The 71145-nt window shown below is 34.4% G+C and overlaps 8 protein-coding genes and 1 long non-coding RNA gene across 12 annotated transcripts in view; 5 read left to right on the top strand and 4 right to left on the bottom strand.

The window, feature by feature from the left end:
* LOC18608741 (putative E3 ubiquitin-protein ligase RING1a) overlaps nucleotides 1–2388 on the bottom strand; it is a 7881-nt gene extending 5493 nt beyond the window's left edge. Inside the window, exons 1-3 of the mRNA XM_007043575.2 lie at nucleotides 1927–2388; nucleotides 1782–1824; nucleotides 254–312 (exon numbers count right to left, since the gene is read on the bottom strand). Coding sequence (XP_007043637.2) covers nucleotides 254–312; nucleotides 1782–1824; nucleotides 1927–2191 — 367 coding nt within the window. The 5' untranslated portion in view covers nucleotides 2192–2388. The remainder of the gene's footprint in view (nucleotides 1–253; nucleotides 313–1781; nucleotides 1825–1926) is intronic.
* LOC18608740 lies at nucleotides 4324–6626 on the top strand. Its single transcript, XM_018116290.1, has 2 exons — nucleotides 4324–5056; nucleotides 6474–6626. Exons 1-2 carry the CDS (start codon nucleotides 4690–4692, stop codon nucleotides 6512–6514), a joined length of 408 nt encoding a protein of 135 aa, XP_017971779.1. The 5' UTR covers nucleotides 4324–4689; the 3' UTR covers nucleotides 6515–6626.
* LOC18608739 (squamosa promoter-binding-like protein 3) lies at nucleotides 6016–8463 on the bottom strand. The gene is made up of 3 exons (XM_007043573.2): nucleotides 8279–8463; nucleotides 7850–8196; nucleotides 6016–6623 (listed from the first exon to the last, which is right to left on the bottom strand). The coding sequence occupies exons 1-3, from the start codon at nucleotides 8405–8407 to the stop codon at nucleotides 6392–6394; spliced, it is 708 nt and encodes a 235-aa protein (XP_007043635.2). The 5' UTR covers nucleotides 8408–8463; the 3' UTR covers nucleotides 6016–6391.
* LOC18608738 (glutamate receptor 2.7) lies at nucleotides 14066–16966 on the bottom strand. The gene is made up of 7 exons (XM_018114892.1): nucleotides 16840–16966; nucleotides 16025–16584; nucleotides 15267–15530; nucleotides 14985–15097; nucleotides 14736–14927; nucleotides 14413–14546; nucleotides 14066–14328 (listed from the first exon to the last, which is right to left on the bottom strand). Exons 1-7 carry the CDS (start codon nucleotides 16964–16966, stop codon nucleotides 14066–14068), a joined length of 1653 nt encoding a protein of 550 aa, XP_017970381.1.
* Nucleotides 43894–49412, top strand: LOC18608736 (mitotic checkpoint serine/threonine-protein kinase BUB1). Its single transcript, XM_007043568.2, has 14 exons — nucleotides 43894–44017; nucleotides 44104–44251; nucleotides 44797–44954; nucleotides 45041–45131; nucleotides 45688–45798; nucleotides 45907–45994; nucleotides 46930–47033; nucleotides 47117–47188; nucleotides 47283–47372; nucleotides 47466–47623; nucleotides 48216–48270; nucleotides 48353–48487; nucleotides 48578–48696; nucleotides 48893–49412. The coding sequence occupies exons 1-14, from the start codon at nucleotides 43950–43952 to the stop codon at nucleotides 49080–49082; spliced, it is 1587 nt and encodes a 528-aa protein (XP_007043630.2). The 5' UTR covers nucleotides 43894–43949; the 3' UTR covers nucleotides 49083–49412.
* Nucleotides 49710–52650, top strand: LOC18608735 (ADP,ATP carrier protein 3, mitochondrial). Its single transcript, XM_007043565.2, has 4 exons — nucleotides 49710–49813; nucleotides 50643–51135; nucleotides 51434–51805; nucleotides 51933–52650. Exons 2-4 carry the CDS (start codon nucleotides 50665–50667, stop codon nucleotides 52230–52232), a joined length of 1143 nt encoding a protein of 380 aa, XP_007043627.2. The 5' UTR covers nucleotides 49710–49813; nucleotides 50643–50664; the 3' UTR covers nucleotides 52233–52650.
* LOC18608734 (leucine-rich repeat extensin-like protein 4) lies at nucleotides 53634–55232 on the top strand. Its single transcript, XM_007043564.2, has one exon. It carries the CDS (start codon nucleotides 53794–53796, stop codon nucleotides 55024–55026), a length of 1233 nt encoding a protein of 410 aa, XP_007043626.2. The 5' UTR covers nucleotides 53634–53793; the 3' UTR covers nucleotides 55027–55232.
* LOC18608733 (transmembrane E3 ubiquitin-protein ligase 1) lies at nucleotides 60358–69401 on the bottom strand. 3 transcript variants are annotated; one of them, XR_001926760.1, is made up of 15 exons: nucleotides 68717–69396; nucleotides 67834–67906; nucleotides 67057–67184; nucleotides 66516–66631; nucleotides 66072–66132; nucleotides 65125–65191; nucleotides 64970–65047; nucleotides 64284–64441; nucleotides 64144–64203; nucleotides 63920–64013; nucleotides 63302–63469; nucleotides 61831–62159; nucleotides 61210–61326; nucleotides 60953–61116; nucleotides 60358–60658 (listed from the first exon to the last, which is right to left on the bottom strand). XR_001926760.1 is itself a non-coding variant. In XM_018116081.1 (14 exons), exons 1-14 carry the CDS (start codon nucleotides 68897–68899, stop codon nucleotides 61015–61017), a joined length of 1734 nt encoding a protein of 577 aa, XP_017971570.1. In that variant the 5' UTR covers nucleotides 68900–69398; the 3' UTR covers nucleotides 60705–61014. The 3 variants fall into 3 exon arrangements, 1 of the variants encoding a protein (XP_017971570.1); XR_001926761.1 differs by lacking the exon at nucleotides 63302–63469 and having other exon boundaries at nucleotides 68717–69401; XM_018116081.1 differs by lacking the exon at nucleotides 60358–60658 and having other exon boundaries at nucleotides 60705–61116; nucleotides 68717–69398.
* LOC18608732 overlaps nucleotides 70106–71145 on the top strand; it is a 2706-nt gene continuing 1666 nt past the window's right edge. For both annotated transcript variants that reach the window (XR_001926807.1, XR_001926806.1), the window contains exon 1: nucleotides 70106–70922. This is a non-coding gene — a long non-coding RNA (uncharacterized LOC18608732). The remainder of the gene's footprint in view (nucleotides 70923–71145) is intronic.

Here is a 71145-nt window from a genome sequence, read left to right as displayed (position 1 = left end):
TGATGGTTTATATGATTTTGAAAAGCAAAATTGAATAACAATGTATGCTCACAATAAAGATTTATGCTAATAGGATTCAAACTTTTAAAAAGGTCATGGGTTTGACCTCCACAGTATGTAAACAAATACAATATTTTTCATAAAGATACATTACACTCACATTATACATGTATCCCAACTCCTAACCAGACACATTCAATGGAAATACCAGAAGAAAAAATATCGAATGATAGGAAATTGAAGTAAATATTACCTAAACAAATTGGACATTGAACATCTTTGCGAATTTCTGGAAGTTCCACAAAGACAAATCTGGAAGAAAAACATATAATGTTATTAGAACTTTCTATCAAGTCATTTAATAGATATAAGTTGCAATATAAAATTCAGTGCATGTGCTTGAAGCTGGCAGCAAGCATGCCAGCAGAGAAATACATCTATTGCTATCATCAAGATAAGAAAATATTCCAATCAATGTGAAGCAAGTAAATATATGACTACAAGAATATTTGCACTGGATGGGTTTGAAGAGCTGGGTTTACCTACTTTAAAAGGGTAAAATGAATGTTTCCAAGCAATCATATAAGTAAAATGCCATAATGAGCAAGGAAATCCCAAAGTGTCAACTGACACTTTACAATTATTCTGAAAACACTATGAGAAAACAAAAAGAAAAAAGGTGTTATTTTTGTGTGCATCTAGACAGATTAAGGGTGTAAGAAATACAAGCAAGCCCTAAATCTACTCAGTAAAAGAATCCTCACATGTTCTATATATATTAATATATAGTACTTAAACTAACAAAGAAAAGAATGGTCAAATATTATGGTTTGTACATAAGACAACACTCCCTTTCATTGTAAGTTAGTACCCAACCTCTGATTCCTATTGGTGGCTAGAATTGAAAATGGAACACTACTTTTTAAAACCCTACTAGATTGTCTCCACTCTTACTTTCTTTCTTGCTCACAGAGCCATCAGCACCAAATCAATAAAATTGGTAGTAGTATTTTACTGAGATGATATTATTTGAAGAAAATTTAAAAGACCAGGCATGTAGGCACCACCCCAGTACCGCTATATGACTCTGTGACTCACTGCTTAGCAAAGTTAGGCTAGTGACTTATTAAGGTTTTATCAGATTCCATGGAGTTGAACACATATCACATAATGGAACACCAAAAATCAAGGGTGAAATAAGAGGGAAAAAGAACAAAAAATAAATCCAGAATCAAAGATAAAAGTGATTTGGTTTAAAATAAATCAAGCACATTATGGACGGTAGAAGGCAACCAACTACAAGTACACAAGCACATGTTAAGCTAGTATTTCTACAAGTTGGTAACGAGCATGCGAAGTTTTTTACTTGATAAACATAGGACCCTGCACCAATAAAGACAATAACAAGAACAAATTTCAGTATTTTCCAGCTTTATGTGGTTACGAGCATGGACAGCACAGGACACGGATCGTTGACATGCAAAATGCAATCGACTAAACGATGAAGAAATAAATCACAAAACACAATGCCATACAGCGACTAACATAAAAACCCAACAAATAAAACGCATATCCCTTTCTTTTTAACAGCTAAAACCACCCAAAACATAATACAGGCTCCTTAAAAAATAAAGAAAACAAAATCGCAGCACACCCAACTACAAAAGCAGAGCCAAAGCTAATTATGCAGCTAAAACTGGATTCAAAATTTATTAACGACAACAAAGCAAAAGAAAAAATGAAAAAAAAATTATTGGCAGAAAAAGAGAGAGAAAGAGTACTCGGGTTTCTCTTGAGAAGTAGAAGATTGGCTTCCATCAGAATCTGAGAAAACAGAATCCAACAATCGCAATCAACTTCAAAACACGTGTTTCCAACTATGCATCGACCTACATATGAAAATAGTAAAAAGGAAAAGGACGTTACCATCTTCATCTTCTTCATCTTCATCTTCGTTGTCGCCTTGGAGTTGTACTTGGTGGTTTTCGTCATCTGGGTCGTGTTTATGATATTGTTGTTGTTCTTGCTCTTGCTCTGGCTCGGGCTCTTGTTCTTCTTCCAGTTGCGTTGTCTCATCTTCAGGTTTGTGTTGGTCTTCTTCGTTTCGAGATTGCTTGGAGAGGCTTTGGTGATGAAGGCTGGACTCTTCATCGTCGAGATTCTCTGGCAATGACCGCTTCTGGGCTGGCATTGATGCCTTTGCTGTCTCGATTCTCCGCCCTTTTCCTTTTCTACCAGAGACACCCAGCCGAAGAAGAGGAAGACGACCCAGAGATTGTTCAGTTGGTTTTTTTTTTTTTTCTCTTTTTGTATGGGTCGATAAAAAGAAAAAGAAACAGTTGGGGAGAGATTTAGCTACTACTGCCCTTTTCTTTTCTTCTATTTTTTTTTCCTCTCTGTGCCAAGGCTCTAATAATGTTTATATTTAATTAATTAAGAAGAGATCAGAATCAGCTGTTAGAAGAGCACATGTTGGCTCGGTGGGCGGCCTTCTATCTCTATCTCTACTCTTCTCAAATGGCCTGCTTCGGTCATTTTATTCTTTTTCCTTTTCTTTAAAACGATTATAGAGGTTTCTAAAATTAGGGTTAAACCTTTCTATGTTAAAATAAGTTGGCATAATATTTTTAAAAAATTTTAATCATTAAAAAAATTAATTAATTAATTAATTTTTGATTATGTTGAATCTAGTATATATATTTTTATTTTAATCAAATAAATTCTTATAATTAATGATTAATTAACTATTATTATTCAAAATATCAATCGTGATCAAAAATAAAAAAAAGAAAGAAAAAAGAAAAAAAAAAGCATGTTGCATTGGTTTTTTTAACAATTAAGTTTAAATCTATTTTTTTAAATAAAAAATTTTACTATTTAATTCATATTATACATAATTGAGTTGTTTATTTCAAATGACATAATATTTAAAAAAAATCTTTAAACGATTTAGAAAATTTTAAATAAATCTTTAATCTTTTATTACATTTAATTAAGTTTATATATTTTCATTTTTAATTTTTATAACTAATAATTAATTGATTGTCATTAATCAAAATGTACGTTGTCATTCTGTGCTTATTTAACACTGATATGACATTGATGTAAAAAAATAAAAAATATCAAATGACCATATCATCATGTCATGTAATCATCTACTATGACATGTCGATATATATCATGTCAACACCACATTATATAAAATAGCAAATGACATATTAACTAATAATAGTTAATCAATCATTTCAAATTCATTTTATAGAAAAGTAACTAATTTAATATTAGCTCCTTCCTCATATGACTTAACGTTGTGAAGTTTTTTTAATTTTGCCTATTTTCATGATTTTCCATTAGGATATCACTGTTGCCAATTAGAAAAATCTTTTTTTAGTAAATAGTTCTGTATTTTGTTTTTTATTTCATTAAAATGGCAACAACAATAATTACAGAAAAAAAAAAAAAAGGGCAACTATCAATGTGAGGAAGCAATAAGCATGCAATATTCATGAAAACAATATTATCACAAAAGAGAACTAAAAATAAGTGAAACTCATCCTTAAATTTTTAGTTCTTTTTATTAATACCAAAAATACAAATCATGAAAAATGTGGAAAAACGCACTTTTATTTTTCTTTCGGTGTGGAAAATGGGAAAGCACTTTTGAGTTTTGGCAAGCAGCTAGGCACGCATGCAGGCAAAATTATGAAGAAAACAAAATTAAAAGCTATGAATGACGTGGGATCTCATGGCTCATCTGTACATACAGTCCACACTCCGCACCCTATTTTATACTAATCGTTTCAGTCGAACAATTGCTACTACTACGTTGGATGATAGAACCAAAACCCAAAAAGCAGTCCAGGTTTCCTCAACATTAACATGTTGTAACTTTGTTTATGCTACACTAAATTGAAGCGGCAAAAATTGGCCATAGCAGATGCGGCGTGGCCATACTCCAAGCCTGCCCACCTGCCCCTCTGTTGGACTCATAAAAATAGTGATTTTACACAGAAATAATCAGCTTTTTCTTTTCTGTCTTATTAAAGAGACATGGATTAGCTTCTATGATTTGATAACCCAAGACATGCTATTAAGGAATGTTAGAAAGGATTGGAAAGAAAAGTGCATGATGCACTATCTGTCTAGCTATAGCAAACATATACCCAGCAAGTTCTGCAAGCAAAACTGATGGGTGATGGCCGATGGCCGAGTAAAACTAGTCAGACAGTAATCAATTATAGAAAGTCATTCCCAATCATTTCTTTGTTGTGACAAACAGAGACCAAAGCAGATGTAGCAGAGCTGTAGGCATGTTAAATATGATCGTGATTATAACAGGTGGAACTTGGAAGTCATTTCTTGCGATGATAACAATGTAAGCAGTGCCATACGCTCTTACAAGTTACGGCTTACAAGAAACGTGAATAACCGAAATCAGAAACTTAAAAAAACAAAACATGTCAAAAACACACACATGACAGGTAATAACTCCTCCACCTCAAGACAAGCCAAGTGGTTGCTTATACTGGGAAGTTTCCTCCCGTGACATTAAGTTTGCCATGTGTGTTGTTTGACAGCAATATTTACCTTCGTCCTCCTAAAAAAGTAGATATCAGAGGCACATTGAATCATGAGTAACCCTGTCATCTTCTAAATTTCACTTGAAAGTCTTTGCTACTAACTATTAAAATGATTGTGATTATAACAGATGAAACTTGGAAGTCATTTCTTGGGATGATATTCAGGGACCATATGCGCTTCGTTCTTGGCATCTATTCTGAAAACACTGGCACAGAGGACTCTAACTTGGCTGAATTCTATGCTATCCACGAGAGCGACTCTTTGAATGCCATTAGCTGGGTCAACAACCATAATAAAGCTCCGTGGAGGATGAAGAACATCTTGAATGCCCTTGAGGTTTACCTACTCAACAGTGTAGGGATCTCCTTCAACAACATCATACGAGAAGCCCATACCTTGGCAGGCGGATTGGCCAAGGCAGGCGGTGATAAGAGCTTCAAACTTCAGATCCTACTTTCAGAACCATCAGAGAAAGGTGATTAAAATGCTCATTTTCAGTTGGTTATTTCTGGAGTTTATTTGCTCAGTTGATGTCACTGTTTCATTGATGTCTTAAAATGCTTCCATGCTCTGTTTCACTTCACTTTAACTTCAGAACGTAGCAGGCCTCTATCCTTTTGTAGCCTGCTACTATTATTCATGGCATGCTTGATCCCTCTTTTGTAAGTCTCCTCTTGCCAGACCTTTAAGTAATAAAACTATGCCTTTCAAAGAAAAAAAAAATGTACCCGTGAAGGCATCTTTGTCTAAATGAAATAGCAGCATTTCCCTCATTGTTTTCTCCAACACGGGCACCTAACCATATATAGGTAGAACCAGAATCAAGGAATGAGTTTTAGAGTAGAATTACATCTTGTTACATGCCGAATCTAGCTTGCAAAAGAGGAGATAAAGGGAAAAGGAAATCCATACAAAAGAAATTTTACAATCTTAATCATCCCTGACATCTCATACTGCAATGCAGAGTATGGATGCCCATGTCATTTGCTGAATTTGGGGAGGAATACCACAATTCCATCACCATCAGCTGTAAGATTACAGAAATGCATTTGCACTTATATGAGCTTTATATTTACATTGAGTAAGACGAAAGCTAAAAACAAATTTCAACAGCATCTGAAGTTCCTCAAACAATAGAAAATCTCTGGTTGGTAAACCACTAACCCTTCCCTTCATCCTCTTACCAAGAAGAGTTAAGACTGTAGATAATAGAAACAGAATAATTTGCATATAATTACCTTATACTTCTCCCTTAGGCAGGTGTAACCAAATGTTATTAGAAGCACAATCAATCATTCTACTGTAAACCTTGGAATCGGCTACCAGTTCTAGACCATGGAATCAGTTAATAGCAAAATAGTATGAGTGAACAAATATCTGAATTAGTAACAAAGAAGAATAAATGTTCAAGCACTCTTAACAAACTACTAAACATAGATGCAAAATGTATCCATGACTCCATTCTCTTCAAGACAAGTTCATTTTCACATGATTAAAAAAAAAAATCAACTATAATGACAATATATAACATTAAAGGGCATGATGATGGTCAAGGCAGTACATGCAACAATATTCTAACCCAGCAGCATAAATGAGTTATGTAGTTAAGCCATATATTGCATATAGCTAGAGCCATGACTAGCAACTCTTGCACCAATAAATGGATGCCAAACTGCTGTTGCCTCTTCTATTTGACCTATATACAGATCTGCAGTACATATATAATACAGAATGATAATATGACTAGCATTACATCCCTACAATGACAGAAGAGAGAGAGCATATATGCTGCAGAGCAAACAATTAGATCTCATCTGATCTGAAACTGTTCGTACGTGGAAGTTTCTTGAATAGTCAACTTAATCCTTCCCCTATCATCAACCTGCCCACAGATCATATCCTTCAACTGGGTGCCTGTTCCTTTGCGGCCTGAGCCTTCCCCATGAGATTCAGTGGAGTTCTTCCTCCGTCGCTCATTATGCCCAGCCAAACGCCTGCGACAACTTCTTTTGGCTTCATCAAATTCAGAAAGCACGTGGAATCTGCATCAAGTCAGAATAATCAGATAAACTTTTGTAAGAAATGGAAATTCCAATATATTCTCCTCCAATAAATTAGACATCGGAAAATAAAGATAGCATAATCAAATAGCAACAAAGCAAGTATATAGCATGTGACAGAAGAAGTCATCAGGCGGAGGTGCAAGGGTGTGTATGTGTTAGAGAAGAAAGAGTAAAATATCCAAGATATTAGTCAATAAACATGTTTTAATTTTTGGGAAGATGAAAACAAAAATCACTGTAATTGTAGTAAGGAAAAAAAAATCTTAGACATTGCAAGGTGAAAATAGCATCCAAATGCAACAAGCATGTACAAAGTGTGTGGCAGTTACTAAATTTTGAGTGCTTGTGAACTGTGGAGGGGAAGGAAAGAGTGAAAACGAAAGTTGGTATAATGTCCCAGCAATTAATAACCAAGCAAAGGAGGGAAAAAAGAACTTCATAAAATGAATAAAATCAACCTGAAAAGAGAGCAGTAGCAGTAAAATCCAAGATCATAAGCAAAGTAGATCAGACAAGTTAGTGAAATCATCTGAGTACATAGATAGAAAGGCAAAGTCAATGCATATTAAACAATAGACATGGAATATAATCTTCAAACCAGTCATGGATAAAAGAGAATAGCAAATCTACGAATACCAGTTAAATCAAGTTTTATTGCTTTAACGACATGTGTCCTGGTTTTTGCATACTCCTATAAAACAACATTATCCCAAAAATTGACCAAATATTCTGCGACTATTTAAATGAATTAATAAAAAAAAGTAATAGAATCAGAGTACAAGAAAACCAACAGCCTAAAATTGTAACTTGCAAAAGAATTATTCAAGATTTGTTCAACTGTTGTATCCTACCACTCTTTACTCAAAAGAGAATCTTCCTTTACCACTGAGAGTTGAAAAGGGGTGTGACTCTTGCTCAAGAAAAGCTACTGTAAAGCTTTAGCTATTGAGATTAACCTTGTAAATTCTTTTGAAGCAAGCATAAGAAAATTTGCAATTTTCTCGATACAAGTCAAACCAATTCAACTTTATTCAACAAAGCTTTCAAAATTTCCAACTTTTTGGGATCAATTACATGAATCATTAAAATCAGGCAAAATAAAGTTGCAAATTTGCCATAACAAATAAATAATCAATCATTTGACATTAATACTAACCAAAAAAACATGATAAAAAATCCAAAGGAGCAAATAAAAGAGCCGAAACCTGCTACATTGTTGACAAAAGCGCTGCCTAAATCCAGCCACGAGCACAACCTGAGCCTTGGAATGATGTTCACACACTTTATGCCTCCTATGATACTGCTTTGCATCACTCAGATCAGCCGTACAGTTCTCTGCCTGACAACACCTCATAGCACCAGCACCAGTTAACCCCTTCCTCCCAGACCCAGCAGCAGCAGCACTGCCACCAAGGACGACCACATTCTTCCTTTTCTTATCATCATCTTCCATAGACCCACCAAATTGCAGCTCACTCCCATCATCATCAGACTCCATATCTGCCTCCCTTTTCACCCCCTTCCCCATCTTTTGCTTCCCTCTTGCTTCCATCTTTCAACAAAATTAGTAAAACTTTTAACAATAATAAAGAAAGAAAAAATAGTACAAGAAAATATATACGTACGCTACTTACACAAGTACTATCTGTGTGAAGAGAGTGAAAAGAGCAAAAAAGCAAGAAAGAAGGAGAGGAAGCCACAAGTAAGAGAGGCGAGTAAAAGGATGAGAGAAAGAGTGGATGAGTTAGGACCACAAGCTCCATTTTGTTTCCTCTTTGCTGGGTCTTTTATGCGTGTGCTTGGTTGTGCACAGGGGAGGCTGATGAAAATAAGAAATTACTGAGAAAAGTCCTTATTATTTTTTCCATGTGTGCTTATTCTCGTGAATGGTGGGGCCCCGCAGTAGTTATATTATGTTGCAGTAATGAGTGGAAGCGTGATTGGCTGTTAGGTTTGTGTGGTTTGTTCTGCGGCGTCTCAAATTATTCAGGATGACAATCTTCTACGTGTTGCTTTGTCTATTACTACTTTGCATCCGTTATGGAATAATTATTATTTAAAATAATTTTAACTATTAGTCCGTTTGATAATTGAAAAAATTTTTATTTTATATTAAATATTTAAAAAATTTTATTATTTAAATTAACTCTCAAAAATATTTTTTATTATTTGAATTATTTTGTAAAAAATATTTTCTATCTTAATTGGTGAAGTTATTTGAGTGTGATAATTAGGAGTTGATTATAAAACAATAATATTAGTTGGCTTTCACTCATTTGAAATTAAAATTAGGAATAAAAGGGAAAATAGACTAAATAAATAATGATATTTACCATAACACTATAAAGATATAAATATTCATCAATTGTGAAAGACATTTAAAATCTATACTTATAAATGTGTATTCATCAAATGATAATCATTTAAATATTTTTTTATTATAATTATTAGTAAAATTTATTCAATTTATAAATAAAAATTTTAACTATATTGAATAATTTCTTTAAAAAATATTTTTTTAATTTTAATAGTATTGAATAATTTAAATATTAATATTTATCAAACATATACTCCTAGACTTAGTATTAAGAGTATTTTTTTTTGTTTTCCAGAAAATGTCTTACACCCCTCAAAAGTGCAAAACATTTTACGTGATTAATACATGTTTTTTCAATTAATCTGTAAAATGTTTTATATGTGAAATAAATTTTTCGTTTTCTAAACAAGTATAAGTCTTGAAAATATTTTTTGAAAAATAGTTTACATTAAAACAAATGGTATTTCATTCTTTTATCTAATGATCCTCAACTGTAGTTAATGTAAGTATATTTATTTATTCTTTTACCTCTCTTTTATTGTTTACCAATATCATCCATCACTTAACTCATCGATGTATCTATTATTTTTTAGATATCTTAACTCAAACTTTATTATTTAATAAGGCATTCAAATCTTATAAATGCTCAAATAAAATTTTGAAATTGTTATCGAATCCGTATCCGAAATAGTCTAGACACTGCCCATTAAATAATGTATTAGTTAAAACCTTGATTAAAATAATTTTAAAATTAATTTTTATGTATATTATTAGTAAAAATTAAATTAATAGATTAAAATTAATTCATAAAAATAAATTAAAACTTAAAATCACATTTAAAACAATTAATACCTTTTAAAAAATATTACATTAATTACAAAAAAATTTATAAACAAAAAATACATATAGATATATATATATATATATATAACACAAAAATTGAATATTAAAAATTATTATTTATAATCGGATTCACCCACTACTCGAAGTTATGATGAGTAATAATTTTACTACTCAAATCCGATTATAAAATATCTCAATTTTAACTAAGCAAATCAAATACTACAAAATACTCAATTATAAAATATCTATTGACTCCCTACTTAAACATCAATAGAATACTTATACTTATGAAAATATACACTACTACACTAGTATCAACTTTTGATAAAGAAAAATGTCACCAGCTTTTTTATACAATTAGTAGGAGCATCATAATTACAAAATCTACTCCTACATGCCACTCTGACTTCGATGACTATCAAATAGGGAAATCACAAGTAAATGCCCAATTCAATCCCCATTCTGAGCATTTATCAAACATGGTTTCCTTAACATATTTATCCAACATAATTATTAGAGTAGTATTAATTTATCTTACTTTTATTATTTGATATTGTCTTACAATAAATAAAACTTGTAAATAGATCAAATCTCAATAGCTTAATTGTGTGAGTTGGTAACCAACAATGAACATAACCAATCCATCTCTTCTTTCCTTCTCAAATGCACCACTTATTGTACTTCATCAGCGGCGGGCCTACCTTCAATAAAGCGGCGTTACATGACATAACTCAATTGCAAAAAATATTTACTTATTATACTACTTATTTAGGATTTTATGTAGTTAATATACTAGTGAATTTATTAATTTTTTTTACAATTTTGTAGGGAGTGGAGTTAAAGACTCTAAATCAAATAAATTTATCAAAAAGTATTTTATATTAAATACTATATGAAAAAATAAAAAAATTTCATTTTATAATTTAAAATTTTATTAAAAAAATTAAAACCTAAATTACTCTCCCTTTTCAAAAAAACTCAAGTCTTACATCTGCAATGACGTTTTTCTTCTTAGTCCTTGAATGTATTTTTCACTCTTTTAAAACAACTTATCTAGACTTTAATTGTAAGTAGTTTTCAATTCAAATTAAGTTTTTAAACGTTTCATGTCTAAATTTTTTTGATTAATTTGATAGTTTGGATCCATAATTATAATCTAGTTAATAGAAAATAGTACTGCATGTCAAAAAATATCTTTAAATTATGAGTTTTTTTTATTTTATAAATATATTATTTGATTATTTAATTTTTGTATTTAATTTTATATTGTTTGTGGATGCTTATATTTAATTTTGATCAATGAATAAAAAATTATCATGTTTTAGTGCTTGAACTTGATAATTTACAATGTTACATCGTATTTTATTTAATTCTAATATTTAAGTTTATGTTAATGAGTAGTAATTTTTAACAAATTTTTATAATTTTAAATAAATAAACTGTGTAAAAATATTTTAAAAAAATTGACTTAGAAAACTCAAATGTAGATAATAATAACAAAATTCTACTAATAGTGCATGATATTTTTTTTTAAAATATTAAATAAATGTAATAAATTTACATTTTTTAATTTAATATTAAAATTTATAATTTATAAATTTTAATATATTTATATCATTGTTATTTTAATTATAACATCATTTAAAAAATATTCTTCGTCCTTTCGTATAATTCATAATAACTAATATGGGCAACACCCCGTGAGGCGATGAGTCTGGTGACGTGGGGCTACTTGATTGAGCAATCCTAGAGCGTCGTCTTTCGATTATGGATTCCAGACATAAAGAATTGACAGGTGAAAGGATCCAGGAAAATGATGGTGTTGACCTGTTGGGACGGGAATATACGGGTCTCCTTATCTTTTCTTTTCTTTTTTATCATAATTAATCTTATAATTATGCAATTTTAATAAAAAATTATGTGAGGATCTCCTCTTATGAATTTAGGTCATCCAATATTTTTATAAACTCTGTATAAATTCATTGACTTTGATTACACAATTGTAATCCATCACATTTTATAAATATAAGTTTCATATAATATTTTGATATATTCTGTACAATTTTTTATTGTTATTAAATGATCATAATGAAATAACTATAATATTGATATATTTTTGCAATGTTATGATAATATTTATCAGTGTTTTTTTTAGTATATTCAATGGTCCAAACCAAAAATAAAAAAAACTAATGATATTATGTATGAATAATACAAGTTTTATTAATTAAACTTAATTTCTCTCGTGTGCGTTAACATTTTCATGCCATTCATCTTACAACTCATATTTCTTAATTAATTTTTGAGCTTTCTAAGACTCTTTACGTTTGCTTTTACAGTTTGTTGACCCATACGGATACCATGACTGGCTTCGTGTGGCTTATCATACACATGTGTGGAAAGAAGAAAAAATGAAAGTTTTAAAAACTACACTAAAATTTAAGTCCATGATTTTAGATTTTTATCTTTACATGAAATGCGTTAATTCGGTCTGAAACTGTATATCGTTTGCTCTTTTATTATTAAACATGATTGTTTTTTTAATTATTTATTTTTTACTTTTTCATACACATTACGTGTACTTAATTGTTTTTATTTGTAAAAAAATACGAGGAAATGGAGAGAGAGATTAATAAAAAATTAACAATCTAACTTAAACTTTTGTAAAAAAAAACAAATAATAACTTGTAAAAGAACTTATTNGCTTATGAATTATTTTAAAAAAAATTCAAATAAGCACTTAATCTTTTTTTGCGTTCAATTAAATATCTCTATTTTATTTTAAGTCAAATAGAAATTTTTAACTAATGATTGACTGATTGTCATTAATCAAAATATTACTTGTCATTTTATACTCACGTGGTATTGACATAACACTGATGTAGATTAAAAATGCATATGGTTATGTTATCATTTATTATAACATATCAACATACTTTGTCAGCGTCACATGATAAAATGATAATGGGACATTTTGATTAACTGTTATTAGTCAACTATGAGTTATAAAGATTTATTTAGATTAAAATAAAAATATTAAAAATAAAAATTTATTTAATTTTTTAAAATAATTTAAATTTTTTTAAACATTATATTAAAAATGAAGAAGAGGTAGGCAACAACCTTATCTAAACTTGAGGTATCAGGATTTTGAAATTCGTTTGCCATGGTTTGTTAGGTAAATTGATTAGAAAATCAATACTTTTTCTGATAGCAAACACATGTATGGTTATACATGTAGGAAAATTGAGCAAAAGATGTGGACAGATTTAGTATCCTTATGGTATGACCAGGGGTGACCTTAGTCAACTTTTGTTGGAAGGTCAAAGACGAAAAAGAATAAAGGTTAAAAATTTTTAAAATTAATATATTAAACTTAACCAATAAGCAAAAGATTCATGATATATAATAAATTTATATAATAATAAATCAAAAGGAATAAGAAAAAAAGATTTATAATAATTTTTTAAAAAAGTTGTACTCGACGTTTGAAAAATGAAGTGTTTCAGCGATGAGTTATAAAGAAGAAAGTAAAATAAAAATAAAGAAACAATGCTTGCTGGCTTTAGCTTCAAAACATGTGCAACCCATCAAGAATTGTATTTATGCACTATGTTGCTAGTTTGAAAATTAATAGAGATTCTCTATGCTGGTCGGTAAATTAACATCAGAGAAATGAAATGATTTTCTTTTCAGTATTGATGTGAAGTTAGAGTGAAGTCTGTCCAGTAAGGATGACAACTAATGCTTGCTTAGATTTTTTGTAAACTAGAGAGCTCTATATGGAAATTGTACAAGTGCCATGCGTTCAAAAGGAAATGGCTTTAAACTTTGGTTGTTCTTATTGGTAGACTACTAGATTTTAAATGTGTTCTATTTCATTATATGCAGCTTATCTCATATTAGGAACATATCTTATATGTTTTTGTTGCAATACTACCAAAATGAGGTGGCTTTTGCACGCATCTATTAAGTAATAAAATTTCATTAAATGTTTTAAAAAAAATAAGAAAGAAGAGAAAGAGAAAAAGAAGAGAGAGAAAGTAGTGTAGAGAAACTTAAAAATTAGGACAAAATTGAATAGGATTTATGATATCATTTTATCAAAAAATCATTTTGAAAAGAATTAAAAAATATATAATACTTATTTGGGGGGTGTGACCCTAATAAATATATTATCTTTCACTCTTAATTAAAAAATATATATAATGAATAAAATATTTTAAAATTTTTGGGAGGGCCACGTCCCCCCATTACTTAACTACCCTCCGCCCCTGGGTATGACTGTAATAAAATTCTGTGTCCTTGACCTAATACGAGTATTGTCAACGACAGCATCATCTGCAACTTGATTGGAAGTACTTGAGCTACTCGGAGTACTTACAAAATAAGACGAAGCATCAACACTTTGAGAACTGGTTGCATTATCATCTGATCTCACGGGATATGGAGATTGGTGATCAAAACGCTTTACCAATTCACTAATTTTTGACCAAATTGAACCGTCTGGATGCATAGTGTCCACTGTTGTCCAATGAGACTATAGAAATTTTGACACACAAATGATGAGTGAAGACACTGAAGCCATTCTTGTAATGATGAACAGACCCTCGAAGCTGTACACGCTGAGACTATCGGAAGAAATCGCTGTATCTTGATTTTCACAAGCATGATTTCGTGAGAAACATTTTTGCTCCATGGCATCCATTTTTGCCTTATCTTCAGTCACATTCAAGATTGCCCTGGATGTATAGGCCACTAGAGGTGACCCTTGTGGGAAGGCCTAAGCAAGAAACCAAGTTTTAGTTTCTTGGTTAAATGAGATACATATGATTAGCAATTGTAAACAATGTACATTTCAAAAGTAGGGTGGAAAGAGACCTACGAAACCTGGTCAATCAGTTTTGTATTTTGGTCCTGCTGTCATATACTTGTCGCAATACTTGGAAAGAAATAGCTCAACGCAATGTTGTGCACCAAAAATTATAGCAACACTACCATTTTGGCTTCCCTTTGATAATGCTTCGTCAACCTCCTCGGCAGTGCCATAGTTCTTCAACTTAGACTCATCAAATACAATTGCTTTACCAAAAGGTCTTTCACGAAGGAACCGGTTTCGTATCCTACAAAATCACCATTCCTTTTGAGCTCATTGATATCTACTGCTGTCGGTTGCAAACGTTGCACTGTTAACATTGAAGTTAAGCTTGCGGTGTAACTTTGGGTGAGGATGAGTTCCACAAAGATCCAGATAATAAGTATACATTTTGACACATTGTTCATTATCTTCTTCCTTGAAGCCAGGCAAAGCCATTAGTCAAGTATGCAGTGACTAATGAGCTTGCTTGATTAAATAATATTGTTCTTCAAAAAAGAATTATTTATGATTAGATTAGATAGAAATTTTACTTACTATAAGCAAAGACTAGAATTGAAAAGGAAAACTAAAAAACGGTGCCTACTTGTTGCTGCGGGGGACCTCTGAACTCGTTGTTTATATGGTGTTCCAGAACCCAAATTACTAAATCAGTGCAGATGAAAGCTGCCCTTGTTGTTAACCAAAGATCCCAACTAAGCGGCTTTAAGAATATCCGCTTATTCTTTTTCTCGTCATCTTCGATTTTCACAACCATTGACACATGTGACTGCAAGTATGGCAATATAAAATCTACATATTGAGACCGAATCGCCAGAATTGTTATATCTCCCACTACTGCATCAAATTTCTACAAGGACAAAGTATATATACATATATAGGTATTAGTATTAAAATGGAAGGAAGTAATCTGAAGAAAAATTGCTGTCTTTTCTAAAATTCTTTTAACACTACTTCAAAGGGAGGGGAATTCATCAAATTTGTGGTTTCCTTTTTTAGAGAAGATACGGTTACCGATTAGGCTAAACGCACCTGAAGGTTGACTTGGCTAAGAAGCTCATTAATTATACATTCCTGCACTTTGCCCGGAACCGATTGTGAAAGGAATCACCTTATGCGGAACTGCAAATGTTAATACCGCTAATGCCTCAAGGAAGACGTCATAGGAGAACCTTGATACGATGGACTCGTTGGTGTAAGGATCGCGTTCCACTTTGATATATGCATCAAAGCCAGGTTCCACTTCTTACCATTAATAGGTATTGACAAAACTTTGGGTCTAACTTTTGTGTTTCCTCGCCAGATAGGCGGTTTAAGTTCATACATGGAAGTTGAATGTGCTACCTTTCCAGGTTTGCGTAGTTGCCCAATCAATCCATTCTCAGGGGTCCAATAGCCAATAGCTCTTTCGTCGCTATCTACCACATTGATGATTTCAAAAGCTGAAAACTGCAACTGCCCTTTAACCAAATTGAAATCTCCATTGAGGCCTTTAAATGTGGTATGTAATAACCTATTTCTAATCTTTCGCTCTATTTTAGAGACTCTTATATCAGGAAACTGACTTGCATTTCTGTTGTAATTTTGTTCGATAACACTGGAACTCTGATCATGTCTAACCATTTCAACGGCCATAGCTAGTGCCCAAACAGTATCATATGCCCAAAAACCAAAAATGTTTAATTTGGTAGAACTAAAGTGAATCCCACTTTTCCATTTCCGTTTAAATTTTTCAAGGCTCTTCGAATGCAGTACGTATGGCCTTATACCTAACACACCTTTCATTGAACCGAGGACCCTTGCTCCCATGGGATCTAACAAACTCGATAGTCCATCAGTGATGATCCATGCGTATCCTTCACTATTCATGCCTGCTTCTTTTACAAGTAAAAAGAGATCAGACCCTAAGGAAGAAGTCATATGTACCAAAATCACTTTCGTCTGCTTAGCCATTAGCTTGTTTAGCATTTTTCAAATCCTCAATCTCGTTGAGTTTGGGGAGATGGAAAACCTGAAAGATACCCAAATGTCAAATTGTCGAAATTCATCCGCTAGGTAGGGAATCAAATCACTTCCATATTCTGTGTCCTCATATAAAAGGATTATTTCGTGCCATCCATATGCTTGAACAAGGGTCGCGATGGCTTTCGCCTAAGTGCTCTTATCTAGGGCTGTCCGAATAAAGAAAAGGCTTTGGGTTGTAGAGAGCGAGTGACTTGTGGCTGAAAAAGAAATAATGGGAACTTGAGCTTTCTCACCCACATCTATCACAAATCTAGCTTGCATTGACCTTTGGGGGCCCGGAATAGCATTAACTTCTTCCTTATAAATCAAATCTAGAGCTGCAATTTGTATGGATATATATGATCAAAAGAAGCAATTAACTATATTAACCATTTGGAACAAATGTATTCCATATATAAATTTATAGAATTCATTTTTTCAAACTGCAAAAACACTCGGGAATTAATGAAACAAAGTTTAAGACTTCTTCCAATATGCAGCTCTAATACATTCAAGGACTGCATGATGCCTAACTATATATAGATAAAAGACAGGTTAATAGATCAGTTGGCATATTCGGCTTACACCTAATTAGACGATTGAGTTTATCAAGTAAATTATCTTTGTAACACCAAATGCTGTTATGGGGATAAAATACTTGTAAAAGCAGCACCAAGAACATCATTCGAGTCCCTAAAGTGTAGATATAATCTTGTTCTGAAGTTGGGATAAGTAGTATAGAAATGGGGAATTTTTTTTAACCTTTAAAAATAACGTTTTTTGTAAATAAGCCTTCAGATAATTTTAACTGTTTTTAACCAAAAAAATAGATTTTGGGATAAAAATGCCCTTAATGAGCCATCTTCAGAATTATCGTCCAACTGCAAACACAAATAATTATTTTCCTCAAAAACATCCATTTTTTTCGCGAAGCTTGTGCAAAACAAAATAATGTTGTATGATATGGTTTTTTAGAGATTTTGGACATGACATTCAGATAATAGGAGAAGATTGATATTAAATCGAACAAGGAACCGGTCGTTATGAATCGAAAGCTTGGAGAATAATGTGAAACCAGAAATCCGTGATACGGTGGTGAATCGAAAGGAGAAAGATGTGAATCTAAAGCACGAAATGGTCGTGCTACAGCAGGCCATATGTGAGACGGCTATGGTAGGGCAGGGTTTAGAGTTTGTGAAACAGTATGTTCAAAATGTGTGACACTACATGGTGGGAATGTGTGGCAGAGCTGTGACACGAAAGGGTTTAGAGTTTGTGACACGACATGATTGGAATGTGTGACACAGTTGTGACACGACAGGGTTTAGAGTTTGTGACACACCATGGTGGGAATGTGTGACACGGTTGTGACACCAGCGTTCAGAGTTGGTGACACACCATGGAGGGAATCTGTGACATGTCAGCGTTCAAAGTTGGTGACACGCTATGGAGGGAATCTGTGACACGCCAACGTTCAAAGTTGGTGACACGCCATAGAAGAAATCTGTGACACGCCAACATTCAGAGTCGTGACACGCCATGGAGGGAATCTATGACACGTCAGCGTTCATAGTTTGTCAGACTCCATGGAGATCCGTGACACGATAGGGTTTAGAGTGTGTGACACGACATGGTTTGAAAAAGGAAAAAAAGGGGCAAATAACGGGAAACCGATTGAACTTCAACTGAATGAATTCAATAAATGAATATTTATAGAGGAAATTATGAGGCCATTTCATTTTAATTAAATATTTTTCAGAAATCGTAAATGTTTGTGTGAAGAGGTTCGTTCGTCATTCTTTACTGCCAAAGATACCACAGTGTTCGACTTTCTTCTTTGCAAGCTTGACAACACCACAACAACAATGTCGGTTATCAGTGAAGAGGTCAGTCAGTCTGAAAATAAAACTTCTTTTAAAACTTTATTCTGTTCGTTGATTTTTTACTGGGTTTGTGTGATATGTTCGTGTTTTTTCAATCTTTTTCAATTGTTATGTTTAAACTGTTTTCTTCCCAATTTTATGGTCGTACCAAAGTTTTAAACTACAATAGATATGGCGTACAATGGGTAAACTACTTTTTGAGATTTTTAGCGTGTCACGAAATTGGTAATTTTAGGGCAGTTCGTGTAACGGGTTAGTAATTACACTGATTGGCATGTCACACGCCACAGGTATTTTAGGCTAGTTCGTGTAAAAACACAATAATTGTAGTGATTGGCGTGTTAGCGTTGGCGTGTTACAACATTTTACGTTATATGCATGGCGTGTTACTACATTTTACGTTATATGCATGGCGTGTTACCACATTTTACGTTATATGCATGGCGTGTTACCACATTTTATGTTATATGCATGGCGTGTTACTGCAATTTACATTATATGCATGGTGTGTTACCACATTCTACGTTATATGCATGGCGTGTTATCACATTATACGTTATATGTATGGCGTGTTATCTCAATTTACGTTATATGCATGGCGTATTATCACATTATGGGTTAACTCACTCGTGCATGTGTACCATATTTTGCAGATACAATCCAGACAATATGAGGATCTTGACAATTTGCTTATTGTGCCGTGGGAGAAGTAGGCGTTCAATGTCGCTATTAACACCCACTGTAAGTGGTCGCAACTCCATTACATCAACAAGACCCTCTAAGAGAAAAAGGAGTATGATGCAGTGAAATGTACGTGCTTCGGGTTACTATTGGATGTATATCTGCAAGGCTACTTCTCCTCTAGTCTCTTGCATAACATCATGATCCGTCGAATCACTGTGACAGATTCAATGGAGCATGAGCTATGGTTTGCCATTGGGAAAAACAAGGTGCGTATATCAAAGTAGGAGTTCTGCCTTATCACTAGACTGAAGTTTGGTCGAATATCGGATGTGTTCACACGACCGTACGAGGTTGTTGCGGACGAAATTCATGCGTGATACTAGAACAGGCAGCAGAGCGTTAAGCTGCAGGCCTTGCTTGATACGTTTCACGGAGGTAACTTTAAGCGACCAAGATGGCATTCATCTTGATCGTGAATAACATTTTGTTTGGTTAAGACTACCGTAAACAGGTAACGCCATGGCTCTTCTCATTGGTGGAGGACATCGACGCTTGGAATGTCTTCCCATGGGGTCTTTACGTTTGGAGGCTGACCTTAGACTACCTTTTGAAGGGGTTCGAAGTGCCTTCCTCGAACGTGCAGAAGGCTCATTTAAGGTACAACATTTACGGATTCGAGTGGGTGATACAGGTATTGTCACGTAACATTTTTCATTTTCCTTGTGACATAATAATTTATGGTTGCAATCGTTTATCATTTACGGTCTGATAATGGTTACATTTGACTTGCAATTCTAGACAATGGAGGCAATTTTGACCTTACGAAAGATAGTTGCCCCCTCTGCTCTGAAGGATGTCTACCCACACATGTGCAGATGACAATGAAACCATAAGCCAAAAGACTTTTATAAGGCAGTTGAGATGTTGGAGTCATCTCAGCAGGTGAGTGAACAGCTACTAATTTCTATTGTGAATTTGTATAATAATTTTTCCTAAAATTTAATCACAATCCCTATTTTGTAGTTGTGGGCAGTGGAGACCTTGGAGCCCACCCCAAATGAAGCCAACCGGGATTATTTTGTGGACATTGATGTCCCGTTATCTGAGGGCCACCAATACGTGCCAATAGGGCACATGGAGGATCGGGTGGATTAGGGCTTAGGTGAGAGGAAAAAAGGAGAAACTTGAATCACAAAAGAGCCACCGGTTCCATGAAGCAGATATGCATCGCCTCTGCTATCGTCAATGAGCTTTCAATCCTTGAGTTGATGGAGTAAGGTGGCGACCATGGCAATGGCAGTGAAGAGCCAGTAAAGATGGTTCTAAAGGTTTGTGTTCAACAATTCCATATGTGATTATCGAATAACATATTTGTATTTGCAGTTGGACCATGCGATGACAGATCCACAATCACCGATAGATCCTCTTTAGACTCACAGTGCTAATGAGGAGTCGGTAAGGATGGTTACAGCGGTTTGTGTTCAACAATTCCATATGTGATTATCAAATAACATATCTGTATTTACAATTGGATGATGCAGAGACAACTCCTCAAACAACAATCAGTCCTGCTTAACTGCAAAGTGGTAATGAGTCGCTGATAAGGATATTAAAGTTCTAACTGGTAATGTTCAACAATTCTATATATAATTATTGAATAACAAAGTAATATATGTTATTGCAGTTAACCTAGTCTACAAGAGTCAATGACGGAGTAGTCATGTAGCGTCAGCTGCGACGGATCATGCACCGATATGAAAAATACATGTCAAAGCTGAAGGCTTCAATTCAGTCATTGACTCTAGCGATGCAAACTTTTGAGGACAGTGCCATTCGTCAGATTCTAGATGACCTGAAATCGCAGGTACTTTATTCTATCTTCGCTCATATATTGGTCATTTACATTTAGTAGATATAGTTCTATTTTTTGTTCTCGGTTTATGGTTTGTGGTATTATATAAGCTAATGGATTTTTCCATTTGTCTCGTTATGTAGGGTGGTCTTTTATCTGACGGTGCTGGTGAGGACCACGATGATGCTGATGATGGGCACGATGATGAACCCGGTGTGCACATTCACGATGATGTTGCTGGTGCTGATGGAGACCCTGTTCTTGAGGCCGATCCAGTTATTGATGCATCTGCTGGAGAGAAGGGGACCTTCACTCAGTCATGGCGGAAGAAGAGGATCTTCCTTAGGCCGATGCATTAGTGGAGCCAGCAGCAAGAGAAGACCATCTTCCTCATAGCACTCCTGAAGCCAGCGGCTCACGATTGTCGTCACTAGAGTCATATGATATCCATCATCGTGCAGCAAAAATTTCAGACCCAATTGAGCTGGCCTAGGTGAAAATGACAAGCAAATACAAGGCAAGCTCATACGTCGACCCCTCAGTGAGCTGTCGGGATGTAAAGAGCACAACGATTGAAGCGTATGAAGCTTTCAAGAAAGACGAGTGCGCGAGGTAAGCTCATAAATAATATTGCAAATATTGTTTTTTAATGAAACATTAATCCACCAAGGCTTTTCAAACTCATTCTGTTACATATGCAGACATAACATTGGGATCTTAAGAGATCAAGGGGCTGACTTTTTCACAACATTAGAGGATCTCAAAAAAGAAATGACTAGTGAACATATAGACGCATGCCTCAGCGTACTTTGTAAGTAGATGACAGGGCCGAAGTCGAAGCTGTACACTACCCGTGCATGCGTGGTTGACATAATATTCTTCGTAAGTTTATTTAAAAAATTTTCAATTATGAAAATACTAAGTTTTTGATTGCATTAAGTGTAAGCTAATGTATACATGCTTCATAAGACACCATCCATATGCTACACACCTTATTTCCAACTGAAGATGCTCGGTCAACTATGGTAATTCCAGATGAGTTGAGGGTGTATGTGGAGGGTGAGAAGCCGACATACTAGAAAAAATGGGAAAATGTCGATTTCATCCTCGCACCTTGCAATGTTGGTGGGCATTGGGTGGTAGCGAAGATCGACTTGGTGAGGTGGACGATCAAGATGGTGGACTCCACAAGAACTTTGGATGCTAAGGATAACGGAGTGTGAGTGGCTCAGATGACACCACTTACGACATTTATGCCAATCATCTACCACCAAGCCGGTTATTTCAACAAAACACGACGAAAGACATGGGATTTGACACCGATGCCATTGGACATTCATTTGCCAAAAGCTAAAGTGCATCGGTAGGATGACAGTGTCAACTGCGGTATGTTCATGATAAGGTACATTGACGATATCTTGCAATCAGAATCGATCAGAGTTAAGCATAATATGATTGCAAATATGCGTCACCAATACAGTCTAGAAATTTTTTTCAACAATTGTGAGAGCGAACCCTGAACATATCGACCCTTGTTTGTACATTTTTTGTATATACAATTAATTTTATTAATTTTAATATTCGTTCATTTTATACATTACTTTTTCTTTCTCAATTCAAACACAATGCCTTTAAATTTTAATACTGAAACCACGTGGTGTGTCACACAATTCGGGCTTGGCATGTCACCCTTGAAAATTGGAACAAGTCAGCGTGTCATGCTAAGTATCTAGTTTCATTCAGCCTGTCACCATAATTAGGGCATGCTATGTCACCCCACAATATAGCAAGAAGTCAGCGGGTCACCACAGAAATCTGCATGCACTCAACGTGTCACACCAAGTATCTGGTTCCACTCAGCGTGTTACCATAAGATGGGGTATGTCGTGTCACCCCACAATACAGCAAGAAGTCAGCGTTTCACCATAAAAAATTGCATGCACTCAGCGTGTCACACCAAGTATCTGGTTCCACTCAGCGTGTCGCACCAAGTATATGGTTCCACTCAGCGTGTCACCACAAGATGGGGCATGCCGTGTCACCCCACAATACTGCAAGAAGTCAGTGTGTCACCACTGAAATCTACATGCCCTGAGCGTGTGATGCCAACAATCTTGTTTCACTCAGCATGTCACCACAAGATGGGGCGTGCCGTGTCACCCAACAATACTGCAAGAAGTCAGCGTGTTACCACAGAAATCTGCATGCACTTAGCATGTTAGCTTAGCATAATATAATTTTCAAGAATTTTCATCTTTATATTTTTTATTTTTAAATGTTTTAATTTAATAAAAATTAATTATTATGATTCATAGATCAAATTTGATTGGATGATCCATAAATTTTTTAAATTTGATTGGATGATCCATAAATTTTTTAAATTTGTTTGGTCAAGTCATGTGTTTTAATCTTAAGTTTTATATCATATGTTTTTAATTAGTCTAAAATTTTCTTTTTCTAGACTTGCATCCTTTGAAGTAAACTCTTTAGTACAATATTATTATTATTATTTTGTTAATTGATTGGCTTAAAGTTTTATATGGAGGTAACAGTATAGGGACTTCGCAAGTCTATTAAGTGTTCAAAACTACGGACAAAATGAAATGAATAATCAAATAATATATCTACAAAATTAATAAAAAAAAATAAAGACTCATTTACAATAGGAAACTAACAAACACAAAATCCAAATATGAATGAATGTAAGATACTGCAAGAGAAAATTGTGACAAAAGTATTGCACATGGGTTACAAATTTAGTTAGGTTGACAAGCTGTCTTCATCCACAAGACACCCTACATTTTCAAACATTATCTTTCGTATTGAACAGTTGTTGTGTGTGTGACCTGTTTGTCTATAACTTGAACATACTTTCAGTCGGTGCACTCATGAAGGCGCCTATTGACTTGGAGATGGTGCTGGATTTGTGGATGGAACTGCAGATGGTGATGGGCAATTCTGTCTATTATGGTTGTACCTCTTGCATTGCGAACATCTTTGTGCTCGATTGCCTTCACCGATCGATGGAATCCTTTTCCTCATAGGTCTTCCTGCTTGGCCTCACTAAGGTGGTGGCAAGACGATAATTTGTTTCACATGAAGGGGGATGTCCCACTCACTAGGATGGCCTACCGGGTGAATGGACCCTACATAACCCTCCACCAAAATGGTTGTTTTGTAGTAGTCAACGCAAAATTCAATGGCTTCGCGTTTGCATTTATTGAAAAATACAATGAACCAAATCTTCAAGCACAACATAAATACTATGTCAATTCGGGTTCAAATAAGAAATAAAGATATTCTAACCTTATTGCTGCAATGGCATGGCTGCATGGTAGTAAATCTGTTTGGAACTCACAACATGAACACGTTTTTGTGGACAGGTTTACAAGTCCATCCATCTTCCCATCTTTAACTTCGAACTCCACTCGATTGATAAGTTTAACAACAAAGCAATGTGCATCATTGAACCGTTTGCTCAATTGCCTGGTAACCCAAAGGTTGAGGAGCATGGTCACCTTGATGGCCTCCTCGTATCGGTCATGGAACCAACACTGGAACATGTCTCTGATGAACTCGATCAGAACAGTGATTGGCATTTGTCTTGCATGCTTCAAGTATGAGTTAACACATTTCGCAATGTTGGATGTCATCATTTGGTATCGCCTTGCTGGTGAACAGGCACGTGCTCATCTCTCAAGGCCTATTCTCATAAGGTCAGCGTGGGCTCCCACGTGAATCTGCTTGAGCTGGTCATATGTCTGTTGAAATCGGAAACCTTATCACAATCTCGAGCAAGGGTGAAAATCATAGAAACGTCATCACGCTTGAACTTGTTTTTAAAGTTTTTCTTCAAGTGGTACCCGCATAAACCGTGGGGCACTTCTGGGTATGCATTTTAGATTGCTTTCTTAATGCCAAGATGCTGATTAGAAATGAACATAGTGTTTTCAAGACAACCAACCATATCACGCAGCTTACTAAGAAACCACGTCCACAAGTCTTTGTCCTTAACATAGCCGATGCCAAACGCAACTGGATATACACACTCGTTCTCATCTTTGCATACAACGAAAAACAAAACACCCTTGAACCTGCCTTTTAGATGTGTCACATCAATTGTAACCGTAGGACCCATTACATCCCTAAACTCCCGAATACAAGCCCCGTATTTTTAGAAACAATATTTAAATCTTTCTGCCTCATCAGTAGCCACTGTAGTGATTGTGCCAGGATTTTCTTGTTCCAACATATAAAAATACAAAGGTAGTAGTTGAAATGACTCCTCTGGGGGACCAAAAACAAGCCACTCCGCATACTCTTTCGCTCGCCAAGCCTTACCATACAGGCATTTCAATCCCCACTGAACCCTTATTTCACCAATTATGTCTTTAGGTCTTAATGCTACTCCATTAGCCTGAAGCTTGTGACATAAGTTCACCAATTATCTTCACACTCGCTGTCACAAATCGCCCTTGCAAACCATCGACAGCACACGTGTGTACTTTATGGAACGTCTGAACTTGCCAATATTCTCCTTTTTCAGGTAACTTAGTTGCATGCACACTGAGCTTGCATGCCTTGTCCTTGCAACCAACCTCATAACGAGCTTTACATGACCTTTTTACTCTTATCCCAAACTGCTCTTTTAGAGCCAACATGTTCAAAGCTCGTTTCAACTCGACCTTCGAGGAAAATATTCTTCTTTTGTATAAGCAATCATCGGCACATGTCGACTTCTCAGTTGTAATTGTTTGAAAGGAAAACCTTTTTGCACCTAGAATTACCCACATACGAGATATCCCTGCATTTCCTCTTTCTTGATAATTGTCATGGAGTAATGTACTAAGGGAATGAATCCCGTTCTCATCAACGATGGGGTTATTGTATATGAGGTCATCACATTGAACATCTCTTACATCAACACCTCCAATAGGTTCTGTTTCGCTTTCAACATTATTGCAAATTGGAAGTCATTGTCATAAAGTCAGTCCTCGTCTAAACTCTCATCATTCCATTCATCAGGCCCATCATCCGAATTGTCATCAAATCTATCTTCACCGGCAGGGAACAAATCCTCATTTCCCTTATCACATGTAATATTATCCTCGAGCATCACAGTGTCACCTTCCAACGTCACAGTGTTCTACTCAAGTGTCGCATTCTCATTTGAAAATCCCATTACATATTGTACAGTTTCACCTGATCATTGCAATTGTTGGACAGAAGTAACTAATTGGTTCGATGCACATCTTGATCGAAATTGTGCAGCCAATTGTTCTGTGAATGTCGTGTGTCTACCGAGCTGCACAAACTCTTGTGCATACGTTAATTGCCATTGTTGTGGGTTACGGACCGAATGCTGTGGTATATGTGAAGCATTGTATATCTCATTTTGATTGAGCTGATTACCATGTTGTTCAGCTTTTTCATGTGACATAACATTCGTTTGGCATCCCTTAATGTTGACATACACAGCCGGAACATTTCTCAGTTCTAGCAGAATTAATGCAACATCTTCATCGTCCTTAATAATTGGCCGCGATAACTCTCTAGGTGTACTGATCAATGCATGTAACTCAATCTCGTCAATTTCTGAATTTACCCCAACAACATCTTCAACCAGCTTCATCAATCAGCTTCATCAATCAGCTTCATCAATCCCACAAACAACAAATCACTCATAATCCTCCACATTCGTGACTCACCACCCTTGTAAATGCTATCCACCCACTGATCATCGTGTCTTATCACAAGTCGCATAATTGGAACCCCAATGAAATTTTGAAAACAATAGTAATTTGTCAATCATTTAACATATTACATGACATGCCGTGTTCTAGAATTTGTCAGTCATGTTGTAACACGCCATGCATATAACGTATAATGTGGTAACACGTCATGCATATAACGTAGAATGTGGTAACACGCCATGCATATAACGTAAAATTTGGTAACACGCCATGCATATAATGTAAAATGTGGTAACACGCCATGCATATAATGTAAAATGTTGTAACACGCTAACGCTGACACGCCAATGACTATATTTACTATGTCCTTATGCGAACTGGCCTAAAATACCTATGGCGTGTGACACGTCAATCAGTGTAATTATTGACTCGTTACACGAACTGCCCTAAAATAACCAATGTCGTGACACGCTAAAATAATGCTAACACATGTTATAGATGCATGGCATGTAACAACTCTGGGCAATGTTTATAATCCATATTCTAATTTACACCAAATGTTTCAGAAATTTAAATGTTGTAGCAATAAACCCAAACCCAATAACATACCTTGATGTCATCTCTGCTACAAGGTTTGTTAATCTACGACAATATGGCCAAATGTCGAGAGATAGACCACATCTCGATGACGATGGTGCTCAACAAAGAGTTGACAAAGCTCATACAGTTCAAAGAGTTGAGAGAGTTGATGACGATGGTGCTCAACAGAGAGTTGGCAGAGTTGAGACAATTTAGAGAGTTGAGAGAGAAAGATGATCGAGCTCAAATAGCTGAGCATTTATTTTTTCTATTTTCTCTCTGACAGAAGGGAGATATCGGGACCCTAATTTGAAACGATATTTTTAAGGGTATTTTAGTTTACTCATGCTTCTTTTTGGCTAGAAACAGATTACTTTATACGGGTGATTATTTCTGAAATCACCTTATCACGAGGTCTATTTCTCACAATTTCCTTTATAGAAATCTGAGATTGCCATGGGAATGCATGCATTTACCACAGAACCAACTGGTGAGTTCAAATCACCAAGTACTCCAACATGTACTAGGGTATTCAATTTTGCAAATTTATTCATTATTTCACTAGTCTCAGAATTGACTCCCAGTCGGTAACTGATAATTCTATTTTATAGAATTATTTTATTCTAATTTTGTTATTAAATATTAGCTAAGTCCTCAATTTTCAATTATAATTTAATTATTTTTAGTTGTTTTTATGATTAGGTTACTTTTTAGTGAGTTGTTTTAATTTTATGTTATTCCTTTTATTTTAGTTATTCTTTATTGGTTTTTATATTTTTTTTAAGATTAAAAGTGATTGGGCTTAATTTTGGAAAGTAAGGTATTGAAAGACCTAGAATTTGCTTGTGTATATTTTAGTATTTTGGCCATATCTCAAGCTACAGAACTTCAAATGATGAGATTCTTAGACCATTAGAAAGCTAAGAGACAGAGATACAACTTTCATGAAGATTACTTTGCCTAGTTATGCATCAAAGATAGAGAAAATCGCATTAGAAAATGGCTAAACATACTGTATCAGGAATGAAAATTTGTAAAGATTAATAATTGATTTTTAGGCCTTTTATTACACTTTTAAGCCCAATTAAACCCTAGGTCAGCTCAAGGAACTTTAGGTTTAGTCTATTAGTATAAAGAAGATATGTTTATCAACATTAGACACACAACCTTGAGAGATTCAAGAAGTTACAAGTTGAGGCTGAAACTTGGAGATCAAGGCGAAAAATATTGTTTTGTTTTCTTCCTTAGCTTTTATCTTTTTTTGATACTTTCAATGGTTGAATTTTATACAATGTTATTTTATTTTGCAATTATGAGTAGCTAAATTTTTTTTTCTAGGATTGCAATTGAACCACATGTAGTCTAAATTTTTAATCTTTTTCTTACTTATCTTTAATGGGATTTGAATTGTTTATTCTAATTTGTTCTTGTTGTAACGTGCGGGTCTAGGAACCCGACCACTAGACGTGATGAAAACACACTAGGAGTCGCCACCAATCTTTTTCCTAAGTGTGATTGGCCACCTATTGACTCGATTCTAATCGATGAAGTCTTAAATTAATTTTAAACCTGCTGAAAGAATCTTAAACTGGTCTACATTTTTCTAGATCTAGGTTCGGGAGTACGGTTACGCCCGGAGAAGGATTAGCACCCCCGGGACGCCCGTTCCATGAACGACACTATTTTTAGATTATCTTATTGGGCTTTAATCTTTAAGTTCATTATATTTCCTTAGCTATAATTTGCTTATTGTATCTCCAATTTTATTAAATTATTTTTATTTGATTCTAAAATGAAATGCAAGTGTGAGGCAAGATGAAATGCATGGCGTGAGATAAAAAATGTCAGACAAATAACCTTTTATCGAGGACGTTCTCTAGAATCCGCCCATCATACTAGTGGGATCCGGGGTGTTTACTCACCTAGAGAATTATTTGAGAAATTCACCTTCGCAAATTCAACGAATAAATCCCATCATCAAGGTTATCGTACGTTTTTCTTTAAAAATAATGTTTTTGTGAATATGAACCTATTATGAGCAAAAACCTTTTTATTAAAGATGTTTCCCGAGCCCTCCCATCATACTGGTAGGACCCGGGAACATCCTTTCACCTATAAAACTTTTCGATAAATACTTACCTTTGCAAGATCCTCAGAAAATTCCATCATCGGGGCTTAACTCGTAAACAAAAATACTTATATGCAATGGTATGCATGATGCAATAGAAATATATGTTATGTTTGTGAAGTTTATGCTTATTATATTTTTATTTTTTATTATTATGTTTTTTTATTTTTCCCATTTTATCTATTTATTATTTTTGTTATTTAATTTTTTTAATTATTGTCATGGGTATTAATATTTTCGTAAAATTTTATTATTATTATTATTATTATTATTATTTGGACAAATTAAATATAGCATTTATTTTTATATTTATTATTTATTATTATTTTTTAAAAAACTAATTTTTATGTACTAAAATTTTATTTATTTAAAGTAAAAATCTCGGAATCTCAAAATCGAGGCCCTCCCATCGTACTGGTGGAGTCTTAATTTGGATTCCAGACCTAGGGAAAATTAGCTCAAGATTGCGACTCCTCGTGTCCCGACCAATCATCCCATCATCGGTAAGGAAATAAATTCTTACTTTATTTATAAAAATAATTCTTTGTTTTATACCATTTTCATATATATATATATATATATATTTATCTAGACTTAAACATTTATTTATTTCTTATTTGTAATTTTCTATAATTTTCAAAATCCCTAACCATGATAAAACTTTTAATTCTCTTCCTTGATTATCTTATACTTATCATGCTCCTCAACACCACTAGGCCAATCAACAAGTTTATAGAATAAATAAAGGAGAGGACTTTACCTTGTTTGGGCTCAAGTGTTGACCCAAAGTAATTGACCCACTATGTAGTGCCCAGAGCCCGTGTCCTCAGCTCACCAAGCTTTCCTAAAATGCACTGCCCCGGTGCTTTAGTAACTGCAGCTCCCAAGTGCCCCAAAAACAACGACGCCGTCCAAAGAAGAAGAACCTTTTGGATGGCCTAATGCGACGTCGTTTCAAGGCTCTCAAACCCCAAGTATATAAACTATTTTTTTTCTCTCTCAGCGACTCTTTCACTCACTTTCTCTCTCTAGTGACAACACCCATTTCCCAGCTCTATCGTCGTCGCTCTTTACCCTTCTTTTTCTGCTCTCTCCTTTTGCCGATTGGATCCCCACTCTTTCCACCGATCCTGGTGCCGCGATGATCGACTTTCTCTATCTCTTTCTATGCCCGCCGGCCAAAACCCCCCAAAATCTCTTTCAAAAGATGGCAGGAGACCCAAAATCCACTCCTCCCTAAACCGGCGGCTATGCCAACCAAAAAACAACCTCCCTAAAATTAAAATATCCCCCTAAAATGAGCCACAAAATTACCCAAAAGACCCAACCATTCTCTCTTTCTCATTGTACATATTTTTTAATTTTTTGGGTATTTTTTTAATTTGTGGATTGTGATTTTTTGGCTGTTAGAAAGTTAAGGTTTTTGGTCTGCAGGTGGCTAGGATTTTCTAGGGTTTTGATTACCGATTTCTCCCTTTGTGTTGTGTTACAGTGGGGTTTTTATGCCCGGTTCTTTAAGCTTCATTTTGGCCTCTGATGGGGCGTAGTCCCACTACTTTACCAGACGAGAGTTTTTCGCGTCTGACACTGTAGTGGTGCTTGGCTGGTACTGGCAGGGTGCGTCCGTGCCTTGCCAGTACTCTTTTTTCCTTTTTTTTAATTAATTAATTTTATTTTTTATTTTTTTTGTTTATCTAAGCAAATTTACAATGTCTACAGTTCTTAATGCTTTTAATTACTTAGCCACCAATTAAATTGATATAGGAACCTAAACAAACTTGGGAAAAGGAGTTTACAGTAAACTAAAATTGGGATAGTATATGATCATATTAATTGATTTGCATATAGGATAGGGATATACTTATAGGCCATATATAGCCAAATTAGAGCCTGAACTTAATGAGTCTGCTTTAATTTTAATTCACATAGGGATATAGTATTTTGATTAAAATAGATATTTTTATAAGATAAGTCGAGATACCCTTATAAATAATTTAGGACTTTAGGTTAGCAATTCAACCCATTGAAATAAGTTAAGGAAAAGATGTAAGATTTAGATGAAATGTGGGGGATATTGTAATCTTAGGTTTGTTGATTTGATTTTTTTTTTCAAGTTATTATTATTTTGATTTTTCTTGTTGTTTTAATTTTAGTTAATTAGTTTTGGTTAATTAATTAATTTTGATTATTTGGATAAAATTAAATTGTTATAATTTTAGTACTTAGTAAAGTTTTAGATCAATTCCCTATGGGATTGATACTCTGCTTGCTAATATACTATCTATTCAATACGTATACTTGCGTAGTAGGATTTTAACTGACAAGTTTTTGGAAGAAAGAAACATAGAAGATGAAACAAAAGGTAAACCAAGTTTGACATGGGGCAAGGTAGCTAATGTCTTTTTTCCTCTTCTTGGAGTTAGAGGATAGGTTAGTTTATTCAAGGATTGCATGATATGATGCCTAACTATACATTGATAAAGGTCTTCATTGAGAGTAATCAAATGCACGAAACTGCAAAAAAAAAACTCGAAGTCTTATAGAATATTTTAAAAAAAGTACAAAAACTAGTTTTCTTGTTGGTATCAAGATTAAGCGGGGGAAGATACATTAGCCAAGTGAAGACGTACCATAAGGATTAATATATCTTTAGAAAACTTAGTAGAGGGCGTCTCCACGAAGTTGTCAAGAGCATTTTGATAGTTTAGAGGGTAAGTGTGGGTTAAAATTTTCATTTTAGATTGCTGAAGAGGACATACCCAATATGTAAGCTGGATGCTTTGCAGAAGAAACAATGTTAAGTTTTTTATTATTATTATTTTGACATATCTTACACTTTTTAACCTATCTTTCCTTTCCTTTTTCAACGAAACAAGGAAGATGCGATGCAAACTCAAGTTTATGTGGATTTCGCATGCCTTTTTGCCTCATGGCACATGAAAATGTATCTTCAATTCATCCAAAAAGAAAAAAACTCAAGTTATTACTAGAATAATTAGCATATCTTAGATGACAGCTGAGGAACATCGAATTTGTTTAATGGAGTGTTTAATAACATTATTGTTCAAAATATAACTAAGTAATTGCCATTTACTTCCACATGTTGGTCACTACCAAAGCACGTATGTATGTCCGTACAATAAGTCAATAACATAGTTTTAGCTATTGTTTCTTTATGTCATTTGTCATTTTGAGGTTGTCCATACCAAGACTTCAAATCCTTGATTGTGCTATTCAATGAATCAATAATGAATTTTAGCGGATTAATGAATAAGTCCAACCTAATTTATACATTTACCTTGAATTCTCCTTTTAATAAAAAAAAATTGCAACGTTAATAACCAGATATAGGAAAATGGGAACTTGATTCCTTAAATACCCTTTTCATCACCTTTTGTTATGCTGTTGTATCACAATTTATTTTATTTTTATATATTCGTCCTTTGCACAAACTTTCAAATGCAAAGGGACAAATTAATTAACCTAGACAGAACTTAGGATGTTAAGGTGAAATCCTCAATTTGTGAAAAAAATAAAAGACTTAGTAGTGGAAAAATGTATATCACTACTAAAAAATAAGATTATTCCCACAAAATGTTTCAAGAGAAAAGGCTTAAATTTCTTTCTTTATATAGTGAATCCTTAATCTTACTCATCATAAGATTTAAAGTTTTCTATTCAAGTTTAGACCATTAACACCATATAAAATATTGGAACTTAAATCCACTTTATTAGATCATATTATGAATTATAATGTTGTTTCACTATTCAGACAAATTAAGCTAACTTGATTTTGATAAAATATAAGAAAAAAATTGTAAGTCCACACTTTAATTAAATGAAAGAATATTGAGTCAAAAATAATTATATGAAAAAATCTAACTGCCTTTTCAGGGTAAATGTGATTGTGTCATTATGCATTCAAAATGCAAAATAATGAACACAATCGTAACCATTTAGGTCACTCAAGTAAGAAAAAAGAAGAAAAAAAAATGAAGCATGATTAGTCAGGTCAAGTTACACTCAAATGTTTATAAAAATGAAAAGCTCAATTTTTTTTAACCTTTTTTCTTAAACAACATATAGTAGCAAATAAAAAAAAAATTGAGCAAAGAATGAAGTTTTTTATATAAACATTATTAAATTTTCCCTGAAATTACATCATGTATTAAATTTATTACTTTGATACGAAGAACTAAAGTTTAAAGTTTTAACTAAACTAATATTGAATCAATAATTTTAGCACCCAATATGAATTTCATCAAAAAAAAGTACAATAAGAAATTCCACTTAAATATATAATATGTTAAATAGTTTGCAATATAAAGAAGTCTTATTCAAGTGTGATTATTTAAATTAAGTGATTATTCAAATTAAGTTACTATTCAGATTAAGACATGACTCTTCAATAAAGAAGAGATGGTTTCTAACACAACTATTAAATATGTTGATTAACTATTCAGTATTTTCAAACAAACACATCTCTTGAAACTTAACAAGATATGTTTGTTGAAATAAATTAAACATAACCTTTCAGTGTTTATAAAAGGAACTTATATTCAACCAGATTTTATTTATTCAAAGCATTATGTAAAAAGGCTTACTGTAACCTGGAGAGTCCTTGTCTGCAAATCCCCATAATAGGCAACAACACTATAAAAAAAGTGTGTTATAGGATGCCTCAAATCTACTTTCTTCTCTTTTCTTCTTTTACTGAGTTTCTAACAATTTTAAAGAGTTGTTGCTAATGGAGTCTAATCCAAATTCAAGATTTCAACTCATGAATCAAGAATTCATTAAACTTGACCGATTTGATGGAACCAATTTCACTGGCTGGAGAGATAAAATGGTGTTTTTGCTCATAGCCTTGAAGGTTTATTATGTTCTAGATCCAACACTTATCGCACTTTTAAAACCGGCTGTTGAAGGCTTTGATGCACAAAAGGCAGAAAGGGAAAACGTGAAGAAGATAAATTGATATGTCGTGCACACATCCTAAATACTTTGATAGATTGTCTATATGATCTCTACTCCAACCTGAAGACTCTAAAGGAAATTTGGGCAGTCTTGAAGACTACTTATAAAAACGAAAAACGAGGTACTGACAAATTTTTATCTTTAAAATATTTCGAGTTCAAGATATGTGACAATCTGCCTATCATGGATCAAGTACATGATTTATAAGTTTTAGTTTCAAAACTAAAATACCTTGAGCTTAAGGTTCCTGATGTGCTACAAATAGGTGTAATTCTTTCTAAACTGCCTCATATTAGAATAATTATAGGAAAAAGGTTCTGCATTCTATGGAATCTTTATCAATAGAACAATTCATGACTCAGATGCTATTATAATGTGAAACATGTGCTCGTGATGCACAATTTCAGCCTTCTGATTCGGAGGTGAATCTTATAACCCAGAATTCCAAAAATTTTAAAAAGAATTCTATGAAATTCAAGTCATTTGCACTGAAAGTTTCAAGACAAGCCTTTAAGAAAAAAATATAAGAAAAATATAAAATGTTCCATTGTGGAAAGAAAGGCCATATGATTAATGAGTGCAAATCAAGGAAGGCAAGAAAGAATTTTGGTTCTAAAAATCCTGATAAAACAAATATAATAGAAGAGGCTGTTAATGAATTGGTTGCCATGGTTTCTACAATGAATATTATAATGGTAACAAAATTGTATATGGCTATTGATTCCAATAAAAGTACAGATTGGTGGCTAGATTCTAACGCTACAATTCATGCAAGCAATGACAGAAACTTGTTCAAGGCATACATGAAAGTTAATAAACCAGAAAATGTTTTGATAGAAAATCATGTTATAGCTAGAGTTGAAGGAAAAGGAACTATTGAGTTGAATTTCACTTCTGGACAAAAGCTGACAATACTCGATGTATTCCATGTTCCTGAAATTCGAAAGAATTTAGTTTCTACTAGTTTGCTTGTAAAGAAAGGTTTTAAATTGTAATAGAATCTGATAATGTAATAGTATCCAAAGGTGGCCTCTTTGTAAGAAAAGGATACTTTTGTAATGGCATGTACAAGTTCAGTATTGATGAATTAAATATGATTTTTGCTTACACTGTTGAGTCTAATTCTTTATTATGGCATGTTAAATTAGGACATTTAAATTTTGGTTCCATGAGATTTATGTCAAAAAATGGTTATATTGCATGCAAACATAAGCACCTAGAAAAATGTGAAATATGCATACAAGCAAAAATGACAAAGAAACCTTTTGTAGTGTAGAAAGAAACTCACAATTATTAGATATTGTACATTCTGATATATGTGAATTTAATGAAAAATTAACTAAAGGAGGAAAGAGATATTGTATAACTTTCATAGTTGATTATTGTAGGTTCATTTATGTCTATTTAATTAAAACAAAAGATGAAGCTTTTCGAAAATTTAAAAAATATAAATTTGTTGTGAAAAATAAAAAAGGTAGGAAAATCAAAATTTTAAGAAATGATAGAGGAAGAGAATATTTTCCTACAGAATTTGATAATTTTTGTGAAGAAAATGGTTTGATACATCAAAAAAGGGCTCCTTATTCACCACAACAAAATGAATTGGCTAAAAAAAAATAGAACTTTGGTTGATATGACAAATGCTATGTTATTGAATGCACATTTATTGCATGATTTATGGGGTGAAGTCTTATTAACATGTCATATATTGAATAGAATTCTTTCCAAAAGTATTAAGGTCTCACCTTATGAACTTTGGAATTGAAGAAAACCAAATTTGGATATCTTAAAGTGTGGGGTGCTTGGCCTTTAATAAAGCTCTAGAACCGCAGAGAACAAAACTTGAACCCAGAGCAATGAAAGGCATTTTTGTTAGCTATGCCCAACATTCTAAAGTATGTCGAATATTATATTTACAATCAAATGTTATTGTAGAGTCTATACATGTTGAGTTTATTAATTTTTGTATAACTCTAATAATATATTTGATTGTGAACAAAATATCTTAATTGCAAGTTGTGACCAAAGTGATATGACTTCTCATGATACATCCAGTAAAAAAAAAGGATGATACTTAAATTGAGCCTAGAAGAAGTCAACGAGCCATAAAAAGAAAGCACTTAGATCCAAATTTCTTTGACTTACAAGTATTAGCATTACTTGTGGAAGGACGTAGAACGAAAGTGTATAAAAAGATACATATTTTGTTAAACGTTGAAGATGATCCAAAAACATTCAAAGAAGTTATGTTTTCAAGGGATGTAACTTTTTGAAAAAAACCAATAAATAATGAAATGGATTTAATCTTGTCAAACAGAACAAAGGTTTTGGTTGATCTTTTTTTGGATCAAAATGTATAGGTTGTAAATGGGTATTTAGAAAAAAATATAACATAGATGGTTTGGTGCAAACCTTTAAGGCTAGATTAGTTGCCAAAGGTTTCACACAAAAAGAAGGCATTGATTATTTTGATACTTATGCTCTAGTAGTAAAAATAACGTTCATAAAAATGCTTTGGGCTTTGGTGTCTATTCATAAATTACATGTACATCAAATAGATGTTAAAATTGCCTTATTAAATGGAGATCTTAATGAAAAAATATATATAGAGTAACCTGAAGGTTTATACTTCTTGGAAATGAAAGGAAGGTTTATAAACTAATCAAATCTCTTTATGGACTAAAACAAGCTCCAAAGCAATGACATAAAAATTTTGATAGTACTATACTTTCAAATGGATTTGTACATAATAATGCAAATAAGTGCATTTACTCTAAATTTACAAAAGATTATGGTGTAATCATATGTCTTTCTGTAGATGATTTGTTGATTTTTAGTACAAGTATGCTTAGAATTGTTGAAACCAAGAAATATTTTACTTTAGTTTTCAAAATGAAAGATCTTAATGAAGTTGACATAATCTTGGGAATTAAAGTCAAAAGAGATCAAAATGTGATTTCATTAAATCAATCACATTACATAAAGAAAATTCTTCATAAATATAATCATTTGAAAATCAAAGAGTTTAATACTCTTTATGATTCAAGTATAAAATTGACTAAAAATTGTGAAAGAGTTATGGCACAATTAGAATATGCAAGTGTCATAGGCAACATTATGTATGTTGCGCATTGTACCAGACCGAACATAGCCTTTGCTGTTTACAAACTTTCAAGGTTTACAAGTAAACTTGGCAAAGATCATTGGAAGGCTATTATTAAAGTACTTGGATATTTAAAGAAAATAAAAAATTTAAAAATTTGTTACAATAGTTTTCCTAGTACTTTAGAAGGATTTTCTGATGCTAGTTGGATAACTAATAGTAATAATAATGAAGGATATTAAAGAATTATGATAGATATCATAGTGAAGGATAGTGGGGATCATGACAGATATGCTCCTTGACTTAGTGATATAATTTCATGATCTAATTCTCTTAATTCCCTTCATTATAAGATGTTACAATCTTTATTTAAGCATTACAGTTTATTATACAGATTGTTTTCCTTTTATATTGATGCTATGACTTGTATATAAACAAATGCATATTAATCGAATAAATCATTCAAGAGAGTATTCAAACACTTCATGGTATCATAGCAAAGTTGCAGACAACCTAAGTTAAAATTCTCTAATGGCTGATAAGAGCGGGGAAGGGGTAAGTAAGGGTAATGAGAATTTAGTATCCACCATCCTGGCTTAATATTTGTTACACATCCACTGAGTGAAACTGGGAATAATTACTTCACTTGAAGGCATAGTTTCTTGAATGCTCTCCAATCTAAGAACAAAGTAGGGTTCGTGGATGGATTGGTTTTGAAGGGCAGAAATCAACTACCCAAATTTCCAAAGTTAGGTACAATGTAATGCAAGTCTTATCTTAGCTAATTAATGCTTTTTCAAAAGACTTGTAGGGAAAAATAGTACATATAGAAAATGCAAGTGAAATATTGGCAGATCTCCAAGAACGGTTCACTCAAGGCATTGCACTTAGAGTCTATGAACTCAAGCGAGCAATTATGCTTTTACAACAGGAGAAGGTCCCAATCTCTACTTATTATGAAAAATTGAAAGCTTTATGGAATGAAGCATAAACCTTTCGACCTTTACCGTTTGCGCTTGTGGTGTCTTGAGACAAATGTAGGAGATGCGTGAGGAAGAAAAGGTATTTGACTTTTTAATAGGATTGGACGAAAGCTATAAAACCTCATGCTCCCAAATTCTCAACTTAAAGCCCATGTTGACTATTGAATGAGCTTATGCGATCGTGGCATAAGAAGAGAAGCAATTGGTAATGGTCGCATCACTATCCACGGTGCTCGAAGGAGCTGCTTTGATGGTGAGAAACTGGACAATCGACGATGTAAGGCATGGTAGTGGGCAAAAGGCAGGTGATTGATGAGACCATCGTGGAGGGGAAAGAACTCATCGCCGTTGCACTCACTGTGACAAAATTGGGCATACTTGTGATTCTTGCTACGAGATTGTGGGCTACCTACCACATTGGTAGTGAAGACAAAAACCCAAGGGAGATCTGACAAAAATACCGACGATGGTGGCTGGGACGTAAATCCGTGCGTTTGTAGTTGAGGGAGAAGCAAACATGGGTCATGGACCTTATTCATCTGTGCCTGGGCTCACATAAACCCAATACGAACAACTTATGGATCTATTGGGCCGACAAACAAATAAGTCCAACTCTAATATTGGACCAACAGTCAACAAGGCCTTAAATGTCCATAGTACAAATTTTTTCGATAAATCATTTGGCAAGAACAACTCATGGATGACTAATATTGGGGCCACAACTCATATCACTCATCAAATCAACAGTTTGTTCAACATGGTTAAATGCCTGATTTTTGTTTTTATTTGCTATCTATGAGCAAAATAACTCATGACTTGAACTGTTTACTCATCTTTGGACCTGATTTTTGTGTGACACAGGACTTTCTGTCAAGGAAGCTGATTGGAGTGGATAAAGTGTAAAATGGATTATACTACTTGGAGCCAATGAGGGCGGGCAACGTTCTTTTGGCTAAAGGCAAAGATAATGCATTATTGTGGCATAATCGATTGGGGCACATTCCTTTGGATCATTTTTTAGTAGTTCTAAATTTATTTGTCACTTGCACCAGAAAGAACAACTTTCTTTGTGATCCTTATTGTAGAGCGAAACAAACTAGATCGCCTTTCCCAATTCACAGAAATAAAAGTTTGCATGCCTTTGATTTAATTCATTGTGACATTTGGGGGCTTTATCACATTACATCCTTTTCAAAAGCACATTATTTTCTCACTATTGTAAATGATTATAGTCAGGCAACATGGGTTTTTCTTATGAAGCATAAATCAGAAACTAGAAATCTCTTACTTTATCTCTTCCAATGGGTCAAGACACAATTCAATGCACAAATTAAGTTATTGCGAATAGACAACGGTTTACAATTTAAACATGAAGATTTTGTGGATCATTATTTTGAGCATTGCATGGAAAAATAAACCAATTGCACAAACACACGTCAGCAAAATGGTGTGGTGGAATGCAAACATCACCACTTCTTAGAAGTAGCATGAGCACTTCGATTTTAAGCTAACCTTCGCATTACTTTTTGGGTTGAATGTGTACTCACTGCAGCATATCTGATCAACCATATGCCACTCTTAGTTATAGACAATTAGACTCCGTATGAGAAATTGCTTGGCTGACCTCTATCATATGATCATCTCAGATTTTGTGGATACCTCTATTATAGACATGTCAACAACAAGCCTCGTGATAAATTTGCCTTTCGGAGTAAACCAGGAATCTTTGTTGGCTACCCTTCAGGGCAAAAGGGATATCGCATATATGATATTGAGAGTAAAAAGATATATGTTTCTCGATATGTGCAATTTTGGGAAGGAACATTCCCATTTGACAAAACGAAAGTTAACAATTCAACGACTGAGGGTGCACATCAACATACACAAACCACTTCTTTTAGTCCATTTGATAAACCTCTTGGACACTCAAGCCTTGAACGCATCTTGCAGCAAAAACCAATAGACAATTCACAAATGCCGCAACATTTGGAACAAAACCAGGAGGTTACATCATCAATGTACCCCCAAGAAGAGTAAACACATTTGGAAAACAACATCAACCAAACTGACGATTCTATCTCCCTTTTGATTGAGCTAAGGATGGCAATACAAGAGAATAACGTTTCTTCATCACATACAGAACAACATAATGCTATTCCTATCAAACGACAGCGACAAGTATCGAAGCAACTATCTGGATATGATTATATTTGCCCTCCTTACTTGTTCTTGATTCTCACTCTTCCTCTCTTTCGGTCAACTCGACGGTATATCCTTTATCCCACAATATTTCTTACTCTAAATTTTTCAGAGCTCACAATGTGTTCTTAGCGGCCATCTTAGCCATTGATGAGCCAAAATCATTTTTTCAAGCAGTCAAAATATAACATTGGCGTGATGCCATGGCTAAGGAGATATCTGCTTTAGAAGTAAATAATGCTTGGACTTTGACCTCTCTACCTTCCAAAAAACGAGCCATTGATTCTAAATGGGTGTATAAAATCAAATACAATCCAAATGGAACAGTAGAACGTTATAAAGCAAGGCTCGTCGCTAAAGGCTATACACAAATTGAAAAGGTGGATTTCCATGAGACCTTTGCTCCGGTTGCAAACTTGGTCACAATACGCTGTCTTTTGGCTATCGCTGTCGTACATCATTGGGAGTTACACCAACTGGACGTCAACAATGCCTTTTTACATAGGGATTTAGAAGAAGAAGTCTACATGAAAATACCTAAGGGCTCTGCTAGAAATGAGGAGTAGCGTGTCCATCGACTCAAGAAATCTCTCTATGGACTTAGTCAAGCATCACAAAATTGCTATCAAAAGTTCACTAATTCCTTACTAGCCATTGGATTTGTTCAATCTCATGCCGATCATTCTCTATTCACGTACTTTACCAAGGAGTCATTTGTTGCAGTATTAATCTACGTTGATGACATTATAGTAACAGGGATTGATGCACTCAAGATTTCCCAACTAAAGGCTTACTTGGATCGTGAATTTTGTATTAAAGATTTGGGCAAGCTAAAATCTTTTTTAGGCATTGAGGTGGCACATTCTCCATCCAGCATTGTCTTAAGCCAGCAGAAATATGTGCTTGATATATTGGCAGATAGCGACCTCATTGGTTGCAAACCCGCATCGTCACCTATGGACCGGCAGGTTAAAATTGATCCTGATAAAGGACCACTTTATTCAGATCTACGACAGTATAGAAGGTTAATTGAAAGAGTATTATATCTCACCATTATAAGACCTGATATTAGCTTTGTCGTTCATGTACTAAGTCAGTTTATGCATTACCCATGTCAGCCTTATTTTGATGCAGCTCTACATGTTCTTAGATATCTGAAAAGGTCCCCAAGCTAGGGTTTGTTGCTTCTTGTTAATAGTTAGTTGACCCTCAAAGCTTACTGTGATGTAGATTGGGCAAGTTGTCCAACGACACGTAGGTCAACCGCAGGATACATCATCTTTCTTGGTTCATCTCCTATTTCATGGCGATCCAAGAAATAGTCAGTTGTTTCTCGTTCCTCCGCAGAAGCAGAGTATAGGGCCATGGCCATGACGGCAAGTGAGATTATATGGCTTCTTAGATTATTAGCTGACCTTTAAATTTCACACCCATCACCAGCTTCATTATTTTGTGACAATCAAGCTACACTTCACATTACTGCGAATACGATCTTTCATGAACGTACCAAGCACATCGAGATAGACTATCATTTTATCAAACAACATATCTAGTCCAGAACCTTTATTCCACAATCCATCTCATCATAATTTCAGTTGGTAGACATTTTTGCTAAGGCTCTTAGACAAAATCGTTTCCATGATTTAATGGCCAAGTTAGGCATTACTAATCTTCATGCTCCAACTTGAGGTTGAGTAATGAAAGATATTAGAGAATCATAACAGATATCATAATGAAGGATAATGGGGATCATGACAGATATGCTTCTTGACTTAGTGATATAATTTCTTGATCTAATTCCCTTCATTATAGGATGTTCCAATCTTTATTTAAGCATTACACTTTATTGTACAGATTGTTTTCCTTTTATATTGATGTTATGACTTGTATATAAACAAATGAATATTAATCGAATAAATCATTCAAGAGAGTATTCAAACTCTTTAATTTATGACAATAAATCCACATTATGATGGATTTTTACCTTAGGACGTGGTGCCATTAGTTGGGTATCTAAGAAGTAGACTTGTATTACACATTCTACAATGGAATATGAATTTTTAGCATTAGTTGTTGTTGGAAAAGAAGTAGAATGGCTGATAAATTTGTTATTAGATATAAAGTTGTGGCTACAACTAATGCCAGCCATTTTCATATATTGTGATAGTAAGGCTACAATGTATGTAGCTCATAATAAGATCTATAATGGAAAAATGTGGAAAGAATCTATCTTCCTATTTGCCAAATTGTATCTGGGTATTCTCAAATTCTTTTCTAAAATTCAAAACTATCTAAAGAACGATTTTTAAAAAAGAAATAGGAATTGCATATAGGAAGATGACATTCTAATTATAAGGTACGTTGGTTTAGAGAATGTAGAGAAATTCGAGAATACTCAAATAGGATTTTAGAAGAAAAAGAAGTTAATAATAGATTCTCTCTCCACACCTTTCACAGTTTTTGAAAATTCAAGATTGCACAAAAAATGATTTTAGAAAAAAATAAGAATTGCAGACAGGGAGAAGACATTCTAACTATAAGACATTGGGTTTAGAGAATGTTAAAGAAAGTAAATATTTGTTTGTGAGCAAAATGGCTTCAATCAAACTGAAAAAATTGAATAAGGTTTTTTGTACTAGGAAAGAAGGCTTCAATTAAGAAAATGGTAATTAGTTAAGAAGATGGTATTTGTTTGTTAAGAAATGTTGATCAGTTTGAAATAATTAGTTTTTTTAATTTTTTAAATCTCTAATTAATAATTTTTGGACAATTGAATGGGTAAAAGGAAAAAAAAACTAATTCTTAATAAACAATTGTTTAGGTTACATCATTTATCAATGTTATCAAGATGACACATCAATATGTCATATGGTAAATGATATAACATCAGAAATTACTGATTGTATCGTTAATTAATGGAAGTTAGTAAAGAGTTAATAAAATAGATTTATTTAATTCAAAATAAAAATTTAAAATTATATTAAAACATATAAAAAATAAAAATTAAATTGACTTTTTTAATATAATTTGACAATTTATTTAAATATTTAGTCAAAAATTTCCTTATAAATTGGGACCCACCGGCGCCCAAACCTACGAATTTGAAAAGCAATTATTTCCCTCTTATTTTAAATCCTCCCTCGTTTTCCCAATCCCGCACTGAAAAAGGAGTCGGAAAAAAAAAATGGGTGTAATTCTCACAGAATCGAATGATTCCTCCTCTGCTCACGACCCTCTCTTCCCATGGCTCACGTATTCTTCTCTTTCTTCTTAGAATTGAGTTTCAATAATTGTTTGCTGTGAACTGATTTTCTTTTACTAACATGTTTCGAATCCAGGTCGATAAAGAAGGCATTGGATGAATGGTACTCAGGGAACCGCACCGGTGCAGATCTCGACAATCTTTTATCAGATTGTATCTCTACTTTCAAGCACAATGCCAAGTACCGAAACGACCTCAGATTTCTCAAGATTTGGTTCATTTATGTAATTATAGCTACTTACTCTTGCTCCTGGGGTTTTGTCTAGCTTTTGAAAATTTTAAAATGTAACTGAATTGGGGGATTTTTCGGGATGTTGCTATTACTTATTCGGTTTGATGGGTCAATTATTTGATGGGTTTAATTTGATTTTTCGTATCCTGTGTAATTTATATCGTTCGAGCTTATGTGCCCGTACATAGAGAGAGAATTGGAAATTTTCTTAACTTATGTAATCATGTTCGTAGTGGATATTTTTGAGGGTTCAGATATCTGAAATAGGTTAATTGAGTTATTGCTTTTGCATTTTAGTACTGCTTGAATTTCGCTTGTACATTAAGGGGCCGTTTGGTTCAGGATTTGAAAATATTTCTGTGGTAATGAGATTTCCGGTATCCACCTAGGAGGCATTTAGAGACAACAAATTATTCTATTATTTGGTTTGGTCAATATAGTATTGGATATATTTGAGTTTTTTTATTTACAAGTAATGCTTCAATTTTGCTGTGGATTTGGTAATGTTGCATCAACTAAATTTCGTGGTTCTTTCAGTTGGAAGGTAGTAAAGATTTCGAAAGTGTTTTTAGAGAAATAGAGGAGAATGAGATTTGTATTGGACATTCTCTACTTTATGAGTGGTATGCATATTTCCTTGAAGCCAAAGGGAAGTGGAAGGAAGCACACACGGTTTATCAGATTGGTATTTCAAGGTTTTTCTCTTTATTTGAATTTTAAGTTTTTGTTAGTTGGGATTCATCATTTATGTTTTGATGCTTTGATCATGTTCTGAGAATAGGAAAGCTGACCCGCTTGAGAAGCTGAAGGGGGCACAATCCTTATTTGTTAAAAGAATGTCTGATAGGCTTAATGGTTCCTCATTTGGGAAGGTAATTAAAGCTTAACCAGGAAAAGGAACTCATGTGGTTTCTAAACATTTTCCCTGAATTGTCCAAGCACATATGATATGACTGTGTGAATGCATGCGTGCATAATACAGTATAGTTTGCAAGTAGAAGTCTATCAATTTATAAACATTTGCAAATATTGCTGATGAGTTTCACTATGCATCATCTTATGAACTTTGTGTAAATATTGGGCAAATGCAAAAGACTTTTCCTCTTATGCATGGGATTTTTGTAGTTTTTCTTCTTAAGTATGTACTTATAGGTTTGAAGTTTCAGGGAATGAAATTTTGGTGTTCAGTCTTTTGACTCTTTTCTAAATGAATGCCTAATGCTTCAGCATCAGCTATTTCTTTTTTACCGTTTTAACGAATGCCTAATTGGGTATCATCGATTAACATTTCACCCATAAAGAGTCTTACATCACACCATGCCTTTCATTTGAGGTTAGGAAATGTGGTTAAAATGCTGGCTGGGTAAACCTTTGTTTTTTCTTCTTCCAATTTTTTGATCCTCAAGCTTTCACATTAATGTACTGCAGATTGACGGGAGTGAACCAGCTGAGTTTGGAAAAAAATTTATTAATCCATGGTCCACCTTCACGATAGAAGAGCTTTCAAAGAAGATACATCCTCAAATTACAAAATATGATGTGAGACAGTTTGCTTATATATATATATATATATATTTTGCTTTTCTCTCCAATTTTCCAGTCTTATTCCTGATTAGTCTTATTCTAGCCTTTTGACATTTATTTCAGGGATACCACCTGAGTAAGAAAGTTTACTCTGGAAAAGTAGCCTTATCTTCTTTGAAAAAATCATCGAGGAATAAAATTATTGAGATAGGTAATTTTCATGATTTTGCAACATGATTCTGGCTTGTTGCTTTGAAATAAGTATATGATTATTTGAAAGTTTTCTAACCAATATTTAAAAAATCAGATTGATTTCAATAATTAATGAGATTTAAAGGCTAGGATGAAGTTTAGAAGTAAACTATGAGATCAAAATTTGCTGCCAACATTAATATACAGCTTTGCTTAACACTCTAATGACATGACCATATTTGCTGGCAACTTCTTTCACCTTGTCTTTGGTTCTCTTAGTCTCATCATCACCAATTTTCTGGACTCTATTCCGTAGTAATTGATGAAAATCATGAAATATTGAAGAATATCTGTATGCACAGTGATGGAGTAAGTATTATATGGAAATTTAATCTACCGCTTGTTTATAACTATTGTTGAAGGCCTCTCTATATGAGGTATTTGTACTTTCTGCTGCACATGAAAGTTTACACCGCATTTTGTAAGTGTGCCGAAGGGCTATAGAGCTTGTTAGGCTGGATCCTGCATGGGAAAAAAATGACAAGTATTTGAAATAAAATACCAACACAGATCTAGAACAAGAGAAACAGAGATTGTTTAAGAAGAGTATAGCGGTGTTTTGTCTTTAAGATAGGCACATTCTTGGTGCATAAAAAATCTTTTGAGAACCTAGTTTTGTGCAATATCTACTGCTTCTTTCAATTTTGAGAGGTATTATCCCATCTGTAGAACTTGTAGAGTGTGCTTCATTTTTGAGTGCAATGGAGATTCCAAGGTTTACTCTTGTCTTAATTGAAAAAATCTCTTTACAATATATCAATGAGTTTAGAGAGCCAAGAATTGTATTAATAAGCTACCATCTATTCTATGAATTTTTAATTTTTTAGAAACACACAAATTCATTATAGGGAATTAAAATTTATTTATTATTATTTTTTGCCTTTATTTTCAAAGGTGGAAAGAAGTATCAGATCAAGGGGTGTGCTGGTCAGGGTGGCTTTGCTCAAGTATTTAAAGCATACATTGATAGCAATCCTGATGATGTTGTTGCATTAAAGGTTATTGTTAACCTTGATCTATAATAAAGATCACAGTTTCACATCCTGGACTCTGTCCTAACATTACAAAATCCTTTTTGCAGATACAAAAGCCTGCTTTCCCTTGGGAATTCTACATGTACCGTCAACTTGACGAACGCATCTTAGACAAACAGGTATAACAGTTCAAGATGTCTATCACCTTACATCATTTATAAGTATATTCTGGGCTGATGAGCTTTTATGATTTCCTTTATTTCATTGTATCAGAGATCAAACTTTGGTTCTGCTCAGAAAATTCATATCTATTCCGACTGTAGCATACTTGTGTGTGACTATCTATCTCACGGGACACTTCAGGTAGGTTTTTGCGCCTTGCATAGCTCCAACCAAATAGTAAAAAAGTAAAGGGAAAAAGGTGTCTTCTATAATATTTGCCCTTGCATTGTACAGGATGCGATTAATTCTTATGTGGTTACTGGCAAGTCCATGGAGGAGGTATTATGTATTTATTACACTACAGAGATGCTTTACATGTTGGAAACTTTGCATAGGGTTGGCATCATTCATGGCGATTTCAAGCCTGATAATCTTCTGATTCGCTATTCTAAGTAAGTGACCTTTTTTCTTTTCACCACTATAGATCATGACTATATGTTTTCCAGGACTTTCATGTAACTTTAGCATAGTACTTGATATGCTAATTACCAAACATCACAAAAGAAATATAAAAACAATGTTCATAAAAGGAACACTAATGACACTAATGGCCATAGAACTGTTAGACTTCTACTTTGAGTTGTAATTCTACCACAATAAACCCGACACTCCTGATGATTGAATTTGAATGACATTGCACTTGATATTTTTTAAGAAGCATTGAAAAGTATCCTTGAATGCAGAGTAGTGTCACATGTAGGTAGACTGGCGAACCAATGTATAAGCCATCTGTAACCGTTCACTAAAGTCATGAAGATATTTATGCAATACTCCTACACTCCTGCTTTTCCCTTTTCAAATAATTCAAAAACATATTATAAAATTTTTAATGCTTATTTAGTTATTTTATCAAGTCCAGCTTTGGCTTGAGAGTCATTGTTAACATATATTTAGTGTAATACAATTTTTATTTTAGTCTTTTTTCATTTAAGTTTGATTTTTAGTGTTTTGGCATGTAATACATAGATTTTTGACATTTTGCAGGGATGACCTCTCAGAAGATGGCTTTAAAGATCGAACTGGCCCTTGGCATGATCAGGTTAATTCCGCTTGAATTGAAAATTAGAATTTTATGGTTGACATTTGACAATTATATATACTTAAAGAGTTTTATTTTGAAGGGTCTTTGCCTTGTTGACTGGGGGAGGGGGATAGACCTGCATCTTTTTCCAGACAACACAGAATTTACAGGTGATTGTCGAACTTCTGGCTTTCGTTGTATTCAAATGCAGGAGAAAAAACCATGGACCTTCCAGGTAAGTATCTGCTTCATGAACCATTGCAAATTGGTGTGTTTAATTTCATCAGAGTGATTACCTTGACCATGCTGTGTCATTTATCATCAGGTGGACACATATGGCCTGTGTGTTGTTGTCCATATGATGCTGCATAATACTTACATGGAAATTGAAAAGAAAGCCTCAGATGATGATTACATTTATCTGCCAAAATCATCTTTTAAAAGGTATTGTTCTTTTGAACGGTATTGTAGTTCTTCAGTTCGGGTGCCAATTTCTTAATTAGCTTCTGATCCATTGGCAAGGGTTACTTTAAAATTTAAAAATTCACCACAAGTAAAGAGCCATATTTCCTTATATCTCTTTCTTGATTGGCAATGTCAGCTCTCTTAACTTCCATTAGCTTTGCACGATTGCTTTCAGATACTGGAACGTCAACCTATGGAAGGATCTCTTTACAAAGCTGCTTAATGTTAGCCCAGGCAACAATGATGCAGAGTTGTTGCAGAGCTTGAGGAAGTCATTCCTAGAATACATGTGCGATAACCCCCCGCTTGTAAACAAACTAAAGGAGTTGCTAGTGAAACAAAGGGCTTCCTTGTGTTGTGCTTAATGCACCTTGGATCATTCCTGCAGAAGTTTCGTAACAACAGTCTCGTACTCTTGGAATGCATATCAAAATTGCAACCAAAAACAGCTTAAAATGGTGAAATCTCTCTTGATTTCACTGAGAGAGGATATGTGTACAGCCATGAATTCTACTGTCAGTTTCTTGTTGTATTACTGCATTTTGCTGGTATGCTGGTACAATTTTCAGCCTGTTGGATATTCCATTGTAAAAGAACTTGATGTAGAAGTTCAATGATGTCTGAACCCACGCATGTTAAGCTATCCACCTGAAATTTATAAGTCTGAAAGGCTACTCTGTCCTTATGTTTTTCAAGATTATTGCAAGAAGTAGATCCAAACTATGGTCAGCCAGGAGAGCTCTCAACTACCTAGTCCTTGGGTCATTAACTGATTGACTTATAAGCAAAAAAATGTTTATTACTGCTTTCACTTTGGGGGTTGCTTCTCAATCCCCAAAGGAGAGCCTCCAACTTCCATGTCTAATAAAATTACTAATGAGACCCAATCTTCAGTGGACCCGACTCATTACTTACTAGTCAGCTCGGTGGTGGTACGCACAATTCAAACCCCAAGGCAAGGTCAAATCTGTCATTACAGAGAAGAATAAAAACCCTAAATCTAAAGCACGGTGTACCTGATATATAATGAGCTCGTCATTTTCATTTCTCCTAGCAGTAAGGAAGTAGAATTAGAGCTTTCTCGGCGACCGCCCAGGTTACTTTCCTCATTTCTCCATTCCTCAATTCATCGTATTGCTGCCCTAGCATTTCTGCTTCTTTTTCTTGGTCACTCCCTTTGCCTTTTGATTTCATGTTAGTTTTTTATTTTAGCTGTTTGGTTGCCTAGAAATGATGGAAAAACAGAAACACTCGAACTGAACTCTTGAGCTTCTTTTACCTTCTAATTTCTTGTTTTAGTTAATTTGGTTAATGATCTTTGTGGCAAGAGGTTTAAATTGCATTTGATGTGTTGTTATTTCCATCATTTCATCAGTAGCCGCCGCAAACTGTGTAACTGTGAATCGAGAACTAGATATGCTGCGGTTTAGTCTTAAGTAAGGATGATTGGATTGTTAGTTTAGTAGTTGTTGTGACTTGAAGATCTCTTATATTGTTTAGAATTGCTATATCTATTTTACCAGGTCCTTTTTGCTATATGGGAGTGCGATTTTTTTACGAAATATTAAAAATTGCTTTAGGAAATTTATAACTAATGCCCCACGTCGGTGGTTTTCTTCCTCTGGGAGAAACAATGATCCATTAGTCATATAGTGTGGGGTTTTCCGTTCCTTTCAGGTTGTATTGCATTTTTTGAACTTTCCATTGATTCTGACTAATATCACTGAAACTTTGTTAAAAGAGAAAAAATTGTATATAAAATCATTTCATCATTTCAACTTTTCAGCCAGTTAGTTTCAAATGTTCGCTTGTTCTATCCTTCCTTTAAAGGTCTGAGTGTGCATCTCTTATTTAGAGCCTGCTCTGGCCTTCCTTTGTTTGTTTTGCTGTCAATTATTTTCTACGTTGGTTTTATTAACTTACAGGTCACCATCTGAAGTTGTAAACATGGCAGATGGATCACAGCGTCCATCAGTATTTCAAAAGATACATGGGCAGTCCTACTTCATCTCCAGGCTATCTCCTAACTTGCATGCCAAGAATTATAATGTGACTGGAGCATATGCCAATGGAGGAATTCATGTTGCTTTACAGCCATCATGCCAAGACACTGGGTTCGCACATGTGTCCCCTGTTTCTCCAATATTTGTACAAGCTCCAGCAGAGAAGGGTTTTTCTGGTTTTATAGTGGATTTCCTCATGGGAGGAGTTTCTGCAGCTGTCTCCAAGACAGCTGCTGCTCCAATCGAGCGGGTTAAACTTCTAATCCAAAATCAGGATGAAATGATCAAAGCTGGGCGATTGTCTGAACCATACAAGGGAATTACTGACTGTTTTGCCAGGACTATTAAGGATGAAGGTGTCCTTTCTCTTTGGAGAGGCAACACTGCTAATGTTATCAGATACTTCCCCACCCAGGTTACTTTTCTTTCACTTGATTTTTTAGCACTTTGTCATCCTTTTCTGTCTTCCCTCTTAAGGTGCTTTTGTTTGCTAACTTAGTTTGTCTGTCATATCCCTGGGGTGGCTTCCACTGTCCCAGCATACCTTTTCTTGGGAAAGAAGCAGAAAAAAAACCCCCCAAAAATGAGGCTTTTGATGCGTTATGTGGGATCTAGTATTGTCAGTTGGATCGAAGAATTTGCTTATCCTTTTCTTTTAGTTCTTCTTCCTCACTTTCTAAATATTTTGGCTTAAAGCTTTGTGTATGTGCCAGGCGCTGAACTTTGCCTTCAAGGATTACTTCAAGAGGATGTTCAATTTCAAGAAGGACAGAGATGGCTACTGGAAATGGTTTGCAGGGAACTTGGCATCTGGTGGTGCTGCTGGTGCTTCATCTCTTCTGTTTGTTTACTCTCTGGATTATGCCCGTACGCGTTTGGCTAATGATGCTAAGGCTGCTAAAAAGGGTGGTGAGAGGCAGTTTAATGGTTTAGTAGATGTCTACAAGAAGACCATCAAATCTGATGGCCTTGCTGGGCTTTATCGTGGATTCAACATCTCATGTGTTGGAATTATTGTTTATCGTGGACTCTATTTTGGAATGTATGATTCTCTGAAGCCAGTTGTTTTGGTTGGTGGGTTGCAGGTATGTGAGCTATAATGAATCTTCTGGTGTCTGCCCATTAAAACTATCTCTAGCTCGGTAGCATTAGCTAGCATGTTTAATATTGACTTGAGCCTGATATCTCTATTTATTTGTTTGGTATTTACAGGATAGTTTCTTGGCAAGTTTCTTGCTGGGTTGGGGTATCACGATAGGTGCTGGACTGGCATCTTATCCAATTGATACAGTGCGTAGAAGAATGATGATGACATCTGGAGAAGCAGTCAAATACAAGAGCTCTCTGGATGCTTTCTCTCAGATCATCAAGAATGAAGGTACTAAATCACTGTTCAAGGGTGCTGGTGCAAACATTCTGCGTGCTGTTGCAGGTGCTGGTGTGCTTGCTGGTTATGACAAGCTGCAAGTCATTGTTCTCGGCAAGAAATATGGATCCGGTGGCGGTGGCTAATGTTATTACATCACAGTGGGAGGTGATACTGGCATCTTGAAGTTCGATTTACGATTTCAAGTTGGAATAATTGCGGATGGACATAGTGCTTTTGAAAGTTCCCAGTATTTAGGGATTTAATATGAAAAAATTGTTAGTGACGAAAAAAATCCTACTTGAATTTTGAGTGTTACATGTTTTTACTTTTGGTTGTTCTTTTTGGTGAGAATAATTAAACAATGCTCTGTTTGGTCTGTAGTATGTTACTAGATTTTTCTTGTCCGTGTATGTGTTTTGCATTTGATCTGGTAGGTATGTGTCACCTGAATGAATTGTAGGAGCAGTGTATCACAAACAGCTCCTAATTTCCATGGTGTTACACTTGCCTATAAACTTGCAAGATCGCAGAAGATAAAGCTGCTTTCGATTCTTGATCAAAGTTGGGCATCCTGTCTGAATGTTTACTTGAGATTTTAGCGGCAGAATTCTATTCCATGACCAAAATTTGTTTCTTATTTCTCTCTTTTCGGTTAGAAATTAGGTCGAAGCCTTACACTAAGGTTAGTCATACTGTAGGATTTGCCCTGTGCAAAGAAAAACATTCTACTTACTACTTTTTTCTTCTTTGTCAAAGGAAAACAGATCACTTAATGTGGATTTTATTCATTGCAATGCATAAATTTAAAATGAAAATAATGCTAATACCTCCTTTTTATTTAAGCTGCATGAAAAGTAACAATTGTAAAAATGGAATGACAAGCAGTAAAAAATATTCATCGTTATCTGTTGTCTTACGGCACGGCCTTTGGTGGACTATATAACACGCAAGCAAAACAATGATGTAGGAGAACATCGTTGGTAGTTAAGATCAAAAGATTTAAACGATTCTTTGATTGTTGACATAATATTCAAAACCTGAACCTGAACCTACTCCATTCCACCATCCGACCATCGTTGATTGTGTATCGGCCTCTCACATTCAGGATTATACAACCAATGTGTTCCAGCCCAAGCCTGCGCTGTAGTCGGATATAACTTGTAGAACTTTGACTGACGCAAAACATGTTTCATCCCTTCAGTTCTAAGGAATCTTTCATGCTTGCTTTTTCCTCCGGTGGTCTGAAGCTGTCTTTCTCCTGCTCCACTTGGAAGGAGATAAGTCCTTATCCTGCGCGTCGTCTTCCCTTTCCCAATTTCCACAGTACCAGGGTCTACAACTAATTTCGGATGTAACTTATTCAAATGGATCCATTTAGGTACAAACCATATATATCGGAATCAATTTATTTTTCCATTTTGTTTGGGTCTTACCCGATAAATCCAACGCATCCTCAAGTTATCCAATTGAAGCATGAAAATCAGTGAAGCAAAATAGTACTTCTTTGGGTCCTAATGTAATGGTTAACTGTCACTGTTAAGAGGGTTGCTTTGGATGTCATCTTCTAGCAAAGAAATGAATCCTTCTGTTGGACATGAACAGCATGATTAAACACAAGACTGAAGCACTTCTCTTGAAAAGGAAGGAGTTTCCCTACATAAAAATTCAAGCCAACTCTCGACAAAGCATCGATCCACCAAAACAATGGCTTCAACTTTGAGTTCTTCATTCATTTCCCCTGCCTTGATCATCTTGCTACTCTACGTATCTTCCTCATCCAACAATCTGGCAGCAAAACACACCTACTCTGCCTCTCCTCACCACCGCCACCACAACCGTTCCCCGTTTCCGAATCCAAAACTCCAGCAAGCTTATAATGCCCTCCAGGCTTGGAAACGAGTCATCTACTCAGACCCCCATAATTTCACCTCTAACTGGGTTGGTCATGATGTATGCAACTATACAGGCGTGTTTTGTGCACCTCCCCCTTATGACAAAAAAATAAAAGTAGTTGCTGGCATTGATCTTAACGGTGCTGATATAGCCGGCTTTCTCCCTGATGAATTTGGCCTGCTCTCAGACCTTGCACTCATCCATATCAATAGCAATCGCTTCTGTGGCATCCTGCCACAAACTTTAGCCAACCTTTCACTTCTCTTCGAGCTTGATCTTAGTAACAATAGGTTTGTAGGCCCTTTTCCATACGTTGTTCTGTCTCTTCCTTCTTTGCAATATCTTGACATTCGATATAATGAGTTTGAAGGGCCATTGCCTGCTCAACTTTTCAGTAGAAGTCTCGATGCCATATTTGTTAATAACAACCGATTCTCTAATGTGATACCATCCAATTTCGTTGGAAGTTCAGCTTCTGTTGTGGTATTTGCCAACAACAAACTTGGAGGCTGCCTGCCACCAAGTATTTCTAACTTTGCGAATACTTTGGAGGAGCTGCTATTAATTAACACTAGTTTGTCAGGGTGTTTGCCACCGGAGGTTGGTTACCTTTACAAACTAAAGGTGTTAGATGTGAGCAATAATAACTTAGTTGGTCCTATACCTTACAGCCTTGCAGGGTTAGCACATTTGGAGCAGCTAAACTTGGCGCATAACATGATGACCGGGATTGTACCGATGGGAGTTTGTATCCTACCAAACCTGGCAAATTTTACCTTCTCTTATAACTTTTTCTGCGAGGAGGAGGGGATTTGCCAGAACTTGACATCTAATGGTATAGCTTTCGATGATCGCCGAAACTGTTTGCCAGAGAAGCCAAACCAGAGAAGTCAGAAAGAATGTCAAGGTGTGCTTGAACATCCAGTGGACTGCTTTCATTACCACTGCGGTGGCGTTCGTGGCAGTTCGGCCGCAGTTCCACCAACCATGATGCCCGCAGGCACACCACTTTCGTCACCTGCTATGGCTCCTGGCTATGTGTAAATAAGCATGTAAGATAGTTAATAATTGTAAAAGCCAGAATAAGGTAGTATATAAGATATTATAAATAGTTTATTGAGATTTTAAGTTGGTAGAAGGTAGATGAAGAATTTATGTTTCTAAACCTTGAAAAAAAATATCAGTTTGATGTAACGCTGCTATTTTGTTTGTTTCAATTTGTTAATGGTAAGTAATAGGGGTATTACATAGATAAGAGTTGTTGAAATCTTGTTACTATTTCCGTTTTAAATATGCCCCGCATGACAGGCCTAGGATCATGTTGTTATGGCAACGAGGAGCAGCTTTGACCCTCCTTTTTAAGATTTATCTGTCTGATCCACCGGGATGCAATCATGCGAATATTATTAAGACATGTACGGAATAAAAATCTGCTGCCCCTATCCCCAGGCGAACAAACGTGTTTCTCCTTTCTCCGTCAAATAAACAAGGTCTTTTTTTCTCGAGTCTAATGCTGCTTTGTTCTTTCTATTTTTGTGAGATTGGTTTTGGTTTCTGATTCGAATCACTTTTCCCCTTCTCTTCCCCATCTTCACTTTCTTTTCCTTATTATTTCTATTCGGATTCATTGCCCTTTTCATCGGGGAACTAGCGAGTCCGAATTCGATTATTGTTCCCATACAGTGCAAGATATGGAGTCTCTAACAATGTTTTTGCCACAAAATTAAACTCCGTGTCGCTACATTAGGTTCCCGAATAAGAAACTCCAACATTTCTTGCTCTATGTTAAAGGGGAAAAAGTCTGAAAAAATCATTGTTGACCCTTCATTTTGTCTGGGCTGATTTTTTTTTTTTTTATAATTAGTTTAGATTTTTATTCTATAGTTATACTTGTTAAAAATAGGATGAAGACAAGTTAAAAAATAATAAAAGATAAAAAATTTTATAATTATTCAAAAAAATAAAATTTTTAAGTAAGGTTACAAGGTGGAGACTTTTTTTAAATATTTCAAAGAAAAAATAATTACGGGATCTTGCCATGAATGTTGGGGTAATCTCATAAATTGCTTTTACAAAAAAACAGAGAGTTTCTTTTAAATAATTATCAACAACATAAAAACAATAAATCATAGAAATAAAACAAAATAAAACCGGTTTAAAATATAGACCAAAAAAAAATCTTAATTAATAAAAAATTCATAATTGTTTGAAGATAAATCCTTTTAAATGGAATTTTAAAGAAGGTAACAGGCAGTGATTTCTTTAAATTTATTTTCAAAGTAAAAATGATTATGAGACTTTTTCATAAGAGTTGGGGTAATCTCATAAATTGTTTTTACAAAAAAATATTTATTTTTAAATAACTATTACAAACATGAAATAATAATAAAATAATAAAATATTTTAAATCAGGAATTGTTATGATTATTTTTGTGAATATCTATTTATATTATGTATATTTAAATTTTGATGTAGATTAGATTGGATTAAGAGTAGAAATTAATCCATCCATCTAATTCTTTAATATTATCTTCGTCATGTAAATTTTATCTAGATTGATAAAAGGTTATTAACCTATAAATAAGCCCCTCAAGATCTTCTTCCTTCTAAATACTTTCTCTTACATTTCTCTTATAATTATTCTTTCAAATTATATTTCATAACACGTTATCAGTACGATTCTCTAATCTCTCAAGTTTTGGTATTATTTTATTTTGTTTTCATTATCTTCAAGCTTCAAAAGGAATTTTAACGGTATCATTTTGTTTTCATTATCTTCAAGTTTCAAAAGGAATTTTAATAATTGGGTTTTGATTTATAGTTTTAGCAAATCAGGTAAGGTGTTGGTATTATTTTGTTTATTTTACTCACCAGAAGTAGATGAATAATTTTATTCAAAGTACATGAATAACTTTATAATATTACCCACTAGAAAATGGATGGATTCTTTAATCCACTAACTTAACAGAAGTGAAAAACTCACCAAAAGTGGACAAATACTTTTAACGTGGATGAATAATAAAAAACAAAAATGAACAGAATAAAAAATGTCTTGTGGCATAAAAGGCCATTAGTCACGTATTTATACATCTTGAATTTTATCAAACATCATTAAAATATGATGATTTTAACCATTGTCAAGTTGATATGTTGTTAATTTTCGTTGAAAGCTAAAACATATTGTGATAATTTTAATCATGGCCATGTTTGTTAATTTTCTTATTTACCTTGAAAAGGGACTTGATTATATGATTAGTAATGGAAATATCCATTATTAATTTTCTTGTCTATCTTGAAACAAGAATTGATCATTTGTTTGGTAATAGAAATATCTCAGAATGAAATTTCTTAATAGTTTGTTGATAAATTTTAATATAACTCTATTATGAGGATGTTTTTATATGTTTTCATTATATTTAAATAATAAAGTAAAATACTTTTATACCCTTAAGTTTTAATCGAAATTTCAAATATATCCATGAGTTTTCGAAATGGACACTTCATCCAAAAATATAAACACAGTTAATAGATATTATGAAAAGACTAAAATGTTATCTTTTTATTAATTTAAAAAATTATTATTATATTTTTAAAAAAAATAAAAAAGAAGTATCTATCTGTACTCCCCAACTCCTCAAGAAAGATAAAATAAAATAAAGCAAACTAATGAAAACAATAAAATAATAACATAGAAAAAACGATTGAGGGAAGTAAATTTGAATATCAAAATAAAATTTAATTATCAAGAATAAAAACATAACACATAATTAATTAAGTACCACGTTAAGTGAGCATTGTAAGAATGCTAATACCTTCCTCACGTAACTACACTTCTAAACCTTATTTGTTTGTAAACCGGAACCATTTTGTTTTTGAAATAGAAACCCATCTTTTTTTTAATGAACATAAGTTAAGTTTAGGACCTTATTAAAAAAAAATAAATTCACCTAAATGGTCAATCAAACCTAAATAAAAAAGATTAGTCGCGATTTCTGTTTTACATCGAATGAACAATTGATTTTACGGATTCACATGTTATGACAATTAGTTTATTAGTGTAAATATTTGATTTTGGTTAATATCTATTCTTTAAAAAATTATTTACAACATAATATTTTATAGAAAATAATGAGAATAACCATTACAAGCGAAACACTACTTCACACAGAACAACTAAAACAAGTGAAATACTACTTCAGCAGAATAATTAGAATAAGTGTAGTACTACTTCATGTGGAACAACTGATATTATTAAAACAACCACTTCACACGGATAGTAGTGAAAGTAACTCGAAATAAGTGACAAGGTTTATGAGTTACTTTCATCTTGGAATGTTCCGGAGAGTTTGACTTAGTGACTTAAATATAGAGGTAGTTAAGAGGTCTTTTTCTTAAATTTTTTTTAAAGTATAAGTGTTTTACCCTCCTACCTTATCCTCGTATATCTGTTCACATACACATTCTTCTATTGTACCTATTCATGTATAGCTTATTCTTTGTACCTGTTTTCATACAACTTCTTCTCTTGTATTTGTTCACGTACGACTTTTTCTCTTGTATCTTTTCACGTGTACCTTTTCTCTTTTACCTTTTACTCGAAAACAAATCTTATTATACCCAATTACAGTAATGGTTACTCGTATTAATAGTCTTTACAATAGTGTCATTTATTAGGTGTATTAAAGTCTATTCTTGAGTAACTGCCACTTTTAACACTATATATAGAGCCTCACAATTTATTTAGAGGGGTTTCTCTCTCCCGAAGTTAACACATTCTCCTTCAGAGAGAGCTTCTCTCTCTAATTCTCTTCTACTCCCTAATTCTTTTCTTACTTTCTTTACCTGCCACGACACTTAGTAGTTTAGGAACTACTTCAATTTTCCTATCTGTCACTTTCAATGCATCTTTTTACTTGTTTGCAACGCTTTCTTTACCTATTACAAGAACCCCTTTTACAATTAGATATAAGACTTTGGTCTTTTTTTTTTCTTGTCATTTGTTATCGTTCTTTACTTTTACTTTGGAAAATAGTTGAAAAAAAAAATCATAGTATATGTAGCTTCAATAAATATTCTAGGCAAGTTAACCCTTCAATGTCTGGTTTCAGGTTATGGTTCTCAAGGTTGACTTCAGTGGGGCCAACTTTGGTTAAAATTTACACAATAATCAATCACTAGACTGGGCTTTGGAACCTGATCATGCAATGATCTTATCACGGTTAGTTGCTTTCCAGAACCTAGAGGAGACACCTTGGAGGTTGAGAAAGTGGATCCTTCTAATTGAGAGACTCAAGGAAAGGCTTATAGGTGGAAGATTCAACATTTGGAGAGAGGCAAATCAGAGAGGTGATAGTTTAGCAAAGGAAGGGTTGCAGTTGCAGGCTCCAATGATGCAGGTTTTCCAGTAGTGTGTTATTGGTTGTGTTGTGTATCCTTTTGCCAAATACGATTTTAGTGGTTGTGCTTCTGGTAAATATGTTCTAGAAGCCAGGTTCTGCTTGCTGGTTAGTGTAGAATCTACTTCCAATAGGAGAGTTCCTCTTCTCCATAGTTGCTCACCGGAGCTATTTAAAACATCCCAAATAACACAACAGAACATTCATCTTTACCAGACTAATTCCTCCTCCAATGAACTCTTCTTTTATTGTTACCAGATTTTTCTTTGAAACGTAGTGAAAGTATGAATCAACATATCCCTTTGCCCCTTCAGCTTTCACCAAAAAGTGCTGTTCAAATTTTATTCAACATTGATTTTCTTCATTCCTTTCTTCTACTTATAGTTCTCTCTCTCTCTGTCCCTAATATGCAGGAAAGTGGGTTTTATTTTGAAAAATCTCATAGGATTATTTGATCTCTGATAACTTGTGAGTTCTCTTCCTCTCTTCTCCTACCCCACATCTCTCTCCAAATTTAGGTTTTGGCTCTAGATTTAACAGTGTTATGCTTTTTTCAGATTCTTTCTTTTGGTCGGAGAGATTGGATGGGTAAAAGAATCTTAACCAAGTATGGTTTATTAACATTTTTTTTTTTTTTGTATATGACCTCTTCCTATGTATTAAGAATTAATATAGTTTTTTAAACAACTCCCGAGACACATGTCACTTTGTAGAAGCTGAAACATAGAAGGAAACAGGAAGTAGAGCAGAAGATATTTGTTCATTAGTTACCTAGTTCTCAGTAAAGCCTTGCCTTAATTCATCATTTCGCTTGGTCGAGTCTGCTCATTAGTCTAAACATGGTTCGTTCGTCCCATACCATGGCATTCAATAACATTGAGTCTGCGCCCAGATTTTGACTGAAACCCAATCTCTCATACCACGATTCAAGCAGAACAAACACTACTAAAGAAAACACTGACAAATTGACACTTTGTTGTTTCTGTAATGCACTTGCTATTTATCTTTGAAAGGAGTTTAAAAACACAAAAAACATGGGAGCCAAGGATGTGATTGTAAACAATTTGCACTTTTTTTTTTTTTTTTGGTGAGGCAATTTGTACTTGGTATGAAATATCTAAGTGTATCAAATTTATACAATTATACAATGAATACAAGAATGTTGCCTACAAATCGTTGCAGTGTCAGTAGTAACAAGTTTTAAATTGCTTGTGCTGTATCTCAGTCATCTCCTAAACATGGACCCGGGCAAAAAGTGGGTTCTGAAATCTTTCTCCCACCTGAAACAAAGTATTACACGTGACTCAGGTTAAAACATCGAGGGGATAAAACAAAGTAGCACTTCATTTTCAGAGATAGGCAAATTAGGAGCAACTTATCAAGAAATCTTGGAAAGCAAGGCAGGTTTAAATACACAATATTTACAAGTTGATGATATTTGCAAGATTACAAATGAAAAATCAAAATATAAATTCCTCCTCTCTGGTCATTGTCAAGTGTTCATAATTTTGTTAAAACGGTTAATTTCTGGGGGGGAAAAATGTCAAACATCAAGATTGGCATTGAGTCATTACCGCAATGAATAAGTTGGGCTCATCAATGGATCCTATGTTATATAGACAGTGGAAAATTTTCTTTAAGCTGGTGGTAGTGAACGCCGGCAAGTTGGGCATTCCATCTTTATGTCCATCCACCTTTGCAAACAACCCGAATGAAAAAAATGATCGCATGGCGTTACCTGTTAGAGAATTGCATACTCAAATCAAGTTCACAGTTAAAGAAAGTGACCTTAAAGAGCCATAAAATAAAGATAAAAATCACGACAGTATACCATGCAATCACTTGAATGCTGTGTGAGATCAATGGCAGTCATACAAATGACACAGTCTGTGGCATGATTTGTATCTGGATCAAATCTTCTGTAGTAGCTATATTTCTCAGGTAGGATCTGCAAACAGCAAAATCAAAGTGAAATCTCCATAAAAGGCTTTTGGAATCTTCAAATAAATCCTAACAGATATTGGAAACAATTTCATTTAAAATCCCCAGCAGAACAAGCACATTTCACTAAGAAACAAGCCTGTTTTAAAACAACTGAAATAGGATTCACTGAATTAGAAAGGGGTGGGAAGGAACAATCTGGCAGTCATAAATGAAGATTTCCCAGTTTCCCCGGTTAAGAATTAAGAAAAAGACTCCCTATGGAATGAACTGGGGGGAGGGAGGGGGATAAATAAATGTTTTTGTTAATCACAACTTTTTTAATAGCAGTTCCAACAAAGTGCAACAACCCTGACCTACGAAATTTTTGAAAACTGCTTTCAGTCAATCAGCTATTAGGGGCACTTTTACATGCAATTGAATACATGTACACGTGCCTGACCAAAAAAGGAGTGGAAAAGTGAAAACGAAAAAGGTTATACATGAAGAAAATAACAAAATTGTATCTGACCTGACGAGGAATAAACCATCGAGATCCAAGATAGTGCTGAAGAAGAAGAAGAGATGCTTGAAGTCCAATGAATACACCCAAACAGATACACCAGCTCTTGTCAGGCTCGATTCTCATAAAGTTGTGAGGGCATCCAAATATGTATAACGGGATTGCTAGTCGAGTAATAGTCATCCCTAAGATGTAATGAGGATGCAAAGGTTTTCTTGAATCACGAATAACATTGGTGATAATTTGGGGTATCCAGAAGGAGTACAAAAGAAGAAGTATTGGCCGCAAAAAGTTATGAAACTCGTACATGACCAAAATGCCTCCTAATAGGATCCCATCTGCAAATATTTGCACTAGTTAGATCAGATTAACCCAACAACTTGACATATGTTTCACAATCTAAGCAAGTAATTGATTGCAAAAGCAATCAATTTGGATATGGTAATTATTGGAAAAGTAAAGAGCACATTCAGTGGCTGACATCAAGGACTACTTAGAACAAATAGAGGGAAGCAACAGTTGCACTCATTGATCACTTCTCACACCCTGTTCCAACATGTATCACTTCCAAATGATATAATTACCTTTTACCATGTGACACCAACCATCCAATTTAGCCTTCCTAGCATTATTTCCCTATGTCATAAAAGTACTGCTATGCCTCTCACATCCCCTTTTTAGTTTCTCTGAAAAACTTACAGCTTTCACATAGTGAGTCATATGTGTTCTTTTTTTATTCTTGCCTTCAGATAGCCTAACTCATGGGGCTTTTTTTTTTTCTTTCTCTGTACCCTTCACCTTTTAATGTGGGATGACATTGTTGCTCCTATAACAGTAAAGAGGATCTAATATGTTTACACTACAAGTAGCTTTTTGAAGAATCCAACTTTTGGCTTTTGCTATCACTGAGCTTCCCATCAATTTACACTGGTTTGGTTTTTAATGGTGTCCTCCTGCAGATTTGCAGCTCCTCTAGAATCTGTTATCACTCATCACGGATATCTATGGAAAGAATTAAGAGACCTTGTGTTATTAGTTTAGATACTAATGCAAAGATTTATATCAAGATATTTGATTAAAAGAAATAAATTACATTTGCTTGCTTTGAAAGCTTTTTAATTACAGATGCTAAGGAGGGAAAGATGGAGGCATAATATTTTTCCAGGAACACCCATTTGATAAAATATGGTGTCTGGGTAGTAGTATTTATAGGAGCAACAAATGACTAGTTACTCCATCAGATATTAGACTAGGGGTAACAAGGCCAAGAAGCAAGAGTACCTACACAACATTCATATAATTAGGCATTGCTTTAGAATCTGATCTTACCAGCAGTCTTTAGAGGCCAAACTAATGAATGTGTACGGTGGGTAAGTTTATGCAAGAGAAAGAGATGAGAATTATTTGTCTTGACATCACTTTCCGCAAATCATATATATGAAATTTCTACCCAAAAATGTAAAACCTTTCTGGCACTCACAGAATCGGCTATACAGAACTGATAGCTCACGCCTCATTGTCTCCCAGCCTTCACTATTATTCATAGGTCTACTTGCCTTCCATATTGCGAGAAGGTACCTCATCTCAAAAATGGAGAAGACTACAAACTTGAAGAATGCCGCCGTTGCAAAAGCATTAAATAAGGATTCTGTATACAAACAAGTAAAATGAACTTAGTAGAGATGGACCATAAAAAGATGTATGGCAAAAGGAGAGATCCACTCTTGTGCATTAAATCTGGTTGGAGAGCACATTCACTTAACACCTCCAAATGAGACCATTCTCACTTGATACTGTGCAAGACTTGCTCACAAGTACATAGGATAATCTTTAAAACTCCAGCCAATCATTTTTCAAACTGAGAACTTTACTGCTCATTGTCTCCACCGAGGCCAATGCAAAGATAATCCATCAAGTTCTAGTTTTGAATCCCCATTATGGTTGCAAATAGAATACACCCACTTCAGGGAGTGGAAATGATAGAAAAAGAAACAGTGAGAAGGACCTAAGTCCTTTACATATTTATAGTATTGCAAAAATATGGCAAATTAGTGAAATAAAATAGCAATTCTTTGGGGGTGTTAATCACTAAACTTACCAACCAGTATTCCTGCAGTGAGATGTAAGAGGCAAAGATAAGCATCCATGATAGCCTGTTGGCCAATCATCAAAATTGAAACTTTTGCAGCTCCCTGATAGATAAGAGTCAAAAATACTTATATTAAAGCACAAAGAATTCGATTGCTGATTAATGCTATATCAAACGATAACATGCATGCAAAATAAACTTGTCCTTTACAACATATCCTTTAAAATTCTTACTGATTGAGTGTTGCTGTGTTCCATTTGTCGAATTAACAAAAGGACTTGAATGAAAGAGACCTGACAATATACAATTAAGGCATCCAAACAGGCTAGAGACATTGCATTGAAACTGGAAGGGTAAAATGTATAAAGGATACAAAGGTGACCATTAAGGTGTAGTTGACTGCTTTGTTGTAATAGACTTCAACGTTGACAGAAGTGGCATTTAACAATAAAGGTGAGAAACAATCTCCATCATCATCCACTGCAGGACTCTCCATCAGTCCTTCAATGTGATAACGATCACGATCTCCATCTATAAAAAGTACAAACAACTTCTGAATTCCAATACTTATATTGTCATAGTACTATCTGTTCCTGGTAGAAATTTCTGCTCAAAATAAAAATTTGGCACCTGTGAGAGGTGACCATAGTTAACTTGCCAAGCTGACTTGGCCTTTCAGCTGCAAATACTATCTGATAAGTAGTGTACTGATGACACCATATTCCATGGACATTTTGACATGTATGTTCAAAAGGAAGACAATGCTGTAGTGACTAGATAAATAAAAGACCATTTTCCTCAAACTGATGGTGATTTCTTAAATCTTAACTAGACTTTATACCCACACCCCATCCAGGCAGGCATGAGAGCCCAATTGTTTGAAATGCCAATTTAGAGATTTAAGTCAAAGATTCATAAGTCAATATTTCTGCTCCAATTGTCGTAGAAACAGAACTTCCCAAATACATGTTTTCAAAAAACAGATAAGAGAAGAATGTAACAGTACAAGAAGGGGACAAGGGGTGATGAATGAATTCAGAAGCTCAGTAACTCAAGTACCATTTTGGGTGGATGAGGTGCGCGAAATCTGGGCTGCAATTTCTATATTGCAATGTTTCTCCATCTCATAAACTGGTGCTGCAATAAGAGAACATAGCATTCATATTATGCAAACTTAACTCGAACTTAAGCCAAGGGAAATAGTTGAAACTTACAATTTTTTCTTCTCCATATTTTGTCTCGTGGAGATTCTTGGAACACTTGTGATGAGAAAACTCCAAGCTGTTCAAAGGTATTGCAAGTTAGTAACCACACCCACCATAAATAAAGGTTTATAAAAGAAACCTAAAAAACTGTGTGCACACAACACATCCCTAAGTCAAACATTGATTAAAAGAGCAATGGTCTGGAATAGCTATCCAGAGCCTGCTGCAGCATTCAAAGCTACATATAAGAGCCCACAACTCACAAATACAGATTCAAATATCTTCCAACACCAAACCAAACTCAGGGAGAAGTAAGGGTTGAAAGGAAATTATTTTCTTTTAAGTATCAACACTCGGTCTAAGTTAAAAAAAGCCAGCTCCCAAATCAAACACATAGGCTTAACAGACCCAACCTGGGAATGAAATTATATAAATAAGCTAAGTATTTGACTGTTTTATCCTGTCGACCAAGCATTCTAGATATAAATAGGTTGCGTTTGGGAACTTGAATTTGAAAGAAGCGATATGGATTTCAAATTTAGAATAAATTGTGTAATAAAGCACATGTAAATATGACTTTCATAATTATCTTCAAATTCATGGATTTGCTGCCATCCCGATTTAGTGGTGAATTTAAAATACCTATATGAATTTGTGAATCTTAAATTGACCTTCTTATACCCTTTTATGAACACAGGAATGTTGAATCTTAACTAATTTCTACATAGTGTGTGCATTTCATCCTCACAATTTATTTAACAAAACAAATCCAAATCCACTCTTCCAAATTCATATTTCCAGCATAGCATAAGGCAAAACTTTTTCTAGACAAAAGCAAGAAACTAGCAGAACAATATGTGGCCTTCTAAGTGGGAAGCCATTCTCAAAGTCTAACATGTTCTAAAATCAAAATTAAAAGCTTGTAAGCCACAAATGAGTAAGATACAAAGCATTACCAAATGATATGGATTGGACAGAATATAATCTTCTTCCTGGCTCAACTCTCCCTCCTTTCCACTTCAACGGTGCACCAAAGTAGAATATGTTAAGAGTTGGAATGCAATGAGCAAACCAGATTCAAAAAATATGCCATCATAAACAAAGCACAGACTGGAAGTGAGAAAGTTAACAACTATATGGCAATCAACCTTTGTCCCGGTGGTACCTGGTTGCATTTGTGTCCACACTGCCCGCCCCAACCCCCCCCCCCCCCCCCTCCCACCCTCCCAAAAGTTCCCCTAAGTCAAATATAATGATTAAATATTACATAATCACGGTTTGTAATACTTTTATCTGCACCCTTTGTTGTAGCCAGTCAACTAGTATGCATTTCTTGGTCAATCAATATCCAACCAAGCTGAAAGAACTTTTAATGAGCAACCAATATACTCCACATTTACCTGTTAGCTACCATTCGAAGCTGTCTGAAAGGCCATATATATACACCCTCTACTCTTATTTGAGCACCACCGACATTGTGTTCATTATCAAACACATCATGGAAAATAATTACACCCTGTCATCACCACCACAAATGAGAAATAAAAGTCAGACAAGAATTCACAATGATAACATGCAGTCTAGAGCAGTTAGAAGCTATGTTCTTTATTAAGAAGAATTCAATCTAAAGAAGAATGGAGTAAATATGATTAGGCAAACAAATATAGAGGATGGAAGAAAATTATATTCCAGAAAAAAGTTAGTCTATCATGAGAAGTTTCTCATAGAATTCCTCATCGCTACCAACCAAATCACATCTTCAGGCCAACTATATGTTTGCCACATATAAAAAATAGTTCTCTTTTTTTTTTTTTGGTATACCTAGAAACATAGTTCAACTGCTCTAACAAGTTCATAAAACAATTTAGCAGAAACTTGGGAAAGGTATATTAATTAATCATGAAGAGTGAATTCCCTACATATGATCCAGAACCCCCTTACCTGAATATAATGTACACCAGTTATTTTTGTTGGTGTGCTAACTAATTCAATAACTGAATCACCAGCCAATTTCCGGAAATCAGGAAATTTGGAAGAGCTATTTGTAGACTCCAAAAATTTCCAAGTCCCTGCAATTTACAAGGATACAACAGTCAGATCAACAAACAATAGTCAACACAAATAAACATCCTTAATGAACTGAAATATTGAATTTGATCTATTCAATTGGCAATACTGGTAAATTCACAATCTCAGACATGTATTTAGAAGCCAGCCAATTCAACAGATTTCCTGATAAGGTTTTATTTTTACATCAGAACCTGATCCTAGGTTAAAGAACTTCTGATCCATGTGCCTTCCCAAATACCATCTATCTTTACTTCTAAAAACATTTGACATGAAATAAGCATCTGTAACTTAGAAGAGGCCTAGACAATTTTTGGTACATTCAATTCCTATTCTATTACTTCTATTGTTCATGAATTGTGAGCTTTGAGGCTTTGTCCATAGATAGTTTACCAATATTTTCCAGGAAATTCATCATCAAATCATGAATTACCAAAGTGACAAATAGTAGCCGCAAGGAAATAAAGAGATGATAATGCGAAAACAAGATAAAGATACTACAATAGAGATGATATAAAAATCAACCACACAACTGCATGCTTCTTAGAGATATGTAACAAGAACCTGTAAAATAATGCACTTGGTAGTAGCGACTTCCTTAGTGCAATAACTCTAATATGCAGATGATTGAATTTGAGAACATTCACTTACCTCGGTAAGTTCCAGTTATATTCCATGCATGAAAAGGACCCAATTCACTTTCATCTTTTCTAACAAATAGCCACTGCAAGAAACATTAAAAATACAAAGAAATTTATAGCATCCAAAAACAGCAACATGAATTCTTCCAAAATCTTAGCACCCAAATGAAGAGCACAAGGGGTAAGAAGCACATGGAAAATGCAAATAACAGCACAAGACCCTATCCACCTTTTCTTAATAGTTTGCTCCAAACAATCAACAAATGAAATCTTTGTCAAACAATTAGGTGATTGATTTAGCAAAAGTGAACTAGTCTTAAACAAGCATTGGGCTTTAGATAAAGGTGATGTCATTTTTCAAAACATAAAACAATCATTCATCCCAATGAAAAGTTCTTTATTTGTCTATTTTTATTTTATTTACATTGAATTTCTCAGCATGAAATGAAGTATTAATTAATTCACTGAAGTGAAGGAAACTTCGAACTATTTAGCTCTCCATTTTTTGAATATCTAACTAGCAACATAATCTAATTTTTTTTTTGACCGCATATGTTCCCCTTCATAAGAAGTTTATTAGGACAAACTTGTTCTATTGCACCATCAAACTTGACATTGCCCACTTTCATCTTGCAGCATTTCATTAAACATCACCAACAATTAAACTAGTCAAAACCTATCAAAACGCAATGAATAAAGCACTAAAACTTAAGAAAAAAAATAAAATCTGAGCTTGACAAAATCAGCAACACAGTAACCAACTAAAACTACAACTTTGACATGCAAAGTCAAAACTATGCCCCAATATTCATATTTACATAACCAAAAACATCAAAATTAACAACAGTTAAGCTCAATAAAGAGAAGGGTATATAAAATTAGAAAGTACCAACCTCATCGCCCCATGACCGAGCCCTCTCTCTTATTGGTCTCAATCCAGCCACTGGCTTTAACAGCACAAAACCAAACCATAATCCAAACACAACCCTAAACACAAACCCTAATCCCCTCCTCCTTGAAAACCACAAAGAACCCAAATATTCCCTGGTGACCATATCAAAACCCCAGCATCCCATTTCACAAATAGCACTAACTTAAAAAAAAAAAAAAAAGAGGGAAGACTTTTAACTCCAGGTCCCCTCCAAGAAAGCAAAAATGTTTACAAGCTGATTTAGAAGATAGATACAAGAAAATGATGCAAACCCACTGCCCATTAGGGAGAAAGGGAATGAGAGATTGCTTCAAGTAGAGTCAATCATATGGGAACTAACAAACAAACCAAACAAAGGGATCAAACAGTAGAAAATGAGAGCTCAACAAACTACTTCTCTCTCTTTCTCTTCTCTAGGAGAGATTTAATTCTTACTTCGGTCTAATATAAGCAAAAAAATTTTAAACCCCAAAAAGGACTTCCACCAGAAAGTTTAGGCCCAGACAGAAACAACACACTTTTTTACAAAATATTATCACAAAATCGTGAAGTGTACATGGGAAAAAAGAGAACTAATCAAAGCTTTTGGGGGAAGTGGTGGTTTGTTGTTGTTGATGTTGTTGACATGTCTGCTGAGTTTTGGTAAATGAAGGTCAGAGAGAGAGAGAGAGAGAGACTCTAGCCTCTGGGTTTTGTTGGTTAGGATACGCGCTGGTTGGGGAGTTGCGATCACGTACCAATAAAAAAGAGAGTCAACTAACGTTTGGTCATTAGTTTAATGTTGTTGTGTTTAAATGATTTAATGTTGGTGGGTAGCGCTATTAAAATATTTGATACGTACCAAAAATAAAATATATAATATTTGATGGAGTTTATTGAGCAGCCATCCATTTTTTTTTCTTTCTTTGTACATATTGTGAGCATTTCTTTGTACATATATCCATGAAGCCACTTCTCCGTATTCTGATTCTTCGTTTGTGAAGTTTACGTTATCCAATGTCACTGAAGAGGACATTATGCAAAACTTTTGAATTATTATTCGTTCCATCTTCCCTTTTTCTTTTTTTTTGTTGGCTATGTTTGCTGCAAGAAATAGGTAAATACAATTATCCCATAGATAATGCGTAACCCATTTTTTTGGTTTAAAATTCAAAATTATGATATTATTTTCGAATAATGAAGTAATGACTATCAATGGAAATAAAATTAATAAACAGTGAATTAATCAATAATTCTCAACTCCAATTTTATGGTATTTATAACTATCTAAATACACTATTTCGATGCAATTATAATTTATGGTATTTCTTGATAAATTTACCAAAAATTTGAAAAGGAAAAAGTGGTCAAAGATTGAAAACAGTGTGAAATGATCAAGAAGAAAGAATCCAACGGCTGCGTTTTAGACATCTGAACTCCTCTTCTCTAAGGAAGTCCAAAGGGAAACAGCACGACATTGTCGCAGTCGCAAGCACACTCTCTTCAGCTGTCACAGTTGACAAAAATTTTTTACAATTAAAAATGGGAAAAACAGAAGTAAAAGGGACGATGACGTCGTCCTCCTCCTCGATTTCACGACGAAAGAGGTGCAGAAGGCGGCGAAGCGGGTGGAGGAGACGCTTTTAGAGTAGCAAAAATGAAATGAATCAATTGAGAGAAATCGTCGTCGATAAGTCCTTTTTCTTTTTGGCGGGGAAAGCGGCGTTTTTATTGGTATCCTACATTTAAGCTAAAATTAGGAGCTTAATTTTTTAGTTAAAAAAGTTGGGCATTTTCGTTTCAGTATATAAACTCATTGCGGGTTCTACTGGGAGAAAATCACTATACGGAAAGAACAGCTAAACGAGCTGTTGAAATTCTAAAGAGAAGAGGGAAGTCATTGGAGTCTAAAGTAGATTCATTGAAGGCCGTCATGGAGGATCTTAGAGCTGAGGCTTGCTTTTTTGATTCCACCGCTTCCGAAGTAGCTGTAAGATTTAAGCATTGGAGCCTAAAGTGGATTATCTTTCGTAGCTAGTCTTCACCTATTACTATTATTTTATTGTTACAGGAGGGTCTTGTAGAGGATGATTGTTCTACCGAAAGAGTAACTCAATCAGGCAGGGTGTTGCCTGAGTAGCATGGTACGGAAACTTTGGACCTTATTCGATTTACCAAAGATGAAAATGGTAACCAGTTGATTCTGAATTATGTTTTTAGACAGAGTAATTGGAATGTCAGTTGCTTGCAATATTTTTTTAACACAGTCGGCATCCAACCGTCTCTTTAACACATTGCATTTCTGTCTTGCTCGTTCCTATCTTTCCAGATCCCTTTTTTTTTTTTTGCCCAATGTACTTGTTATCATGCAGCCTACCATCAGATGTTAGTTACATTTATTCTTACTTGATT

This window comes from Theobroma cacao, chromosome 2 (assembly GCF_000208745.1).
Source record: "Theobroma cacao cultivar B97-61/B2 chromosome 2, Criollo_cocoa_genome_V2, whole genome shotgun sequence".
NCBI lineage: Eukaryota > Viridiplantae > Streptophyta > Magnoliopsida > Malvales > Malvaceae > Theobroma > Theobroma cacao.
This window is presented reverse-complemented; position numbering and strand designations above follow the sequence as displayed.

Coding starts and splice junctions, on each gene's coding strand:
- LOC18608740 (XM_018116290.1), top strand. CDS start 4,690: ATGATTGTGATTATAACAGATGAAACTTGGAAGTCATTTCTTGGGATG. Junction 5,057..6,473: donor TTCAGAACCATCAGAGAAAG/GTGATTAAAATG, acceptor ACCTGCCCACAG/ATCATATCCTTCAACTGGGT.
- LOC18608739 (XM_007043573.2), bottom strand. CDS start 8,407: ATGGAGCTTGTGGTCCTAACTCATCCACTCTTTCTCTCATCCTTTTAC. Junction 8,197..8,278: donor TTCACACAGATAGTACTTGT/GTAAGTAGCGTA, acceptor TTTTGTTGAAAG/ATGGAAGCAAGAGGGAAGCA. Junction 6,624..7,849: donor TTTTGTCAACAATGTAGCAG/GTTTCGGCTCTT, acceptor GACTTGATGCAG/ATTCCACGTGCTTTCTGAAT.
- LOC18608738 (XM_018114892.1), bottom strand. CDS start 16,966: ATGCAAGCTAGATTTGTGATAGATGTGGGTGAGAAAGCTCAAGTTCCC. Junction 16,585..16,839: donor TCGGACAGCCCTAGATAAGA/GCACTTAGGCGA, acceptor CTTCTTCCTTAG/GGTCTGATCTCTTTTTACTT. Junction 14,329..14,412: donor CAGCGTGTACAGCTTCGAGG/GTCTGTTCATCA, acceptor ATTGGACAACAG/TGGACACTATGCATCCAGAC.
- LOC18608736 (XM_007043568.2), top strand. CDS start 43,950: ATGGGTGTAATTCTCACAGAATCGAATGATTCCTCCTCTGCTCACGAC. Junction 45,132..45,687: donor ATGGTTCCTCATTTGGGAAG/GTAATTAAAGCT, acceptor AATGTACTGCAG/ATTGACGGGAGTGAACCAGC. Junction 47,034..47,116: donor ATGATGTTGTTGCATTAAAG/GTTATTGTTAAC, acceptor TCCTTTTTGCAG/ATACAAAAGCCTGCTTTCCC.
- LOC18608735 (XM_007043565.2), top strand. CDS start 50,665: ATGGCAGATGGATCACAGCGTCCATCAGTATTTCAAAAGATACATGGG. Junction 51,136..51,433: donor TCAGATACTTCCCCACCCAG/GTTACTTTTCTT, acceptor TGTATGTGCCAG/GCGCTGAACTTTGCCTTCAA. Junction 51,806..51,932: donor TTTTGGTTGGTGGGTTGCAG/GTATGTGAGCTA, acceptor TGGTATTTACAG/GATAGTTTCTTGGCAAGTTT.
- LOC18608734 (XM_007043564.2), top strand. CDS start 53,794: ATGGCTTCAACTTTGAGTTCTTCATTCATTTCCCCTGCCTTGATCATC.
- LOC18608733 (XM_018116081.1), bottom strand. CDS start 68,899: ATGGGATGCTGGGGTTTTGATATGGTCACCAGGGAATATTTGGGTTCT. Junction 65,048..65,124: donor AATATGGAGAAGAAAAAATT/GTAAGTTTCAAC, acceptor CTCTTATTGCAG/CACCAGTTTATGAGATGGAG. Junction 63,470..63,919: donor CACTGCAGGAATACTGGTTG/GTAAGTTTAGTG, acceptor GTTTGTATACAG/AATCCTTATTTAATGCTTTT.